The following is a 72,089-nucleotide window of genomic DNA, read 5'->3' as shown; positions in this document are numbered from 1 at the left end:
CTCCCATGCTGATCAAAGAGTCATGCCATCACTATAACAACTGAAAAAGCAGATTTTGGTAAAACATTCTATATCACTTTCTCACTTGCTCTCAGATTATTTACTGTGCTTTCCTTTGGGATGATCCAGGCTCAGATTAGCAGGTAGCAGATGCTTTTTGAACAGTGCTCAATTGTACAGATGGGGAGAAAAAGGAACCAGATTCCTCTTTCCTATGCCAGTTTAGGATACATTTCCCACTTCCCTCCATTTTGTCTGTTCCAATCATATTGTATCTGGTCCAGTGTTTAAGCATACGCTAAGAATTTAATAATTCCCAAAACTATTAACTAATAGTAAATGTTCGTTTTCAAACCGAGTGAATCCCATGAAAATCAGTCAAATAGATTGTGTTGAAGTTGGGATTCTCCCTTCTTGTCTGTCTCCTGATTCTGACATTACACATTAAACTGTGCCCCCCAAATGGTAACCTGGGGCACCCCAAATCACCACAGAGAGCTCTCTGGTAAGTACAGTATATTTCAAGATACCACTGGATGAAACATTTCATGTCATGTTCATTCATTTACCTGAATCTACTGAACATCTACCATGTGTAGGGCACTTTAATGGGTATATCAGTAGAAACAGTTTGGTCTGGAAGACAAGAGACCTGGATCTGGACCCAGCTCTGCCACTGGCCTGCTATGTGGTCCTGGGTGACTTTGGTCAAGTCACTTTATTTTATCACTCTTTGCCTCAGTTACCTCATAGGTAAAATGGAGATGGGATACCAACTCTCCTCAGATTGTCAGCTCAGGATGGGACAGAGACAATGTCCAGTGCGATTATTTTGTATTTTCCCAGGGTTGGCAAACAGAAAGTGCTTAATAAATACTGCACTTGAGCTAGATTTCAGTCACACTTTTTCTTCCCATAAATTATCATCCCCTGAGTTCTTAGATCAATACTTCTCTATTAGAGGACAAGGTTTGCGTCAGGTTCTGTTGCTCATTTTACAGAATGGAGGCACCTAGATTCTCTTATGCTCTGGCTATTCTAAAAATGATTGAAATAGAGTGAAAATGAAACTTGCCTAATTCCACACTGCGGCCCAGACTAAACTACAGCAGAGGACCCGGAAACACCATTCTCCAGCAGCCGCATTATGAAAGAGTGACTGTAAGTTCATTTTGGGCAGGAAAAGTGTTTACAAACTCTGTTATATTGTACTCTCCCCAACAGTACAGTGCTCTGCACCAAGTAAGGACTAAATAAATATGATTGATTGATTGATCAAGCTTCATTTAGCTCAAACACTTCCCAAATTCAGAAGCTGGGAAAACACCAGTACTGTCAGTTTTCCTTTAACTCTGGGTTATGTTCTTGAAGAACCTCACATGTAGGAAAACTTGCATCATTTCATGTCACACACATTTAGATGACTGATTCTTCTGACATCATAGTATGTTTTATCCAGACAGATGCATATGGCCAATGACACATTTCCAGATTACACAATAGCAATCCATTTAAAATGCATGATGAAAACAACATTATAGGAGAACAGGCTATAGTTTATTTCTATTTGTAATTCTGGTTCCCTCCGAGGAAGAGGAATCCTACATGGATGATCTAATATGTTAGTGGGCTTCTTACTTCAGGTTCTGCTCTTCTGAAGATGAGAGATGTGGACAAGCGCGGGATCATTTATGGTAAGGATGGTTCCCGGTGTTCTGGGATTTAGTAGTTAATTAGCAATGTTGGCATTTTGTCTCTAAAATGTCTTATATTTGCCTTCAACTGACCTCTAAACTTCCTTCCCCTTTATATCTGACAGACAATCTATTCTCTCCATCTTCAAAGCCTTATTAAAAGCACATCTCTCCAGCAGGGCTTCCCCAGCTAAGCCCTCATTTCCTCTTCTCCCACTCCCTTCTGTGTCAACCCTTGAACTTGGATTTACATCCTTTATTCATCCCATCCTCAGTCCCACAGCACTTATGTACATATCCATAATTTATTTATTTATATAAATGTGTGTCTCCTTCTCTAGACTGTAAGCAACTTGTGGGCAGGGAATGTGTCTACCAACTCCGTTAAACTGTACTCTTTGGAGCACTTAGTAAAGTGCTGTTTACAGAGAAATCACTCAATAAATATGATTGATTGATGGATCAATTAATGTACAAGGATGAGCATAATAATAATTGTGGTACTTCTTCAGTGGCTACTATGTGTCAAACACTGCATCAGTTCAGACACAATCCTTGTCCCAAATGGGGCTCAAAGTATAAAAGGGAGGAACAACAGTTATCTTATCTCCATTTCTGCAGTTGAAGAAAATTAGACAAAGAATAAGTGACTTAGCCAAGCAAATGGTGGAACTGGGATTTAAACACAGGTCTACTACTCCCAAGCCTGTGCTCTTTCCATGCTGCTTCTCAGACAACTAAGTTCAAGCACCAAAATAAAAATCTCCATGGAAACAATAAATGGGTTTGGAGGACAATGTAGAAGGCTTAGGGTTTGGGGGTTTGTTTGCTTTTTCTTATGGTATTTCTGAAATGTTTACTATGTGGCAAGCAAATGCTGGGATAGATATGAGTCAATCAGACTCAATATTTTCTCTCTCCCATATGGGACTCACAGTCTAAGTAGGAGAGAGTACAGATATTGAATCCTCATTTTACAGATGAGGAAACTGAGGCACAGAAAAGATAAGTGATTTGTCCAAGGTCAAATGGCAGGCAACTGGCATGACAGGATTAGAACTGAGGTCCTCTGGATCTCAGGCCAGTATTCTTTCCACTAGTTTATGATGCTTCCCACTTGCTCATCAGGATTATTCTAATTTCTAATCAATGGAACATGGGTCTGTAAACAGGTATTATGCCTTCTTGAATCTAATTTTTTTCTAACCTCGTCTTTATATTTATTTTTCAAATGTTTTAGATCAGACTATTTATTTCCTAGAGGAGTTTGTGTCATTATTTGACATGGAAAGGTTGGGTTGTAAAATGAGCCAATGTTCGAAAGAGCTATCTGTTGCAGGAAACCAGGTCAACTGGACAGTGGAATTCTTTCAGCTATTGCCAATTTCCTTTCTAAGAGCTTAACTGGGTAATGCAGAAAGAAACATTGCTTCCCTTTGTTTCAGAATACTTGCATGATAATCCACATATTGCCATTTTATGACTGTAACTTCAAAATGTCGATTAACAGAAAACACATCACTTCCCACAGTTGGTTAATTTCCTTCACGTAAGAGGGATCAGGAAAGACACTGTGCATATACCCCAGTGGTGAGTCCTCCTCAAAGGAGAGGCAACATTGATTCAGGACCCTCTTCCCTCTCCCATCTCCAGAGTCTTAAGAGTAATTATAATAATGGTATTTGTTAAGCACTTACTATGTGCCAAACAGTGTACTAGGCCCTGGGGTGGATACAAGCAAATCAGGTTAGGCAGAGTCCCTGTCCCACGTGGGGTTCACAGTCTCAATTCCCATTTTATAGATGCGATAACTGAGGCCCAGAGAAGTGAAGTGATTTGCCCAAGGTAACACAGCAAGCATGTGGCAGAGCTAGGATTAGAACTCATGACCTTCTGACTCCCTGACCCGTGCTCTGTGACCCATAGACCCATGTTCCCTGACCCATGCCGATTACCCTCCCACTCTCCACTTCTCCCTGACTGGTCCAGCAGGGAGATCCCTGTTTTGGAACTAAGCTTCCAGCTAATAGCAATAGAGCAGGAAAGATGAATCCAGAGAAGCCCTCCCCCCTTACCAGCTCTGCCCACCTTATTCCTTCAGTTGATCAATCAATCAATCAGTAGTATTTATTGAGTGCTTACTGTGCGCAAAACACTTATTCAAGCACTTGGGAAAATAAAGTACAATAGAGTTGACAGATGAAATCCTTGCCCACAAGGACATTACAATTAGCATCTGTGTAGTAATTCACCACCAAAACTGGAGGCAGAGCTGAATGTAGCTCAGGTGCTCCATCAAGCAGTACTCCATCAAACAGTGCTCTATCAACCAGTCCTCACCAAGGCTCCACCAACCAGTACTTCTTTAACCGGTGCTCAGCAAATACTGAAGGAATGAACCAGTGTTTCATCAACCAGTCCTCCATCAACCAGTGCTCAAGCATGAGTTTACAGCTGGCATTCTTCAATCAAAGGTATTTATTGAATGTCTACTGTGTAGGGGGCACTGTATTAAAGGCTAGGGAGAGTACAACAGAGTTGGTAGATATGTTCCCTGCCCACCTTTCAGTCACATTTACTGAGCTCTGACGCAAATCCTGTCTGCAAGGATGGAGCAGATCTCCCCCTGGAGCTTCTTCATGGAAAGCATCATATATTCCAGAGTATTTAAATTATAAGAAAGGCGAGATTCAAGGCAATTTTTGATTCTGTGCTTCATTACTAGCAAGAACTGTGGCTTAGTGGAAAGAACACAGTCCCAGGAGTCAGGAGACCTGGGTTCTGATCTTAAGTCCTCCACTTGCTTACTTTATGACCTTAGGCAAATCACTTAAAACTTCTCTGTGTGTCAGTTTCCTCATCAGTAAAAGAGGAATTCAGTTAAGTGTTCCTTTTCCTTAGACTGGGAATCCTATGTGACACAGAGACCGTCAGACCTGATGGTTTTGTATCTATCTCAATAGTTAGCATACTTTTTGCCACATAGTAAGCAATTAACAAATACTGCAATTGCTTTTTTTTACTATTTAGCCCAGAGAAGTTGCCCCACTGTATTTTCTTTGAAAAATAGATTGCTCTTTATAGTCAAGCATAGAGTGGCAGATGTACTCTTGTCCTTACGCATTCTTCTTGTTATTTATACTGCCCACTCATAGTATAATAAATATAATTATTCATTCAATCATATTTATTGAGCACTTACTATGTGCACAGTACTGTACTAAGTGCGTGGGAGTGTACAATACAACAATAAATAGACACATTCCCTGCCCAAAATGAGCTTACAGTCTGGAGGGGGAGACACACATTAATCTAAATAAATAAATGACAGGTATGTACATAAGTCCTGATGGGCCGGGAGAGAGGATGAACAAAGGGAGCAAGTCAGGGTGATGCAGAAGGGAGTGGGAGAAAAGGAAAGGGGCTTAGTCCGGGAAGACCTCTTGGAGGTGATGCAAGAAGTCTATGCTTGAAGCATGAACCCTCCATAATATACAGAGTTGGTACATATGTAAAACATAGATTCAGTTCAAGCCTTCAACTTGTGAGCTCCTGGAATCCTATGCAGAACCAAAAAGGCAGTTTTTCTTCAAGAATTTTCCCATCACTGATCCATGACTTCCGGAGTCCACCCACCTGGGTACTGCAGGAGTCAGATTACTGAATCCATGAACCCACGACCTACTTTCCCCCTTTTCTCCACTCCAAGTTTTGCACAACACAAAACCAGAGAGGCATTTTTGGTATCCTTCAACGTGCGATGAGAGGCTTCTACTGCTGTCTCCAGTCTCTAGTCACAGAAGTCTATTTTCCTAACCTCTTCGGAGCCCAGAAAGCTTTGTAATGTACAGTACTGGCCCAAGACATATGGCTGAAGATTTAGACTGCTATCTGATTACTAAGATCCAGAAATCTTTCAACTTCTATAAAGCTTTAGGATTTACAACTTTATTGGAAAAAAAAACCCTTTCAAAAACCACTCAATCAGTTCTCTCTTGCATATCTTTCCCACAAGCCAGCCCGCACACTTTGCTTCAAATGCCAGTTTGTTCACTATACCTCGAACTTGTCAATTCCGACTCTCTTATATTGTACTACCAACAATACACTTAGTACAGTGTTCTGCACACAGTAAGATGATTGATTGATGTCACCACCAACTCCTTACTCATCTTCTTCCTCTGACCTGGAACTGCCTCCCCCTTCACATATAACAGACCGACGCTCTCCCCGCTTTCAAAACCTTATTTAAATCACACCTCACCCACGAAGCCTTCCCTGACAAGGCCCTCATTTCCCTTATTTGGTCCAAAATTCTGTGTCACTTATACACATGGATCTGTCCCCTTGAAGCACTTGATATTCACCCCATCCTCTGCCACACAGCACTTACGTATATATCTGTAATTTGTTTATTTATATCAATGTCTGCCTCCCCCTACCACTTATTACAATGTCATTTATTAAGTGATTACTATGTGTCAGGCACTGTACTAAGTGTACTGTGCTGGGGTAGATACAAGCTAATCAGGTTGGATACAGTCCACATTCCACACGGGGCTCACAGTCTTAATTCCCATTTTACAGATAAGGTAAATGAGGCATGAGAAATTAAGTGACTTGCCCAAGGTCAAAAAGCAGACAGGTGGAAGAGCCAGAATTAGGACCCAGGTTCTCTGATTCCCAGTCTTGTGCTCTTTCCACTAGGCGACAATGCTGCTAACCCTCTACACTGTAAGTTCCTTATGGGCAGGGTTCGTCTACCAACTGTTATACTGTACTCTCCTAAGTGCTTAGTACAGGGCTCTGCACACTGTAAGTGTTCAATAAATACTGGATTGATTTTGCTCTTCATAATCATTGTTGGATGCTAATCAATATGACTGGACTGCTCTTAGAGTTTTTTATTAGTCCAGCTGCATCCATCATATCCCCTGCTCTTCAGGTGACCAAGAACTTTGGGTGGGGATGGAGGGAAAGGCAAGAAAAAGGTTTTTTTGTCTACAGTTAAAGGGATTTTCAGAAGCTGGGTGACCTTGGGTAAGTCACTAAACTGCTCTGTGCCTCAGTTTCCTCATCTGTAAAATGGGGATGAAGACTATAAGCCCCATAGGGGACAACCTGATGACCCTGTATCTCTCCCAGCGCTTAGAATGGTGCTCTGCACATAGTGAGCTCTTAACAAATACCAACATTATAAGATGATTTCCCACACTGGAAAAGGTCGAGCTTTGGCTGGAGAAGCTGGTCGGGCTGTAGAAGGTGCTACAGATATGGAACAGAAGTCTCTTGGGTTTCAAGCCTGAATATCTGGTCACTTAGAAACCAAGCTAATTATTTAAATGTTATATCCAAGGCCCTCTCTACATCTTGAGAATTCGGCCTCTTCTTTTCATTAATAGAATAAGCCAAGTCAGGTTAGACAAAATACCATGTCCCTCAAATGGAAGCTATCAAGTTTTTAAAAGGAGCTTTTTCCTAAAGAACTGCAAATGATTTCAGGTCTAATAAAACAGTGTGATTAAATGATTTAATGAATTGTTTACATTTAATTTACAGTTCCCAAGGGCTTCAAGTAGGATTTTATATATTGGCAAAAAGGGCAGCACCCCCAGTTTTGAAATTCTCTTATCTTCCTTAAAATAACTATAGTGATTCCTTCACATGCACAGTCTTTTTCCAGGAGGCAAACCATAGGAATACTGAATGGCCCTAGACTATCTCTTCCTACTCCCTTGCGAGTGTAGGAAATGAAAAACTTAGGCATAAACAGTTATTGCAGATAAAGTCTCAAATTGGTAGGGATTTATCTGGAGGGCAAAGGAGAGAATACCTTCTTTAAATAGTAGGTTTTGTTTTATTTGGATTTTCTGAGCAGGCAATATGATAATAACAGGGACTAAATATTACAAAATAAAGAAAGGTGTGAGGGTTTTCACACTCTTCCATTTTTATCTTCCTTTCTTAGCAGAACGTGTGCAACTGTTTTGATTAGTTTGCTTTGCCGAATACAGAAACCTAAATTTAATCTCAACATGGCCCTTTTCTCAAGCCTATATGAGATTGGGTGTGTATGTAAATCTTTGGGTGGGTCCATGAGGGATATGTTTTTCATTCCATTTCATCAGATTGGGAACATTCACTTACTGACTAGAAATCATTAAAACATTTGGTCTTGAAAATAAACCAAACAGATACATGGCTTTCATTATTCAGAAGTGAAAAGAATATACAACTGTCAATTAATCAATCAACCAGGGGTACTTACTGAGTACTTATAGTGTGCAGAGTACAGTACTAAGCATTTGGGAGCATACAGTAACATAGAGTTGTTTCGAACGTGACACATCTGATGGTGAGATTCTATCCGGGACAGGTGGACTTGGCAGGAAAGATGAAGTGTCAGTTTACAGCCCTTCCTCATTACATAAGTGTAAATATAATTGTTTGCTGCTGAATTTGTCCTATACAAATCCGTAACCATTTCCAAATCTGCCTCTTGGTGGGGATGACATTTGTGAAGTTTTTTCTTGAGGAGAGAGATCTCTCTTTGCATATAGTAGGTCCTGAACTACTGTCCCAAAGTGTTGTGATGCTCATAGACTGTTTGCATGTAAGAGTTTCTTGGCAAACTCAGTGAAGGCTTCAGCCAAATAGGTTTCTGAGAACTTAAAAAAACAAACAAATTTGGTGAAATACATATATTATGGAGTTAGTTAGAAAAGCTAAAAGGGGAAATTATGCCAGAGCCCAAACTGCAGTTACGCATATCAAAATGTTAAAAAACTGTTTTATATTGGAAAGTCACAGCCCTCTATTGCCCTTCCGGAGCATAGTGGGAGACCTCACTGTAATGATTCACAGGATCCAGTTCCTCAGACCTTATTAATGCAAGGTCCCATCTCCACATTCCAGACAGAACTGAGGGAGAGGACACTTCCTCCCTCCCACTTTTCCTCCCTCCCCTGCCAACCTCATCTAGCCACCTCCCAGGGACAGGGCACACTTAATGAAAGGGCATCCCTTTTCCACAGCCCCACATAGAGTTTGGAATAGATCTCTCCATCCCTCACACTGGTCCTTAGGTAAACCCATGTCATTAATTATACATAGTCTATAAAAGGCAGTATTTCTGGTGTAAAACTATTTACTGTTAAGGACTATCTTTATCCTGCATTGGACTCTCCTTTCCTTCAAATGTACCAAACCATATCCTTTTCCTTGTCTTTTATTTTTTATGGTATCTGTTAAGCACTCACTATGTGTCAGGCACTGTACTAAGCACTCAGGTAGATACAAGATAATCAGGTTGGACACCGTCCCTATCCCATATAGGATTCATAATCTTAATCTCCATTTTACAGATTAGGTAACTGAGGCTCAGAGAAGTTAAGTGACTTGCCCCAGGTCATTTTTCCCCATCTTTAAAACCTTCCTATAAATGGCAAAAATCTGAGCTAAGGTTCAGAGCAGAAGGATTGTGAGAGAGGGAGGTTAGGCAGAGTGAAGGCTAAAAACTGGGATGTAGCGGAAGGAGGAAGTGGAAAGGTAGGGAGAGAGATATGCATTAGAGTCAATGAAGATTAGGAGCATTTTTTTTCATTTCTTTTACTCCATCACGCCCTACACTTGCATGAAAAGTTTAACTATCAACCATTTCATTTTTATCTTAATCACCTTTTCAAGAGCTGGCTTGTCCACAAATTCTTATTCTCAGTGCATAATTAATCAATGAATCAATGGAATTTATTGAGTGCTTAAAGTGTGCAGAGTGCTGTAGTAAGCACTTGGGAAAGAACAATACAACAGAGTTAGTAGGCATGATCCCTGCCCACAGGGAGCTTATAGTCTACAGGGGAGACAGACATTAAAATAAATTACAGACAGGGGAAATAGTAGAGTATAAGGATATGTCTATAAGTACATTGTGCTGCAGTATTAGCACAGATACTAATTTCACGGAGTCAAGCGAAGGAGCACTTCAAAAGGATTGGCACAGTGATGATAATAATAATAATGATGATAATAATAGTATTTGTTAAGCACTTACTGTATGCCAAGCACCGTGCTGGCATTGAGTCAAGACAATTGGGTCAGACACCATCCCTGCCCACATGGAGCTCACAGTCAAAGGGAGAGAGAGAGAACAGGTACTGAAAATTCCCATTTTAGAGATGAGGAAACTGAGGCACAGAGGCATTAAGTGATTTGCCCAAGGTCACATAGGATCCAGGAGTATTAGCTTCATCATATCTTTTTTAAAGTCAATCAATGGCATTTTTTGAGTGCTTACTATGTGCAGAGCACCATATTAAACACTTGGGAGAGTAGAATATAATGAATTTAGTAGACACATTCTTTTCCCACCACAAGCTTCATTCCCACATCTTTTGGGACACGTTGAGTACCACCCACCCCTTGGAGCCAAAGATGGAGGTGGAGGTGAGACTTTTGTATCCATCTCTTGTCTCCCACTGAGAAGATGAGGCCCTTGGCCTGGCCTCAGGACATACAGGGCTGGCAATAACAATAATGATTATATTTGTTAAGTGCTTACTATGTGCCAAGCACTGTTCTAAACACTGAGGTAGCTACAAAGTAATCAGGTTGTCCCACATGGGGCTCAGAGTCTTAATCCCCATTTTACAGATGAGCTAACTGAGGCACAGAGAAGTGAAGTGGCTTGCTCAAGATCACAGAGCAGACAAGTGGTGGAGCTGGGATTAGAACCCAAGTCCTCTGACTCCCAAACCCGTGCTCTTTCCACTAAGTCACGCCGCTTCTCTATTCTCCTGGGCTTTGGAGGAACAGACCAGAGGATTCTCTTTCTCCTGGATCCAGAGCCCATGAGGACAAGCTGATGGGGCTCCTGCAGAAACTACTTAAACCAGAACCATCTCTCATCATAATAATTGTGGTATTTTTTAAGTGCTTAGTATGTGCCTGACACTGTCCTAAGTCTGGGGTGGATACAAGCAAATAGGATTGGATGTAGTCCCCGTCTCAAGTGGGGTTTACAGTCTCAATCTCCATTTTGCAGATGAGGTAAGTGAAGTACAGAAAAGTAAAGTGACTTGCCCAAGGTCACAGCAAATGGCAGATGCGGAATTAGAACCCATGACCTTCTGACTCCCAGGCCCGGGCTCCATCCACTATGCCATGCTGCTTCCCTTGCTTTACCTTCTTCCCCCAACTTCTCCCCAACATCACCACTGCTCCCTGGTGTCCCCCTGCAACACGAGCACTGGCCGCTCTAGATCAGCAAAGCCAAGCTGACCTGAGCTGGCCAAAGAGCTACTACAAATTGCCCTTGCCCTGCCCCCTTACGCTCCACCACCTTGATCCTCAATCCTTAAGTCACCCCCCATGTTCAAAATGAAAATTCAGCATCTGTGAATGCTAGCGAAAACTGTTCTGTGTAAATCTTTATTTTTTTCTCTTTGCTAGTCACCCAGTATCAATAATAATAATCATCATCATTACGGTATTTGTTAAGCACTTACTAGGTGCCAAGCACTGTACTAAGACCTAGGGTAGATATAAGAAAATCAGATTGGATGCAGTCCCTGACCCAAGTGGGGTTCGCAGTCTCAATCTCTATTTTACAGGTGAGGTAACTGAAGCACAGTGAAGAGAAGTGATTTGCCCAAGGTCACACAGCAGACAAGTGGCAGAGCTGGGATTAGAACCCATGACCTTCTGACTTCCAGGCCCAGGCCCTATCCACCACATCATGCTGCACCTCTATTCCAGACAATGTCCAAATCTATCATTCCAGACAAAGATCCGGGACCTAATTTATGCCCATGGGAATAATAATAATAATGGTATTTATTAGATAAGTACAGTTACTCTATGCCAAGGACTGTAATAAGCACCAAGATAGAAATGCATAATCAGGTCAGACACAGTCACTATCCAACAATGGGACTCCCTGCCCAAGCGATAGGGAGACAATTTATTTAATCTCCATTTTAAAGATGAGAAAACTGAGGCAGAGAAGTTAAGTGACTCACCCATGGTTACACAGCAGACAAGTCTCTGAACTGGGATTAGAATCCAGGTCAACTGGCACCCAGCTCAGTGTTCATTTCTCTAGGCCCCATTGCTTCTCTGTCACATAAGCTGTGATACTTTTTTCTTGTCAATTCATTTCTGTGGTTCCTGTGAGAAGTTTCCTGAGGGACACTAAATCCTGTACTAAAGAAGACAGTCCTGAAGATTGTCATGATCTAAAATCAGTTTTATTTCTGAGGGCTGGGGTCAGTGGGATAGAACTTCAAGTTGCATGAAGAGTAAGAATCTCATTGGCTTGGTTTTCTCTCAGGTAACTGAGCCAAAAAATAATGATCTTTTTAGATATAAATTTTAGTAAGTGGCTATGGATCAATTTACCAAGAAAGGGAATGTTCTTGGTACCATGAAAAAAAATCTAAATAAGGGATCTCTTTCAGAAAAGGACTGAATTCTAATTGTAAGAGATTTTGTTCACTTAAATATATAACAATTAGCATTAGAATGTTTCTTTGCCAAATCATTTCTGGAAAATAATGACCTTCACACAGACTCTGGAGTCACGTTACCATTTCCTCTCTGATGCATCTTTTTTTGCATCTGCTCTTTGGCCCCACAGAACTACAGAGAGTTGAGTCTGGGCCCTCAACACTGCGGGAAACATTTTCTTTGGCCATTCTGGAGAATATTCCATGGGACCACCCTGGCCGTCATTCTTTTCTCCTTTCTGAATTCATTAATGAAGACCCCGGTGAAGGAATTATCATTCAAGCACTTGAAAACTGGACTGAGAAATGTCCTGAATGATGTAATAGAGGAAATGACTCTGAATTACATACTGGGATAGGTCAGGGACCATTCAGAATAGGAGAATGAAAAGCAAATAATACCCTTCCTATTTATTTCAAGACACACTAGAAGCAGTGTGGCCTAATGGAAGTAGCGTGGCCTAATGGAAGCAACATAGTTCTTGGAAAGCGTGCAGGTGCAGGCAAGATTATCTCTCCGACCCAGTTTCCTGCCACCATGCAAGGCAACCCACATTCAGGAACCTCAGAGCTGTCCGCCTAAATAGGCCCAAGTCCACTCAGATTGGTCTCATTTCAGGCTGCCCTTCATTCTCACTGGCTGTAAGGTGAGGCATCTCTTACGGTGTACTTGAAAGTGGGAAAGCATTTATTTAATTTTGAAATAGGCGACTGGTGGAGAAGGTCTTTCCTGGCACATGAAGCAGTAGGGTGTAGTCGATAGATCACAGGCCTTGGAGTCACGAGGTCATAGCTTCTAATTCTGGCTCCGCCACTTGTCTGCTATGTGACCTTGGGCAAGTCACTTCATTTCTCTGTGCCTCAGTTACCTCGTCTGTAAAATGGGGATTGAGACTGTGAGCCCCAAGTGGGACAAAGAACTGTGTCTAACCTGATTTGCTTGTATCCACTCAAGCGCCTGGTACAGTGTCTGGCATATAGTAAGCACTTAAGAAATACCATCATTACTATTACTATAAGCAACAAGCTCAGGTTTCATTTTGTGGTATAAGTGCAGGCTCCACTTAGCTGGATATGCTGTTCAATAATATAATTTCAGAAAGGAGGACGGGAGTCTTTTCCTTTAATAATAATAATGTTGGTATTTGTTAAGTGCTTACTATGTGCTGAGCACTGTTCTAAACGCTGGGGTAGATATAGGGTAATAAGGTTGTCCCACGTGAGGCTCACAGTTAATCCCATTTTACAGATGAGGACACTGAGGCACAGAGAAGTGAAGTGTCTTGCCCACGGTCACACAGCTGACAAGCGGCAGAGCCGGGATTACAAGCGGCAGAGCCGAGATTACAAGCGGCAGAGCCAGGATTTTCCTTTGCCTCAACTTCTCATTTTCTGGAGTTCTGTGTAAATTTTTCTTTTTTCCTCTTTGCTAAATACCAAGTATCAATAATAATAAATCATTATGATATTTGCTAAGCGCTTACTAGGTGCCAGGTACTATACTAAAAGCTGGGGTGGATACAAGAAAATCGGAATGGATGCAGTCCCTGTCCCAAGTTGGGTTCATAGTCTCAATACTTCTGTTATCTCAGGTAGCCAGAAATCTCTTCCCAACAAGGACAAGGTGGTAGCATTTCCCAGACAACCCCCAGCTGGCTGGCTAGTTGACTTCCTGAAATATAATAATAACAAGAAATAGCTTCTTTTTTCCCTCTTTAAAGTCATGTTGGTCACATTGGATGTGTAACTTAGAGCATCTGTTTGGGGACTCTGAAGCCATCTGTGGATACTAATGAATAGGGGAAGATTTGTTTTATTTTTCTAGTGGAAAGCCACCATCCTGGGCTCACAGCTGGAAGGAATGACAGCTGTCTGTATTTTTAGATGGCAACGGGTTGTGTGTGAGCATGTGTGTTTTGGCGTTAGCTCGGATTTGTCAACAGCAAGAGGCCTTTAGGACTGCCCATATAGATTCCTCTATAGTGAAAATGTGATTCAGCAAAGGGGGGGATTTTCCAGTGAAGCTGGACATGTGTGTCTTGCTCCCTTCTAAAGACCGTGAAAGCCATTTGGAAAGCTTCTGTCAAAAATACCAGTTTTTTGGAGTGAGATAGGGATTGTCTAAAACCACGTCTTCATTTCACAGTTCTGGTCTCACAAGGCATTAATCAAGAGGAAGGATCCTAGCAAAAGGATTCTTATTTAAATTCAAATTCTCTTTTTCCTTTCCTCCAGGGAGGAAGGACTAGAATGACTTAGTGTTGGACTCTCTCATCAACTGAGCAAGGCTATTTTTAATGGTATTTCTAAAGCACTTACTATGGGGCCAAACTGTACTAAACACTCACGTAAATATGAGATAATCAGGTTAGGCACAGTCAATAACTGAGGCACAAATCAGTTAAGTGACTTGTGGTGGTGGAGCCAGGATTTTAACTGTAGACAAGATGCAGTATGGCCTAGTGGAAAGAGCCCGGACCTGGGAGTCAAAGGACATGACTTCTAATCCCCACTCCACCACTTGTCTGCTTTGTGACCTTGGGCAAATCATTTCACTACTCTGGTTCTCAGATTCCACAAGTGCGAAATGGGGATTAAATCCTATGTACCCCCTATTTATCTTATGAGCCCCCTGTGGGACTGGAACTGTTCCCAACTGAGTATCTTTTATCAACCACAGAGCTTAGTACAGTGTTTGGTACATAGTAAGTGCTTAACCTAGACCTTAAAGAGGGAGAGAGATACAGTTCTCAGTTGCCCACTTACTTTACTCTTCTTTCACCCCTTTAACCTCTCCTTCTCTCCTTACCCTCTGCTTTCTTTTCCTTCTTCTCCTCTCCCTCCTCTTTTTCTCTCTCCCCATTTTGTCCCCTTAGAACACCTGTCACTTAAAGTTCTGCCCAAGTTTGGCCCCTGGCTCAAAATGAAAATGGAAGCACCTCTGATCATGAGCAGTGGAAATCTAGTTTTTCCTGTCACTTTGGCAGATTTATGATCCTGAAGCCGGGCTCCTCATAGATATCTTTTCTCCCTGGTCTCGGAGGAAAACAATTACAGAAGTTCCCTATTATTTGGATAGAAATTGAATAGCTGACTTTTTTCGTCTTCCCATTAGATAGTCAACTCCTCAATACCAAGACTTGAATTTACTCTGTAACTTCCAAAGGCCTAGGACTGTACTTCTCCCAAATCAGGTGAGTAGCAATTATGAAGCTGAGGATAGAAGGGCTATTAAGAAATGAGTTTGTCCATTCCTCTGTCTTGTTATTACAAACCTAAGTCTCCCCAAACAGATTAGAATCAATTCTAACTTTAAAACTCTGCAGAAAAAGCCCAGCTTGCATTTACTATTCGAACCTCTATTTGAACTTTCAGATCTCTGGATTGTACACTTTTAAAAGTATGTGCTTCCCATTTGGCTGTGAAACTGAGAGAACTAAACTTTGAAAATAATAATGACAGGCAGTAATTTAGAGAATTTTTTAGATACTGTGTCTTATTCTTGAGCTGGAGAAATAAGTACCCTGCTAGTATAGGCAATAGGGGAGATGAGAATTTGTTCATTAAAAAATGCTACTACAGGCATATGCTCCCTGACCTAAGGGTGCTAATATTCTTGAATCAGACTGCCTGAGAATTTCAGTCTTCAACTTCACCCAGTTCTCAGAGGACTGCAAGGTATCTTCATCTGTCCAAACTGGATTCTCGTGAGAAAAAGTACAAAGGGAAGCAGGAAATGGCACACCAGGAATCTGTTCTCATGACATAGATTGTGTGGAAACAGAACAGAATGGGTCCATTCTTATTCCAACTTTTAGATGATATCCTTCTTTGATGATTTTTCTTCCTTCTGACCTTCCCGCCCACTCTGAATCCTGTCTTAGGGATGGGAAGCAGGATATTTTGACAGTCTTTGCAATTGTGAGAGCCATGAGACACTTCCCTGACTGAACTGCCCCTTTAATGGTACTTGTTAAGCTTTTACTTTGTGCCAAGCACTCTTCTAAGTGCTGAGGTAGATACAAATTAATCAGGTTGGACACAGTCCCTCTCCCACATGGGACTCACACCTTCAATTCCCATTTTTTGCAAATGAGGTAACTGAGGCACAGAGAAGTTAATTGACTTGCCCAAGGTCACACAGCAGACATGTGGCAGAGCAGGATTAGAGAACTCAGGTCCTGCTGACTCCCAGCCTCCACCACAGGCCTGCTTTGGGCAAGTTCTCTAGACTGTAAACTTGTGGGCAGGGAATGCATTTACCAACTCTGTTATACTGTACACTCCAAAGTGCTTAGTACAGTGCTCTGCACACAGTGAGTGCTCAATAAATGTGATTGGTTGACAGTTTGACTGACTGAAGTCAAAACTCTATATCTAAGTGTTCTCATCTAGAAAAATGGGAATGAAATACTCCCTTTGAGATTATGAATCACATGGGCTGGGGACTACTTCTGATCTGATGATCTTACATCTATCCCAGTGCTTAATAAAGTGTTTAGCCCATAGTGAGTTCTTAAAAACAGCAACTACCATTATTATTATTATTATGAGCTTATATAAACTTTAAATGACCTTTACCTGGAGAGTTTGAGAAAGGAGAGGGAAATAGAAGATCCACCTCGCCGGCAGGTTCAATATTTCAGCCTGCAAACTATTGGTGGTTAGCATTAACAAATACCCTTGTTCACTGCCCCCTCCTGGGGGAAGAGGATCCTAGCTGTTCTCCTCCTCCCCTTATAACAAAACAAACTCTTCCTGGAATTCCAGGAAAATCCTCTGCCAAAGACGGCATCGGAGATACATCCTCCAATTTGTCTTTTTCATTGGAATTACGAAGGCAGTAGGATAATCATCACCACCATACTCATTTCATATTGATATTGATTTGATATTTTTTCCACAAACAAGCAGGGGGAAATGATTCATTATTCCTCACTTCTTCCATTTAAAAAAAAACACCGAGATCACAACCAGAAGTGGCTACACATTTATAACCTGGGCAAATCTCCCTCAATCCAATTCCTAAAAAAACAGGGTGAGAGCATTAATAATGGTGGGATTCACAGACAGAGATCCATGGATTTTTATAGCCAAAAAGAGACTCACATATGAACTATACATAAAAATGCTGTTGATGCACTGCTCATATATGTAACTTGGTGGAAATTGTTGTACCACAGAAAGGTAACCCAGAAGATCCACTATATTTAGCAAAATATTTGGTGGGGGTTAATCTGTTCTTTATTCAGAAAGATGATTCAATATTTAGATTAAACTTCTCTGGGTCCCTGGTGATTGCCTTCTGGAATTCAGAGGAAATCTGTAGACTACTTCCATTTTACAGATGAAGAATAATAATTTTGGTATTTGTTAAACACTTACTATGTGCAGAGCACTGTTTTAAGCATTGGGGTAGATACAGAGTAATCAGGTTGTCCCACGTGAGGCTCACAGTTAATCCCCATTTTACAGATGAGGTAACTGAGGTACAGAGAAGTGAAGTGACTTGCCCACAGTCACACAGCTGAACAAGTGGCAGAGCCAGGAGTCTAACCCATGACCCCTGACTCCGAAGCCAGGCTCTTTCCACTGAGAATAGTGAGATGGGGTACTTCTGGTCACCTAGTAAGTCAGTGGCAGTTCAGTAGGTTTTCAACATACATGTTAAGGCCTGGGGAGAGATCCTGCTCAGGAAAAGTCCCCATCCCCTCTAGATTGTAAGCTCACTGGGGTTAGGGAACATATCTATATGTTATATCGTACTCTTCCAAGTGTTTAGTACAAAGCTCTGTGTGCACTCAATAAATATGGTTGATTGATTGGTGTCGTCAAATATGAAGGACAACTAAGAATAACCATTTACCGTACATCGGTACGGTACATCCTCCCTCATCGACACCCATGCCCGTCACCCCCGCCGATTGTTCCGGACCTTTAACTCTCTCCTTAGACCCCCTGTTTCTCCCCCTCCCCCATCTCTCACCCCCAATGATCTGGCCACCCATTTCCTCACGAAAATCAACACGATCAGGTCTGAGCTCCCCAAAGTCACCCCTCCGCCTCTTCCCTCCCCCCCACCAACCCCCTCCCCTACTTTCCCATCCTTCCCTGCAGTATCCTCAGAGGAGATCTCCTCCCTCCTCGCAAGTGCCACCCCTTCCACCTGCGCCTCAGACCCCATTCCCTCTCACCTTCTTAAAACCATCGCCCCTGCCCTCCTACCTTCCTTAACTTCTATTTTTAACCACTCAATCTCCAATGGCTCCTTCCCCTCTGCCTTCAAACATGCCCACATCTCCCCCATCCTAAAAAAACCCGCTCTTGACCCCACTTCCCCCTCCAGTTATCGTCCTATCTCCCTACTACCCTTCCTTTCCAAAATCCTAGAACGAGTCGTCTACAATCGATGCCTAAAATTCCTTAACTCTCATTCTCTCCTAGACCCCCTCCAATCTGGCTTCCGTCCCCTCCACTCTACCGAGACTGCTCTCTCTAAGGTCACCCATGATCTCCTTCTTGCCAAATCCAATGGCTCGTACTCCATTCTAATCCTCCTTGACCTCTCTGCTGCCTTTGACACTGTCGACCATCCCCTCCTCCTCCATACCTTACCTCACCTTGGCTTCACGGACTCTGTCCTCTCCTGGTTCTCCTCTTACCTCTCTGGCCGATCATTCTCGGTCTACTTCGCTGGAGCCTCCTCCCCCTCCCATCCTTTAACTGTTGGAGTTCCTCAAGGGTCAGTTCTTGGTCCTCTTCTGTTCTCCATTTACACTCACTCCCTCGGTGAACTCATTCGCTCTCACAGCTTTGACTACCATCTCTACGCAGATGACACGCAGATCTACATCTCCGCCCCTGTCCTCTCCCCCTCCCTTCAGGCTTGCATCTCCTCCTGCCTCCAGGACGTCTCCACCTGGATGTCGGCCCGCCACCTAAAACTCAACATGAGCAAGACTGAGCTCCTCATCTTCCCTTCCAAACCCGGTCCTCTCCCAGACTTCCCTATCATCGAGGATGGCATGCCCATCCTTTCCTTCTATCGGGCCCGCAATCTCGGTGTCATCCTTGACTCGTCCCTCTCGTTCACCCGACGCATCCTATCCGTTACCGAGACCTGCCGGTCTCACCTTTACAATATCGCCAAGATCCGCCCTTTCCTCTCCACCCAAACGGCTACCTTACTATTACGGGCTCTCGTTATATCCCGGCTAGACTACTGTGTCAGCCTTCTCTCTGACCTCCCTTCCTCCTCTCTCGCCCCGCTCCAGTCTATTCTTCACTCAGCTGCCCGGCTCATCTTCCTGCAGAAACGATCTGGGCATGTCACTCCCCTTCTTAAACAACTCCAGTGGTTGCCTATCGACCTCCGCTCCAAACAAAAACTCCTCACTCTAGGCTTGGAGGCTCTCCATCACCTCGCCCCTTCCTACCTCTCCTCCCTTCTCTCTTTCTACCGCCATCCCGCACGCTCCGCTCCTCTGCCGCCCACCTCCTCACCGTCCCTCGGTCTCGCCTATCCCGCCGTCGACCCCTGGGTCACGTCCTCCTGCGGTCCTGGAACGCCCTCCCTCCTCACCTCCGCCAAACTGATTCTCTTTCCCTCTTCAAAACCCTACTTAAAAATCACCTCCTCCAAGAGACATTCCCAGACTGAGCTCCTCTTCCCCCCTACTCCCTCTGCCATCCCCCCTTTACCTCTCCGCAGCTAAAGCCTCATTTTCCCCTTTTCCCTCTGCTCCTCCACCTCTCCCTTCCCATCCCCACAGCACTGTACTCGTCCGCTCAACTGTATATATTTCCATTACCCTATTTATTTTGTTAATGAATTGTACATCGCCTTGATTCTATTTAGTTGCCATTGTTTTTACGAGATGTTCTTCCCCTTGACTCTATTTATTGCCAGTGTTCTTGTCTGTCCGTCTCCCCCGATTAGACTGTAAGCCCGTCAAACGGCAGGGACTGTCTCTATCTGTTGCCGACTTGTTCATCCCAAGCGCTTAGTACAGTGCTCTGCATATAGTAAGCGCTCAATAAATACTATTGAATGAATGAATGAATGAGTACAATTTCTACTTCTTTCTCTCCTTAACTAGAATTCCTCCAGAACCACTGCTTTCCCAAACAAATGAAAAAGCTCTCAGTAGACTGACTATGTCTCTCAGAACTCTTTCTGAAAATGAAAATTTAACCGTCCCTGCTCCTTGCAAAATCAAACACGGTAATGTGACTCTCAGTATTCTGGAACCCCAGGCCTTTATCACCCTGAAAATAGAGGCATCTGATGTTAGTCATGTCTAATTAAAATTGTTTTGTACCATTTAGTTTCTAATGACTGCTTTAGTGCAGTTTCCTACATAGGGGTTGGTCAATTTGCCTCAATCTATCATCAGGTTTTCTCAATTAGTAGTTGTAATTATAACTCCAAAGTCAATAGTAGTATCAAAGCAAGGTTATGTAAACACCATAAAGTCATAAGGCACGGAAATAAACTCTGTCCAGTAATGTAATCAGGTTGTAACGGGAACCTTAAGGAAAGAGAAATGAAGGTTTTTGGTCACTTGGAAGCTAATGAATAGGTCTTAAGCTAATGAATAGGTCTTAATCCTTTTCTTCAAGGTCACTGGTTCACATGCAGCCCATATGATGATGTGAAATATTCTCATAGGGCTCTCGGTGATGTAGTATTATGCCACTCCAATATAAAGTGCAGTGTATACATCTTGAGCTTTTTGAAGGAAAGCTCTGTTAGAGAGCCAGCCATAGATCATATTAATCCCATCTCCCTCTAGGCGTTCCCTTACCAAACAGAACTGAAAGTTATTCCTAAGAGAACCAGATACCCAACCATTAGTGCCTGAACTGTGCTGTTGTTACCCATTGTCAGTATCTGTAGGGGCTTCTTTATCTGAGGTTGAAAATCCAGCAAGACTCCCCAAAGCTTATATATTTAATCACTGACTTCAAGTCTCTCCTCACTCCAATCCACACTTGACTCTGATGCTGGGATTATTTTTTCTAAAAACTGCCACGTGTTAGTCTCCACATTCCTTAAAAACCTCCACAGGTTGCCTATCCATCTTTGCATCCAACAGAAATTCCCTACCTTAAGGCACTCAATCAGCTCTCCCCTTCCTACCTCGCCTTTCTCCTCTCCCATTATAACCCTACTACAAGTACTGCATAGCAACCTACCCACTTGTCTCAATCTTGCTCAAGTCCTCCCTTCTGCCTGGAATTTTCCCCTCATTTGTAAGGAACATCTTCAAAGCTCTATTGAAATCATATTTCCTCCAATAAGTCTTCCCTGACTAATGTCTCATTTCCCCAGCCTTTTTTCCCTCACTTCTGCTTCACTCTGCACTTGGGTCTATCCCCCCTAAGCATTTTGATGCTCTCACCACTCCCGCCCCTACAACACATATAAATATCCTTATATTTTGTTGCTCTCCCCATCTGTAATTCATTTTAATGTCCATCTCCCCCACTAGACTGTAATCAAGCAATCAATCAATCATATTTATTGAGAGCTTCCTGGGTGCAGAGCACTGTGAGAGCACAATATAACAACATAACAGACACATTCGCTGTCCACAGTGAGCTTGCAGACTAGACGGGGAGACAGACAATAACATAAATAAATAAATTATGGGTATTTAATGTTGGCATTTGTTAAGCGTGCTTTGGGTCTGGGAGTAGGGATGAATAAAGGGAGCAAGTCAGGGTGATGCAGAAGAGAGTGGAAGAAAAGGAAAATAGGGTCATTTGGGCAGGGAATGTGTCCTCTATACTGTTATATTGTATTCTCCCAAGTACTTAGAACAGTGCTCTGCACACAGTAAGTGCTCGATAAATACTATTGACCTACTGACTCACAAGAAGGATAGGCTTAGAAGGAATTCTGAAAAACTGGTGAATAACCTGTGTGGCGAAACCCCAATGTCTACCAAGGCAGCTAAATACCCTAGTCTATGGCATAGTATTGGCACTAAGCTGTAGCCTTGTTGGCCATATATGACCCTCGCCCTTGCTTTTGGATTTGCATCCTTTATTCAATCCTACTTAGCCCAGAAGAGCTTATGTACATATCCATTATTTATTTCTATTTATGTCTGTCTCTCCCTCGAGACCGCAAGCTCGCTGTGGGCAGGAGGCTTGTCTACCAACTCTGTAATATCTTATTCTCTGAAGTGCTTAGTACAGTGCTTTGCACATAGTTCTCTGCATTTTGTGCTGGCTGCACCCCTGCCCACCTACTTGCTTATTGCACTGCGTGCTCCAACAGGAAAGGGAATAGCAGGGAAATGAGAGAGTGAGCACAAATAACTAGAATTATTTCTTTCTAACTAGTTCTCAGTTTTCAGTCCTGAAGTGGTAGTTCATGAAGGGAGACTCCTTCAAGGGTACTGTGGCCAGATGGGAGCAGGGAAGGTGCCTCGGATCATGGCTGAAAATATCATTAATATCCCCTAATCCTCTCCCATGACCCATGGGGTGGGTTGGGTGTGACCTCCCAATTTGATTCCACATCAAGGTCAGAAACTGGACCCTGGAATCCCCTTGCCTTGATGGACTCTTCCTGATGTCCAATGATATAGGATGGGTTATTTTCTGAATGCTGGAATGAACCCAAGCAGAACCTCTGCAGTCCACTCGGACACTTGAGATAGAACCCAGGAGTCCCCCTCGATCCCTTGCAATCTCACAACTTGGGCAAGAAGCAGAAGATGGACTTATATACCAGGTATTCTGCAGTCAAGCAAGTCAAGCTATAGGAAATTGGGATTAAGTGCTAGGTCTTTCTTCCTATCCAATAAGCCTTGTCATGGATATTCAGAGTTCATGGGATTTTTTTCTGCATGAATGCCCTGAAATAGAGTTCCAGTTCTCCTGTTAATGGAGGAAGAGAAAAGATTAAAAACATCCCCAGAAAGTGCCTAAAATTGCTTAACAGCAGTGGCACCAAATCTAGACCAGGAAAAGATAAACAGAAAGAGTTTTGTAATAAGATATCTCTGACTTCCACCAATAGAGAACTTCTGAGAATCCCTCAAGTTTCCATCCCTGGGGCCAAGATATCTCTGGAGCTCTTATCCTCTCCCCACACTAGTGATCAGGTTCAGAACTGTAAGGTTCTGAGACCATGTTTAATAGACTAAAACTCTAGACCATGTATAGAGGAAAGAAATAATTGTAAACATAAACGCGCACATTCTGTACACATTCACAGATACATTTCTTCACAACTGCTCTGTTAGAACTTGAACTTGCGTGAAGGAAAGGAGTGGAGATATATCAGTTTACCAGAAGAAAATATGCTGAAAAACCTTTTCCCTTTAATTAGTTTTCTGCAGTTAGTGACTTAGGACAGTTAGCGACTTAATGTTACCTTACACAAGTAACATTCCCAAACCATCATTACTACCTGCTGAATATGGAAACAGCTTTAAAAGGAAATTAAATGAGTGGTTAGGGAAAATAACTCAGAAGAGACTACTAATGTCTGTATGTGAATTTGGGTGTCTGTTTGTGTGTGTGTGTGTTTCTTTCTGTCTGTCTGTCTGTTCAAAGGGGGAAGATTGTAGGATTGGAAGTCTGTGAATGGGCAAAGGCCAGCAAATCACATGTCTTGTCTTGTATCTCCATTTGATTCTCTTTCAGTGATGTTCCTGGGAAACATCTTTTTTTTTTTCAGGCAAAGCAAAGGCTTCACTGCTTGCAACTCATCTGTAACAGTTCAGCTGCCTCCTTGGGAGCCACCAGGGCCTAGTAGAAAGAACATGCTACTGGGGGTCAGAACACCCAAGTTCTTGACACAAAGTAATCACCTAACAAAAACCACAATTATTACCAGCTCATCAGGGGACAGCTACTTGGGGATCCCAGTAGCAACCATTTCCTTTGCAATTACTCAGAAAAATTGGATTTCAATGAGCCAATGAATGGTGAACTTACCCTTGTTCCAGATCTCAATGCCATCTGATATTGAATTTGGCTCATAGGACCGAAATGAGCAACTAGAAAACAAGATTTTGGTCCTTGATGAATACACATTCCTCAGAGATCTATAAAAACAAAACAAACTATTCTCTTCTACTGCTGTTGTTTTACCTTTTCCTGGGCTGGCAGTTCTATAATTCAGGGGTTGGGGTTTTGGAAAATTCCATCTTAAAGGCTATAGATGCTGTGGTTTTCATGGTGGCTGGCTCTGTGTGCAAGCACACAAACTCTTTCTTCCACCACCGTGACGTATTGCATCCAAACAGGCTAGTGAAAGGATAGTCCCTAATGCCTTAACAATCTCCCAGCAAATCACTTTGTGAAAATATGTACTAGGGCAGAACTGAGTGTAGTAACATGCCAGATCATGTCCAATAATGATGCGAATGAGCATTTAAAGTCAACAAAACTTTTAAAGAGGAAAATGGTAAAGAAGGGTAGCTTGTCTCTCGATTTAAAAAATCTTTGCACAATAAGGAACCATTTTCTCATTAAGATAGGAGGTGCCTTTTGGAGTCCTTACCTCTATTTAGGCACACATATTAAGTTTGTCAAAGGAATGGAAAGGCAAAACCATAGGTTTCCAACCTGCATATTCTCTCCTAGTGCTCTGCACACACAGAAAGTGATTAATATATGTGATTCTCCCCACAGTAAGTGATTAATATTTATGGTTACAATTCCAGCAGACCTGAAATGGGGAAAGGGTGATTGTAGAATTGTTCTAAACAAATCCACTGCTCTCCCATCTTGAAACCCCTTCTGCTCCTCCAGGACTAATCTATGATTAATCTTTCATCTCCCCTTCCTATTTCCTCCCTTACTGCCACTTCAAAACTTGCACTTCTTTTTTTAAAAATGACACTTGTTAAGGGCTTACTCTGTGCTAGGCATTGTACTAAGTGCTGGGGTAATTAAAAGCTAATCAGGTTGGACACAGTCCATGTCCTGAGTCACAGAGGCACAGAGAAGCGAAGTGTCTTGCCCAACTTCAAACAACAGACACGTGGTGGAGCCAAGATTAGAACTCAAATCCTTCTGACTCCCAGGCCTAAGCTCTATGTTCTAGCCATCACTGCTAAGCACTTAGTAGAGTGTTAAGCGTTTGGTACAGTGCTTTGCACACAATAGGTGCTCAATAAATACGATTGAATGAAAAGTCCTTGTTTGTAATTGGATGTCCACTTAGCTTTTCTCTTGATGTGTCCTCCCACACCTAGATTGTACACTTCTCTTGGGACAGGGACTGGTCAATCAGTAACATTTTTCAACAGCCTGTGATGGATACTAAGCACTTGACTTCAGCTTTACTGACACAGACAGTCATTCATTCATTCATTCATTCATTCATTCATTCATTCAATCGCATTTATTGAGCACTTACTGTGTGCAGAGCATTGTACTAAACTCTTGGTAAGTACAATTCTGCAGTGTCCACACCAGGCTTACAGTCCTCTCCTGGTTTGACCCCTATCTCTCTGGCCACTCATTCTCTGTCTCTTTTCTGGGCTCCTCCTCTGCCTCCCATGCTTTAAGTCTGGGAGCCCCTCAAGGCTCTGTTCTGGGTTCCCTTCTATTCTCCATCTACACCCACTCCCTTGGAGGACTCATTCACTCCCATGACTTCCACTATCACCTCTATGAGGGTGATTTCCAAATCTACATCTCTAGCCCTGATCTCGCTCTCTGCAGTCTTAGATTTCCTTTGCCTTCAAGACAACTCTACTTGGATGCCCCACTGACATATCAAACTTAATATGTCCAAAACAGAACTCCTTATCTTCCCACCTAAACTCTGATTTTCCCATCACTGTAGACAGCACCATCATCCTTCCTGTCTTGCAAGCCCTTAACCTTGTCATTGTCCTTGACCTCCTAGTACAGTGTGTGGCATATAGTAAATTCTTAAATATTATAATTAATCCAATTTTAATAATAATAATAATAATAACAATAATGGTATCTGTTAAGCATTTACTATGTGCCGGGGACTGTAGTGAGTGCTGGATGGATACAAATTGTACTTTCCCAGCACTTAGTACAGTGCTCTGCACTCAGTAAGTGCTTAATAAATACGATTGAATGTATGAATAAAATTGTGTTGAACACCATCCCTGTCCCACATGGGCTCACAGTCTTAATCCCCATTTTACATATGAGGGAACTGAGGAACAGAAAAGTGAACTGACATGCCCAAGATCACACAGCAAAGTGGCAGAGCCGAAATTAGAACCCAGCTTCTCTCTGACTCCCAGGCCAAAGCTCTAACCACTGTGCAACCCTGCTTCCCATCTATCATTAAGACCTATTGTTTCAAACTTCACAGCATCACTGAAATCCATCTTTTCCTCTCCATTCATACTGCTACCACATTAATCCAAACACTTTCCCACCTTGATTACTGTACCGGCCTCCTTGCTCACCTCCCTGCCTCCTGTATCTCCCCATTCCAGTCCAAACTTTACTTTCTGCTTGCATCATTTTTCTACAAAAACGTTCAGTTCATGTTTCCCCCCCCTCAAGAACCTCTAGTGTTCCCTATCCACCCCTGCATCAAACAGAAGTTCCTTACCATCGGCTTTAAAACAATCAATCACCTTGCCCCCGCCTACCTCAACTCGCTGCTTCCCTACTGTAACCTAGCCTGCACACTTTGCTCTCTAATGCCACCCTACTTACTCTACCTGGATCTTGCCTATCTCACCACCAATCTCTAGGCCTTTGGCCTAGAATGTCCTCCCTCTTCATATCTGACACTCTCCCTTCCTTCAAAATCTTACTGAAGGCACTTCTCCTCCAAGAGATCTTTCCTTACTAAGCCCTTGATTCCTCTTTTCCCATTCCTTCTGCGCTGCCCTGATTTGCCCCCTTCACTCACCCCTCCTTCAGCCCCACAGCACTTATGTAAATATCCATAATTAATTTATTTACATTAATGTCCATCTTTCCTCTAGACTGTGAGGCTGTGTGTCTAAAGATTTTGTTGTACTGTACTCTCCCAAGCACTTAGTTCAGTCCTCTGCACACAATAAGTACTCAATAAATAAGATTGATTGGGAAAGTAAAATAGAGTTTCAATGAATGACCCCTGCCCTCAAGGAGTTTATAAACTAGTAGGGGAGAGAGGTAGACCACCACTCTCCCCATCTTCAAAGCCATACTAAAATGAAATCTCCCCCAAAAAGTCCTCCCTGACTAACCTCTCATCTCCCCATCCTATTGTCTCTCCCTTCTGTATCACCTATGCCTTTGATGATGATGGTACTTTTTAAGCACTTACTATGTGCCGAGCACTGTTCTAAGCTCTGGAGTATCTTCTAAGTATCTATAAGGTAATCAGGTTGTCCCATGCAGGGCTCACAGTATTAATCTCCATTTTACAGATGAGGTAACTGAGGCACAGAGAAGTTAAGTGACTTGCCCAAGTCACACAGCTGACAAGTGGTGGAGCCAGGATTAGAGGTCCATATTCTCCAAAGCCTTTGATATTTGATACCCCAGTCCCAACTCCTCAGAATTTACATAAACATAGCCTTGTAGTCTGTTATTTCCCTTATCTGTGATTTACTTTAGTGACTATCTCCCCAACTAGAATTTAAGCTCCGCAAGGACAGGGATCATGTCTACAAACTCCACTGTACTCATCCGAGTGTAGTAAAGTGCTCTACATACAGTAAGTGCTCGGTAAATGTCATTGATTGAATGATTGTTAAATAGTTAAAGATAGCAGGAAGTGAGATAGAGTATATAAAATACGTTCAAAAATGCTGGGGAATGTGAGGAAGGAGCCAGAACCACCCTCTCCTCAGCCAAGGTGAGTTCCAACACCTTCCTGCTCACTCCCCACCCCTTCTTTCCAATTGCCCTTTTGAGAAATCTGGCAAATCTAATGAAATATACCCCAGAGGGGTCATCAAAATGGACACTGACTTCTAAATTAAGCTAAGTAAAGTTTGATTTGTTATGACAGCTCCCTCTTGGTCAATTTCAATTATTCTTATTTATATATCTAGGTGTCTTTCATGCTCAGAGATGAGATACTGATAGCAGGAGGGTCCCCATATCTGTAAATGGGGATGAAAAGACAGATGTGAGATTGATACACCATCCCACATTGGTTTCATGTAAGAATGGATCAACTTTGGTCCTTCTCTTTTTAACTCTGCAGCATCAATTGATCAAGTCATATGATTTTAACACATTGTGCATGGAGCACCATGCTAAATGCTTGGGAGAATACAACAGAGTTGTATTGCTCCCTGCCCACAAAGAACTTCCAGTCTAGAGGAACAGTAGTAGTACTTTCAGTATTTCTATGGTGTGCTATGCACAGTAGTAAATGCTGGGGAAAAAAATTATTTGGGTGGGAAATAGACATGGCCCTTGGCTCTCCAGGGGTTCAAAATCGAAGAATAACGTGGAGACAGATTTGGTGGCAGACACAGTACTAGCAGGACAATGAATGAAAGTTGCTAATATCCCTTTAGAATGCTTTGAAACAAAGGGATGGAGCCAATATTCTCTTTCAAATATTAAATACCGTATCTGGAGGAATCCCAAAGCAATATTGTGGCCCAGACAAAAATGGATTTGAGACATCAAATTGCCACCAGGGAGGTCTGTATTTCCAGCTGTGAGCACATGTGGAATAGGCAGCAGTGCAGCTGAGTGAAATTTCCCTTCTTGGAAAGAGATTTGGGAACCCAGACCTATTAGCATTTAGAGAAAAAGAGCTGAATGACCGCAGCAGGCTAATACCAGCTATATGGATACAGGGTCTGCAATTGAATTTTGCGAAGCACTAGAGAGAGTCCAGAGGGTAATGCGAAATTTGCAAGTTGTGATTATTTAATATGGTCTCATTTTTTTTGGCCTACACTCAATTGAAATTGTTTCTAATGTCAAATGCGGGATTCCTTAGATTGCATCCTTTAGCAGGCAGTTTAACTTATTTGGTGGGGACACCTGTTGCCCGAATTTCCCCAGCATTCTTTTCACAGGTACCAGGTAAAAAGCTAGCACAGCTGCTGAAGTGTATCCCGGGAAGGACAGCTGGTTGGCTGACAGAATTGGAATCGGGACAGTTCATGTGTTAGCACTGTAAACAGGAATGAATTTTCCTAAACCTTTATGGGTAAAATATTTATTTTTTGGAATATTAACAAAATCAAAAGAGGATTATGATTCTCTTTTGATTTTAAGTCAGAACATAGTGGCGTGCAGCTTTTAAGTGATTTTATTTTACAGACAATCTTAAATTAAAACAGAAACAGATTCAGAAATAAATAACAGAGATTTCTTGTACAGTGGATTTAATATGTGGGCATTTGAGGGCCTTTAATGTGCTTAACCAAGGTAATGAAATCCCTTTGTCCATAAACTCTTCGAACAGATATTGGGGATCTCCTAGAGAGCTGCCAAGTCTGCTGCGGAGAGAAAGCTCTTGTGTGGGGAGTGTGTTTGAGGAGTGTGTTTTTGTGTATGTGTGCATGTGCTCAAATGAATGCACACATACTATAAGGGGGCGGTAAGGAGATAGGAGAGGGAAGTCTAAGGAGGGGGTTGGAAACAGAGGTGTGAAAGATATTTTCTATCCTAGAAGGTAAGATCTCTGAGGAAAATGGGACTCCTTTTACAGTAAGGAAATAAACTTAATTGGCCATTATTAGCCAATGATCATTAGTGATCTATGGTCACTACACCTTTATCGGTGTTGATTAGTTTATTGTTTACTGACCTCTGGCTATTTTCCATCTGACCCCTGATATTCTGATCTTGCTCAAACTTCTGCTGAAGCCTATACTTCCTGTCCCTGCATTTGTCCTCCAAAAGAGGTGTGCTAAACTGGATGGTTTGAGACCATGCTTCATGAAGCTTTCTGACCCATGAACTATATGATGAGAAGCACCCGAAGCTGAGTGCAGTGTTAAAGAACATACTTTTTTTTGAAAGACCTAGCATCAGGAATCCAGGTTAAATGAAAGGATGATGCGCCAAGAGGACGCACTCAGGAACCTTTTCAAGTCTTGCTTTAGTATGTTCTATCTCTCCTTTCTTTTCTTTGAAATTCAATAAATCATTAGTCGCTGTGAGCTGTGGCATATTGGTCATCTATGAGAATAGCATTTATTAAATGCTTAATGTGTACAAAGCACTGTACAAAGCACTGGGAAAGAATAGACAGGTGGGAATTAGACATGGTCCCTGACTGTATATTCTTTCCCAGCGTTTAGTACAGTGTGCTGCACACACACTCCGTTCTGTACTGGTTCTCTTCTTATCTCTCTGGCCGGTCATTCTCTGTCTCCTTCGCAGGCGTCTCCTCCCCCTCCCATCCTTTAACTGTTGGAGTTCCTCAAGGGTCAGTTCTTGGCCCTCTTCTGTTCTCCATTTACACTCACTCCCTCGGTGAACTCATTCTGTCTCACGGCTTCGACTACCATCTCTACGCAGATGACACGCAGATCTACATCTCCGCCCCTGTCCTCTCCCCCTCCCTTCAGGCTCGCATCTCCTCCTGCCTCCGGGACGTCTCCACCTGGATGTCGGCCCGCCACCTAAAACTCAACATGAGCAAGACTGAGCTCCTCATCTTCCCTTCCAAACCCGGTCCTCTCCCAGACTTCCCTAAAACCGAGGATGGCACGACCATCCTTCCCTTCTATTGGGCCCGCAATCTCGGTGTCATCCTTGACTCGTCTCTCTCGTTCACCCGACGCATCCTATCCGTTACCGAGACCTGCCGGTCTCGCCTTTACAATATCGCCAAGATCCGCCCTTTCCTCTCCACCCAAACGGCTACCTTACTGCTACAGGCTCTCGTTATATCCCGGCTAGACTACAGATCTCTCTGATCTCCCTTCCTCCTCTCTCGCCCCGCTCCAGTCCATTCTTCACTCCGCTGCCCGGTTCATCTTCCTGCAGAAACGATCTGGGCATGTCACTCCCCTTCTTAAACACCCCCAGTGGTTGCCTATCCACCTCCGCTCCAAACAAAAACTCCTCACTCTAGGCTTGGAGGCTCTCCATCACCTCGCCCCTGCTTACCTCTCCTCCCTTCTCTCTTTCTACCGCCCACCCCGCACGCTCCGCTCCTCCGCCGCCCACCGTCCCTCGGTCTCGCCTATCCCGCCGTCGACCCCTGGGTCACGTCCTCCCACGGTGCTGGAATGCCCTCCCTCCTAACCTCCGCCAAACTGATTCTCTTCCCCTCTTCAAAACCCTACTTAAAACTCACCTCCTCCAAGAGGCCTTCCCAGACTGAGCTCCCCTTCTCCCTCTACTCCCTCTACCGCCCCCACCTTCACCTCTCCGCAGCTTAACCCTCTTTTCCACCCATTTCCCTCTGCTCCTCCCCCTCTCTCTTCCCATCCCCTCAGCACTGTACTCGTCCGCTCAACTGTATATATTTTCATTACCCTATTTATTTTGTTAATGAAATGTACATCTCCTTGATTCTATTTAGTTGCCATTGTTTTTACGAGATGTTCTTCCCCTCGACTCTATTTATTGCCATGGTTCTCGTTTGTCCGTCTCCCCCGATTAGACTGTAAGCCCGTCAAACGGCAGGGACTGTCTCTATCTGTTGCCGACTTGTTCATCCCAAGCGCTTAGTACAGTGCTCTGCACATAGTAAGCGCTCAATAAATACTATTGAATGAATGAATGACTAGACAATTAATTTATGAAAAAGTGATTTTAGAGAGCAGTGTGGTTTAGTGAAAAGAGCACCTGACTGGGATTCTGAAAATTTGGGTTCTACTGGCTCCATCACTTGCCTGCTATGCAACTTAACTGTTGGAGTTCCTCAAGGGTCAGTTCTTGGCCCTCTTCTGTTCTCCATTTACACTCACTCCCTCGGTGAACTCATTCGCTCTCACGGCTTTGACTACCATCTCTACGCAGATGACACGCAGATCTACATCTCCGCCCCTGTCCTCTCCCCCTCCCTTCAGGCTCGCATCTCCTCCTGCCTCCGGGACGTCTCCACCTGGATGTCTGCCCGCCACCTAAAACTCAACATGAGCAAGACTGAGCTCCTCATCTTCCCTCCCAAGCCCGGTCCGCTCCCAGACTTCTCCATCACCGTGGATGGCACGACCATCCTTCCCGTCCCGCAGGCCCGCAATCTCGGTGTCATCCTTGACTCGTCCCTCTCGTTCACCCCACACATCCTATCCGTTACCAAGACCTGCCGGTTTCACCTCTACAATATCGCCAAGATCCGCCCTTTCCTCTCCACCCAAACGGCTACCTTACTATTACGGGCTCTCGTTATATCCCGGCTAGACTACTGTGTCAGCCTTCTCTCTGACCTCCCTTCCTCCTCTCTCGCCCCGCTCCGGTCTATTCTTCACTCCGCTGCCCGGCTCATCTTCCTGCAGAAACGATCTGGGCATGTCACTCCCCTTCTTAAACAACTCCAGTGGTTGCCTATCGACCTCCGCTCCAAACAAAAACTCCTCACTCTAGGCTTCAAGGCTCTCCATCACCTTGCCCCTTCCTACGTCTCCTCCCTTCTCTCTTTCTACCGCCCACCCCGCACGCTCCGCTCCTCTGCCGCCCACCTCCTCGCCGTCCCTCGGTCTCGCCTATCCCGCCGTCGACCCCTGGGTCACGTCCTCCCGCGGTCCTGGAACGCCCTCCCTCCTCACCTCCGCCAAACTGATTCTCTTTCCCTCTTCAAAACCTTACTTAAAAATCACCTCCTCCAAGAGGCCTTCCCAGACTGAGCTCCTCTTCCCCCTCTACTCCCCCTGCCATCCCCCCTTTACCTCTCCGCAGCTAAAGCCTCATTTTCCCCTTTTCCCTCTGCTCCTCCACCTCTCCCTTCCCATCCCCACAGCACTGTACCCGTCCGCTCAACTGTATATATTTTCGTTACCCTATTTATTTTGTTAATGAATTGTACATCGCCTTGATTCTATTTAGTTGCCATTGTTTTTACGAGATGTTCTTCCCCTTGGCGCTGTTTAGTGCCATTGTTCTTGTCTGTCCGTCTCCCCCGATTAGACTGTAAGCCCGTCAAACGGCAGGGACTGTCTCTATCTGTTGCCGACTTGTTCATCCCAAGCGCTTAGTACAGTGCTCTGCACATAGTAAGCGCTCAATAAATACTATTGAATGAATGAATGAATGAAAGTCATTTAATGTCTCTGTGTTTCAGTTTCCTCATCTGTAAAATGAACATTAAATATCTGTTCTCCCTCCCCCTACGATGGTGAGTCCCTTCTGCAATAGGGAGGGTGTCTGTTCTGTTTCCATTATATCTACCCCAGCACTTTTGACAGTCCTCGGGTACAATGCTAAGTAAGCACTTAACAAATGACATCAAGAAACAAAAAAAGATTTTGGTTTCTATGAGTTCCTTGGGCCAAAAATGAAACTGTCTCCAGCGGAGTGCTAGGTCAGGGGAGGGAGTGGACAAATAGGATAAATAAAGTCAACCTTGGACATGGATTTCCCAGTGGCCAAACTTTTTTTTAACCAATCCATTCACACCCTAAATTATGCTGTCTCAATCTCGACTGCTATCCAGTTATCTATCCAGTTATCCAAATCTCAACTGGTTGGCTCTTGTTTTTAAGAAGGGCTGTGAACCGTAAGACCTAAGGGATAAAACATCTACCATTCTGGAATTTCTGAGCAAGCCACAATTGAGACATCTTCACCTCAGAATAATTAAGGGTATCTAAATAATGGGAATTCAATCTATGGAGGATGATTAATTTCAACCTCAGATACAGAAGGATGGCATATCTATTTTTGGAGACCCTGTAACCTTCCTGGAACTTTCTGATTTGCTCTCACAAGAAAACTTACTGGGTATAACCCTAGCCAGCTCTCCACACAAGTATGTCTAATGAATCTTGGGTAACTAAACTTTCTGGACACTTCCCTAAGTCCCCAAGTCTTTTGAAGTTCTCAACTCACCAGAAATAACGGGAACTGATGTGTTGAGGAAATGGATAGGAAGTCAAGCAAAGCGATCAAAGTGGGAAGTTAAAACAACTTTCATTAATAATAAACATCGCCTTTTTTTCAGGCTGCCCAGAACACAAGCACAATATCAGATCAAACATCTATTGTTCAGGTTTCATGATATCAGTCAAGAACACTTTGCCAGGTGTTCCATCTTAGATACTGAGAGATAAAAGCTGCTAATAGTATCTTTTTCCACTTTTTCTATTGGACCATACAAATGAAAAATGGTTTCTTAGGGATCAGGAAATATCTGAAAAGAAAAATCCAGACATTGAGAACAAGAGCAATGAAAGAGAACATGTAGCCCTGTGTGCCATCACTTCTTCAATCTTATTCCTACTAATTTATTAAAGTTACTTACAAATTACATGTATTTGGAGGTCAGCACTCAAAACCATATTTGAAGCAAAGAAAACACACCTAAACCTTAGGAAATGAGGCATATTATAAAGAAAAACAACCCCCCAACATGTGATAAACAAATAAAGGGCTCCTCTGTCTGCTCCCTCATTTCCTACTCCCTTCTGTGTTGCCTTTGCATCACTCTTTATTCATGAACCAGATTTGATTAAAAAATCATCAGTTTAGGTAAATAGTTAATAAAGGTTCACTGTACATAAAATATTACAGTTCCTTATAATTAGCAGTTATGCACCTTCTCTTCTTTCAGGAATTTGGTTTACATGCTTTGACTATCAGAAAAAAACAAGCCCCTCTCCCAACTCTTTTGTACTTTGTTATCCCAAGTGCTTTGACCACAATAAGCACTCAGTACCAGAAATTGGGTACTTAAAAAAGATCTTATCACCCCTCCCCCACCTCTAATCTGTAACAAATGTGTAGGGTCCATCAAATATACAACATCAGCATCAACCTTGTAATCTTTACTCTTTGTAGACATAACAAAGTAAAATGCTCTGCGACTTTGTCTGACTATTCCGTTTAGTTAAAGCAATGAGTCATCTTCTTCTGAAACAAGAATGACTTCTTCAAAGATGTGATTCAATAGACCACACTTTATGTAGCATCTTTCATACAGTGTCCAAATCTTATTTCCAGAGTTTAATATCAACATTAGGGAATTAACAACAAGCAAAATAGGAATATACCATGATACACCTGGGTTATGGTCTTGGAAAATATGGCTATATATCATGAATGGCTGTATCAGGGAATACATATTCCCACAAGCTTCTATTTATGTTTGAATATTAAGAACTATTCCAGAACCTCTGGAGAAAGAATACAAAATTACTTTATATGCTATAAACCCTAACGTTAAACTTTACCAAACTATTGTTTAGCTTTAAAATAATTTCAAATATAACATCACAATACTAAAACGATTTTATTCTATTACAAACTCTAAAAAGAAATCCATTCAAAAAATTTGCATACAAACCAATTTGATTCTGCCATTTTCCAGCTGTGTGACCTTGGATTGATCACTTAACTTGTTTGTGTCTTGGTTATCAGAAAGGTGGGAGTTTAGTACCCGTACTCCCTCCCTTTTAGACTATGAACTCAATGTGGGACAGGGACTGTGTCTGATGTGATTATCTTGTATCTACCCAAGCACTTGGCATGTAAGTAGCACTTCGATGCTATAATGATTATTGTTATCAGCACTATTAATAATAATAATAAGCACTGTAGTTGGTACAATGTAATCAGGTTACAAAAATACCCCATCCCACATGGGGTTCAAAGTCTAAGAAGAAAGGAGAGCAGGCACTGATTCCACATTTTACAGATGATGTTAATGAGGCAGAGAGAAGATAAGTGACATGTCTAAGGTCAGGAAAGTGTCAGAGGCAGGATTAAAGTGTAGGTCCTCTGACTTCTAGGTCCATCCTTTTCCCACTGGGCCACACCATTCCTAGCTCTTGTGAGTTGGGGAAATTTGTGAATTGAGAATTTCTGGCAGAAAGTTTCCATTTCTGAGAACTATGATTGGTGTTCTATACCCCTGGCACAACCTGTACTATAGAAGTGTGAGTTTATAAGAAGCCAACTTTCCTTATTCCCCTCTCCTGATCTTCACGCTCTCTCCACCAAGGGTAGGATTAGATTCAATATAAAAGCTATTTATCAAGAAGAGGGAGAGTTGTATGCTCAAGGACAATTAACAGCTACTGCCAACAAATGTGGTGCACTTGAAAATAAGTCTTGAGCAAAGTAAGAGGAAAAATCACTCTCAAACTTTGGGTTTTTAGAGGTTTTTTTCATGGTATTTGGTAAGTGCTTATTATGTGCCAGACACTGAACTAGGCTCTGGAATAGATATGAGATAATTGGGTTGGGTACAGTCCATGTTCCACACGAGACTCACAGTATTAATTTACATTTTTCAGAATGAAATAACTGAGGCATGGAGAAGTTAAGTAGACTTTCTCAAGGTCACATGGCAGACAAGTGGCAGAGCCAGAATTAGAACCCATGTTTTCTGAATCCCGGTCCCATGCTTTTTCCTTTTGGCAACACTGCTTTGGATAAGACACTGGAGGCATCATTGATTTATGTCTTGCTCTCAGAAGTAAAAGGTACTCACTGCAGCGACACTGAATTTTCCATAACCCTTCTTCAGTCTTCCCTAACTCCAAGTGACATAGACCCATCTACTAAGAGCATGTGATCATTAGTACACGGTAGTAAGGTTTACTTTCTGGAGTGCCTAGTACAGAAATAAATACCACTGATAGATTGATTGGCATGTTCAAAAGGCTCTCCCACTCTGGAAATGCTTGAAGAAGTTAGGAACGCACTGTGAACCATCAATTCATCAGTTGTATTTATTGAGTACTTACTGTGTGCAGAGTACTGTACTAAGCACTTGGGAGAGTACATATAACAGAATTGGTAGCCACATTCCCTGCCGATGTGAGTTACTGTCTTCTCTCTCTGCAGTTCTCAAAGAAGGGCACTGGAAGCTGTGGTTACTCCCTCAAATGGCCTTAAAATCAAAAGCACATCATCTGCCAGGCCACAAGAGGACAGTATTAGCATTAGATATCTAACTAGTGCTCCTGTCCCAGAACTTAATCCCAATTTGATTTTTTTTTTCTACTTGTGCCAGAATTGATGTGCTTTTAGTGGCTACAGGGTCCTTGGGGAAAAGAGCCTTGCTTCTGAGGAGCTCTGCTAAGCCTAACAGTGAATTTAGAGCTGCAAACTTGCCACTTTGCCTTTGCCACTTTTCAGGCTTTCCTTGCTGCAGAAAGCAGTTATCAAATTAGCAGAGTCTCATAAAGAAGGGGTAGAAGGGAATTGTTTAAATATTAGCTCAGTGATAGCTCAATGACAAATTGTTCCCTTTGTCTCACTCCTTTAGGGCTGCAAGTACAGAAGGGGCTGATAAACACATCCTTGAATTAACCAAAATGATCTTAAACTAAGCAACAGGATATGTGATTATTTCCTGTGTTGAATTTCTCACACCTTTCACCCAAGGATCCCAAAGCACTAAGTGAACATTATCTGATGGCATACAATCCACAAAATAATAAAGTGAGGAGAGATTAGTGATTTGCTCCTGGTCAGAGCAAGGCAGTGCTCCAGCCAGTATTTACAATTACCAGTCCAGTGCGCTAACCCGCTGCCCCTCCCAAAGATGTAGATGATTACAGAGTTATGAGATATCCATTCTTGGAGATATTCACAGAAAAACATATCATACCTGTTGTGTCATAGGCACAGATGTTTAGATTACACAGTGCCCTCCCTAGATATACCGTGAAAACTTTGCTATAGTGTAATTTGTCTACTTTCATGACTTTGGGGTCTCTGAATAGGTACTTATCTGCCTCATGCTCTTTTCAAATGGTAAAAGACCTCATACTGAATTAAAATATAGAAGAGTCCTCTCAATCAGCACTCTTGGAAGAAAAGACTCAAAAGATATTCATATTTAATGAGCACTTACTGTGTGCAGAACACTGTACTAAGCACTTGGGAAAGTACAATACAGCAATACACAGTGACATTCCCTGCCCACAATAAGCTTACAGTCTAGAGTCGGGGAGACTCTAGTACAAATATTTGTACATCAGTACAAATAAATACAATTGCAGATATGTACAAAAGTGCTGTGGGGCTGGAAGGGGGGAAGAGCAAAGGGAGCAAGTCCAGGTGATGCAGAAGGGAGTGAGAAATGAGGAAAAGTGGGGCTTAATCTGGGAAGACCTCTTGGAGGAGATGTGCCTTCAATAAGGCTTTGAAGCAGGAGGAGAGTATAAATCTTCCCTTATCACATGTTTTAAAATTAATCACAAACGTCTTGCTTTTGCCCTGAAATCCTTTCTTTCGATAAAATACAGATGAATGACTAAGTTTCCCACCAATGGTCTGAATTTAGATTTATTCTTCTTTATCTTTGTTCAGTCTACAGCTTCCCCTTCCCTAATGTTAAAATATTTTCCCTTGAAAACCATGGCATTTTTATTTTACACAAATCTTCTGGAACTGCTTGGGCATTTCCTCACCCAATACCAGGTTTTTCCAAATGTTCCTGCTCCTCCAGCCACTGTTCTAGAGCCATCATCATTATTTTGGACCCTAATCTTCCCAATAGACGGCCTCATACCTGCAAAGCTTGTACCTCCCCTCTCTCCCTTTCCTCTCTCCTGCTTATCTCATTGTTCCACACTTGCTTTACCATGTGGGAGATCTTTATTCCCTGTTGCACTCTCAGTACTGTTCCACTTTGCAATCTTCTTTGGAGCTGATTCTTGTCCGCTACAGTCTACATCCTCATTCTAATGATTTCAAACCTTTGCTTCTTCCTTGAAGGTTTTCAGACATTTTCTTTCTCTGAAATGTGTCATAAAATACTCTGGGGCTGTACAGACAAGAAATGAATTGAGGGATTTATCCTAGTGGGATATAGGGGTGAATCCTAAAAACTTGCTCTGCCCATCACCCTCAAGTTGCCCATCCATTTCCCCATCAAGCAGAAACTCTTCATCATCTGCTTTAAGACACTCACTCCACTCTCCCTTCCAGGACCGTCTACATACTCCTGCTCATTATCAAGGGCTTATCTTTTAAGGACTCGAGAGTCATCCCTCCGTCAGTCCCACCCATCTCCTCTCTCTCCTATTCACCTCCCCCACTGCCTAAACTAAATTTAAAAGTGCACCTCACAAACTTTCCCCCTCTGAGTACATCTCATTTTTCCATCACCACCACCACACTTTTCTTTTGAACATTCTCAAACTCCCATTATGTTTCTTGAAATTTTGCCCGAGACAGATCAAAACCAAACAATCTGGTTGTTTGAAAGGCGATAGTTCTTAGGATTACATTTACACTTGCCTAGGAAACCTACGGTTGCCACAGTACCCACGGAATAATGTGGCTTTCTTTGTCTTTCTGGAGCCTAATGAAGTATCCATGCACAGGTTTCATGCACATAATGACACTAGAGTTGCTCAAAATATTAAGATGGACTTACAAGTTTACCATGCTATTCCTACATATATACATTTATGGAGTAATTGATAAGGAAATATTGGGAACTCGTTGGAAAGAATTGCTAAGAGGGGGAGGTTCTTGCTGCAAATAATTTTCTGTTAGACCCAGATCAGCTTCAGGAGGGTTCCCGGAAATGTCTCGTGTTTTAGTTTTATAGCCTGAGGCCAGGTTGCCATCACTACGGAAAGCCCTCACCTGGTTAACCTCAACAACCCTTGAAAATTCAAAACAAAAAATCAGTCTTCTCATGTAAGGCCCACATATACCACACACACTCACTCATACATGCATATAAAAGTTTACACCTTTCTATTGCCAATCATCAGGGCATTTTGCTCTCCTAGGTAACTCCTAGGGGCTGAGCCTCCTCAAATGGGAGAGACCTAAAGTGTTTCTCTTCTAGTATGGGTAGCATAACTCTTAGGAGCTTGAGTTTGCTTCATCTTCCCAACTAGTAAAGCATAGGACAAGGTAATGAGTTTGAAAAAAGGCTAAATATAAATCTAGCACTAAAAATTACCCTTTCTACATAAAATCTCTAAGCAGAGCCACAGAACCCTCCTCTAATTGGTTCCTAGCTAGGGGGAACAGCCTCTTCTCTTAAACCAAGACCTCTCCCTTATGCTCCATGGATGGTCTTTGGTCTTTCGGTCTGCCCGCATATAGGTCATTTCTCAGGAGTCAGCTTCAATACTCTGGCTCCTCCCAACAAGGACCATAATGAGTTTTTCTACCTGCAGCTCCCAATCTCATTTTTTTACTTCTGGCTTTCTATTTTTTTCTCCTTTGTCTCCTAGTTCCCTCATAATAATAATAATAATTATAGTATTTGTTAAGCACTTACTCTGTGCCAGGTATTGTGTTAAGCGGGGGGAGGATACAAGTAAATCAGGTTGGACACAGTAGCTATCTGACATAGGGCTCACAGTCTCAATTCCCATTTTATAGATGAGGTAACTGAGGCCCAAGCAGGTAAAATGACTTGCCCAAGGTCACAAAGCAGACACCTGGAAGAGCCGGGATGAGAACCCATGACCTTCTGACTCCCAGGCCTGTGATCTATCAACTACACCAAGCAGCTTCTCATCACCCAACTCCCACTTTGGATTATTGCTTTTCTATCCAGGTATCTTATTTTGCTTCTGAATTGTTCTTGGTCCTTGGGTGGGGAGAAGAGTATCTAGGTCACCTAAAAGAATTGTATTCTTCTACCTCCCAAGAACCTTGTTTAAGTATTAACCTTAAACGGCCTGTGGTTCTCAAGGACTTTCAGGTTTCTCCCTTTTCATCTCCCTTCTGTCACCTCCACAGACTTGTTTCACTCTCTCCCACTGCCACCTTGACACTGCTAATCAAACTTCAAAGCAGAAGGGGATTGAGAAAGGGGTGACATATAGAGAAGTGCTTAAATCCTTAAAGAAAAACTAGCTGTGAGCTCAGAGAGGGTCAGTGCAAACATAATGGGAGTTGACTTACCAAGCATGATCTAAGTCTCAAACACACAAACTTCTGCCTAGTCCTGGAAGCCACAGTATAGCGCTAGTTAAGCCCACTGGCTGTTCCTCAGCATCATATCTGTGGTATTTGTTAAGCGCTTACTTTGTGCCAAGCACTGCACTAAACACTAGGGTAGATACAAGTTCAGACTCGGCCAATGACATGCCACCTCTGGAGGAGTCAGAGCTTGCCATGATCGAGTCACAGCCAGTCCCTGTCTAGCTGCACCTGCCATTCCTGATACTCTTCAAAGAGAAATGCCATTTAAGTCCAGGAGAGCGGCTAAGGTCCAACTGCCATCTCTATGTGGAAATGAGGATGTGGCTCTGGAAAGATTCACTGTGGAGAAGCAGCCTAATGTATTGGATAAAGCGTGGGCCTCGGAGTCAGAAAGACCTGGGTTGTAATCCCAGCTCCACCACCTGTCTGCTGTGTGACCTCGGGCAAGGTACTTCACATCTCTGGGCCTCAGATACCTTATATGGAAAATAGGGTGAAGGTGAGCCCCATGGGGATAGTGATTGTGTCCAACCTGATTGACTCGTATCTACCCCAGTGCTTAGAACAGTGCTTGGCACATAAGTATTATTATTATTATTCCCAGACTCATAGCCTGTGGGCCATTATAGACTTGGTCTCCTGTTCACTCTCAGTAGTTCCTAATTCAGTGCCATGGATTGAAAATAGCTGAGTCAGTGTCTTGGCTGATTATCAACGGGACTGGATCTACCATCAGTTGCAGTTCCTGTTGCTTCATGGTTATCGGGAAGATCAAAATAGAATAGATCAATCACCTGACTCACCTTGATACATGGAAGAGCACGGTGTACCTTCTCCCCCTGCCTTGGGCCATTGGAGCTAAAAGGCAACATCACAATACAGGAAAGAATACCTTCCTGGTCTTATTTCAGCCACAATGTTTGGGAACATCTCTGAGGTGTTTTTTTTTTAACACAGGGGGATCCAGGTTTTTTCAATAGTGGACCACTTGACCAGAAATTCATGTCTGTGGACAACATGAATTTTTTATGGAGAAAGATGATAGTCTGTTAGCTATTCCAAAAGATGGATTTCCTTAGCAGTAAAAAAAAGAGTTAAAAACTTTGCCTCATCATCTTTTTTAGTACAAAAGTGGATAATCACTCATTCAATGGTATTCTCAGTCTCTTTCACCAGCTCCTTCCTCTGCCTCTCACACCCTAACTGTGGGAGTTCCTCAAAGCTTGGTTTTGGGTCCCCTTCTATTTTTCATCTATACCCCTTCCCTGGAGAACTCATTCAGCCCCTCAGCTTCAACTTCCATCTCTTTGTGGATGATTCCCTTATCTACCTCTCCATCTCTGCTTTCCCTCCCTCTCTGCAGTCTCACATTTCCTCCTTTTTTCAGGATCACTATTTGGATGTCCTACCAACACCTCATTTTTCATTTAGGTGAAACAGAACTCATCTTCACACCCAAACCCTCTCTTCCCCCACTATTTTTCCATCACTGTAGGCAACATCACCATCATTCCTGTCTCACAAGCCCATAACCTTGGCATCATCCAGAAATTATTGGTTGCCCCTCTGTCTCTGCATCAAAAACAGAAACCTCTTACCATATAATAATAATAATAATGATAATTATGGTATTGGTTAAGCACTTACTATGTACTGAGCACTGTTCTAAGTGCTGGAGCAGATACAGGGTAATCAGATTGTCCCATGTGGGGCTCACATTTTTAATCTCCATTTTTACAGATGAGGTAACTGAGGCACAGAGAAGTCAAGTGCCTTGCCCAAGATCACACAGCTGACAAGTGGCAGAGCCGGGATTTGAACCCATGACCTCTGACTCCCAAGCCCGGGCTCTTTCCATTGAGCCACACTGCTTCTTAAAGCCATATAGGCTTTAAGGCACTAAATCACCCCTCCTACTTAGCTTTGCTTAGCTCCCAAAACATCTCAGCCCACACACTTTGCTCCTCTAACACCAACCTACACCTCCATCTCACCTCTCTCTTAACATTGATCCCTTGTTCATGTCCTCCCTGTGACTTAGAATTCCCTCCTCCTTTATGTCCAACAGACCATCACTCTATCCATCTTCAAATCAATGCTAAAATCACATTTTGTCCAAGAAGACTTCCCTCACTAACTCTTACTTCCCCATCCTATTCACTTTTCCTACTTGGGTCTGTGCAATCCTGCAGCACTCAGATACATATCCTTATACTCTACAGCTTCCCCTGGCTGATAGTTATTTTAGTGTCTGTCTCCCCGGCCAGAGTATAAGTTCCTTGAGAGCAGTGATCATGGCTATCAACTGTTGCATTGTACTCTCTTAATTGCTTAGAACACTGCTCTGCTCACAGTAACTGCTCAATAATAACCATCGATTAATGACTGATTGCTCTAGGGCTGCAGTGTCCCTTTTTCAATCTAAGGCATGAAAATTATTCCTGTCAGATGCCCCAGTCCTTGGGTGGAGACTGAATGAGTCAGGCTCAGGATTTCAGGACCCACCCAACTTCTGGTAAGGAAAAGAATCAGAAATTTTGCATCCCAGGATTAGAGATGTAGAAGATATTCAGGGCTAAATTTTCCAGAGGTATTTTTCCTTTTTATGCATGCTGGAGCTTATCAGCCCCACAAAACCTCACTCCTGTACAATGGGCCTCCACTAGGTACTCGGAAAGGTCCGAAGGCCCTGCTCCTAAAACACAGCCTCCCAAGAGACAAGAGCTGTGTATTTTTTTAAAGCGTCTCTTTAAATTGAAAGTTAATTCTCTGCAAGGTGACAGTTTCCCAAGGAGAGGTAGTGTTAGTTTTAAATTTAGAATTGAAAAAAGATGAACACTCCTATTCCCCAACTTCTCCCATCCCAAGTCCCAGTACCGTGCAGTGGCACGGTGCAGTGAAGATGGTCAGAGTTCTCGGGGAAGTCACTACTGGAGATGTACCAGACCCATTCTTGACCAGCCTTTTGGATTTGTATTGAGAAACAGTGTGGTGTAGTGGATAGAATATGGACCTGGGAGTCAGAAGGACTTGGGTTCTAATCACGACTCTGCCACATCCCTGCTGCGTGACCTTGGGCAAGTCACTTAACCTCTCTGCCTTGGTTACCTCATCTGTAAAATGGGGATAAGAGTGTGAGCCCCATGTGGGACTCATAGAACGAGCCGTCTACACTCGTTGCCTTGAATTCCTCAACTCCAACTCTGTCCTGGACCCCCTCCAATCTGGCTTCTGCCCCTCCACTCCACCGAAATTGCCCTCTCAAAGGTCACCCACGACCTCCTTCTTGCCAAATCCAATGGCTCCTACTCTATCCTAAACCTCCTCGACCTCTCAGCTGCCTTTGACATTGTCGACCATCCCCTTCTCCTCCATGCTTTACCTCACCTTGGCTTCAAGGACTCCATCCTCTTTTGGTTCTCCTCTTATCTTTCTGGTCATTCATTCTGGGTCTCTTTTGTGGGCTCCTCCTCCCCCACCCATCCACTAACTGTAGGGGTTCCTCAAGAGTCAGTTCTTGGCCCTCTTCTGTTCTCCATCTATACTTACTCCCTTGGTGAACTCATTCGTTCCCACAGCTTCAACTATCACCTCTAAGCAAATGACACCCAAATCTACATCTCCTCCAGGTTCTCTCTGCGTCCCTCCAGGCTCATATCTTCTCCTGCCTCCAGGACGTCTCCACCTGGATGTCTGCCCGCCACCTAAAACTCAACATGTCTAAAACTGAGCTCCTTATCTTCCCTGACTTCCTCTCCTCTCCCTGACTTCCCTTGCCACTATGGACGGCACTACCATCCTTTCCATCTCACAGGCCTGCAACCTCAGTGCTTGACTCAGCTCTCTCATTCACCCCATATATCCAATCTGTCACAAACACCTGCCAGTCTCACCTTCACAATATCGCCAAGATCCACCCTTTCCTCTCCATCCAAACTGCTATCATGCTGGTACAAGGTCTCATAATATCCTAACTGGATTATTGTTTCAGCCTCCTTTCTGATCTCCTTTCCTCCTGTCTCTCCCCACTCCAGTCTATTCTTCATTCCGCTGCCCGGATCATCTTCTAGAAAAACGCTCTGGGCATGTTACTCCCCTCCTCAAAAACCTCCAGTGGTGGCCTATCAATCTCCGCATGAAACACAAATTCCTCACTCTTGGCTTCAAAGCTCTCCATCACCTTGCCCCCTCCTACCTCCCCTCCCCTCTCTCTTTCTACTGCCCACCCCATACACTCCGCTCCTCTGCCGCTCATCTCCTCACTGTCCCCTGTTCACGCCTATCCTGCCGTCAACCCTGGCCTACATCCTACCACTGCCCTGGAATGCCCTTCCCCCTCACATCTGCCAAACTAACTCTTCCCCTATTCAAAGTCCTACTGAGAGCTCACCTCCTCCAGGAGGCCTTCCCAGGCTGAGCCCCCTTCCCTCTCCTCCCCCTTCCCTCCCTGCCCCACCATCTGCTTTTCCCCCTTCCCCTCCCCTCAGTACTATGCTCATTTGTATATATTATTTATTACCCTATTTATTTTGTTAATGAGGTACACATCCCGTTGATTCTATTTATCTTGATGATGTTGTCTTGTTTTTGTTTTGTTCTGTTTTGCTTTGCTGTCTGTCTCCCCCGGGGAGACTGTGAGCCCGTGACTGGGCAGGGATTGTCTCTACCTGTTGCCAAATTGTACATTCCAAGCACTTAGTACAGTGCTCGACACATTGTAAGTGCTCAGTAAATACTATTGAATGAATGACAAGTACTGTGTCCAACCGATTAACTTTTATCTACCTCAGTGCTTAGAACAGTGCTTGGCACATAGTAAGCACTCATCAAATAACATAATAACTATTACTATTATTTGGACAAGTTTTTCCTTCAACCTCTCTGCACCTCAGTTTCTCTAGTTGTAAAATGGGCATGACAATGATCCTATCATCTCCATAAGGATGTGGCAAAGATCATTAAATTGTTGCACCTTAGAGCTGCCTCTGAAAAATGGAAGTGCGCCAAAAAGAGCTAATAATTAGGGCTCAACAAATGTTGTTTTAGTTCATCAGTTAAACAAAATTACCACTTTTTCTCTATCTGTATTTGGCTTTCCTGTTTATTTGTTTTATGTTTAGTAATTACTTCTCTCAATATCTCTCTGCCTCCCACTGTTGTTTGTTAATTACACTGAGCATTATGAGGGAAGCCCTCTTCTCTAAGGGGATTTTTCCGTTATCATGGATGAACAGACTAGTGTAACTCTGAGCCCTACTATTAATATTATTATTAATACAGACATAACAAACAGACTTGTTTCTTTTCCACTTTTCAAAAAACAAGTGAAGTATTGCTCACATGAAATTTAGAGGTCAATCAGCTCCTTTCTATGAAAAGTTAAGTAAAATCCTTTCATATATGCCCATCATCCCATAACATCATTTGACCTCTGTATTTTGTCATTATCCATGTATTTTTTAAGGGGCAAATTACTGGTATAGAAATCAATGCCACAATCTCTGTCCTTGCAAGTTTACAATCTAACTCTGCTACCCCCATCTTTCACCAGCATCGTGAAATCGTTTTTTTTAAGGGAAGAAATCTCTTGCTTTTTTAGATTGTTCATACTTTCCTCTCTCCTGGGGTAGTCTATTCGTGAAATGAATTTCAAGGAGCCCATCTTGTTTGTTCAAGGGCAATGTGAATCAACATGTGGGAAATAGGATATTTGTGTAAGAAGAATAGGGCATAAAGAATCAGGTAAACTGCACTCAGTTCTTTTTGTCATTATCCATATATTTTTAAGGGGCAAATTACTGGTACATTCTTTTTTTAAGAGAAGAAATCTCTTGTTTTTTTAGATTGTTCATACTTTAAATGACTTCACGATGCTGGTACCACTAGCTTCAGTGTCACAAGAACAGCTCCAACATGTTGGGAGGAAGGGGTGAACTAATCCTTGGCATTGCACTTACATTTGTGACAGTTGGTACTGGCTCACTCATTGTCATTTTTACTGGGACTGGGGTAATTGCCCTAAAATCACTCACCAACCTCTATGGGGGTAGCAGAGTTAGACTGTAAACTTGCAAGGACAGACATTATGGCATTGATTTCTGTTGTATTTTTCCAAAGGTCTAGTACAGTGCTCTGCCCACACTGGGCCCTGAGTCAGAGATAGTAATAATGATAAAGATAGGAAAACAGGGCTGGGGACTGGGAAAGAAAAAACTGCCATCAACAAAGTTAACATGCCAACATTCCAGATTCTAACTGGATGGAGAGATGAGACCAGGGTCCCTGGCTCTTAAAATATCAATCATGGGTAACAGAATAATTTCCACCTATGTTACCTGGTGTCTAACCTCAGGTTTGCTCAGAGCAAAATCAGGGCCAAAAACAGTTATTTTTTAAATAGGAAATGCCCTGTCAAATAAAGCTTTGAATAGGTCTCCACTGTAGACTGGGCAATATTAATTGAATCATACTTCTTTACCACTTTCCCTCTCTGTACTGGAGTCTGACTAGAGTCCCGTAGACTTTGTCTTTGCAGTCAGTTATTAATATTTATCAAGGGCCAAATTAGAGGCTATGGCAAGCTTCAAAGAGAAGAGGACTTTACCATCTTTTCAGGAGATTAAACTAAGATACATAAAACTTACAGAAAATGTCAGAAAAAGATATGATTAAAACTATGAAATGTGGAAAGGTATTCAGCAGAGCTCCTGCTGGAGTTGTCTGGAGGTTATTGGAGTGAATGAAATGAGGAGGGTTCAATCTGGGAAGGCATCTTGGAGAAGGTGTGTTTTTAGTAGAGTTACAAAGGAAAGGCCCATGATATGGTAAAGAAAGGAAGGAAGAGATGATTTTGGGCAGGGAGAATGGTCACAAGGTTGTTGATCTACTACCATTCTCCAGAGGATTGAAACAATGGAATCTACAATTGAATGAAAAGATGTACCCATGTAAATTCTCCAAGGCAGGAACCTTGTCTCCTAACTTTAATTATATGGTTTCAAGCATTCAGTACAGTCCTCTGTGCACACCAGGTGCTCATTAAGTACTCATCATGATGACAAAGATGATATTAATGATGATCATTCATGTGTATTTATCACAGGCAATGATAAGAAATGTTAATTTGATTATTTGACCATCTAGGTTCTACAATCTACAATGAATCTTTGTAATAAGAACATTGTCAGAAAAGGGCAAATATGCTTACACTTGAATAAGCAAACACATAAGCACAAGGAATATACAAGCTATTCACACTGATGAGCTTGATTGCATATGATTTAAGCAAGCTCACTCCTTTCCAGAGCAGGTTTTAAAGATGTTCAAAGCAAGACAGTCACTTGGGGTTGTCAAATCTGTGGTAACATTCAAGAGGCACTGTGGTCTAGTGGAAAGAGCATGGGCCTGGGAGTCAGAGGATCTGGCTTCTAATTCAGGCTCCGCCACTTGCCTGCTGAGTGACCTTGAGCAAGTCACTTAACTACTCTGTGCCTCAGTTACCTCATCTATAAAATGTGGGACAGGGATTGTATCCAACCTATCTTCTATCTATGGCAGAGCTTAGCCTGGCACATAGTAAGCGCTTAACAAATACCATTTTTTAAAAATCACTGATTCGTAGCCTCTTATACCACCTGCCCCTAAACTCATCTGAGTGAGCGAGTGAATGTAACCTCTAATTATCTGGGGCTACCAGAGTGTGCAGGCAGGATGGTACTTGTAGGTCTAGGCTGGAGAGTAGATTGGAGCATAAAGGACAAAGAGCAATATAATCAATTGCTCTGGAGTTCTGTTGTACACACTTTTCTTATTTCCCTATGAGTGAGCCCAAGGCAGTGAGAATTCTGGAGTCATGGCTTCCCAGCCTCAGTTTACAGAGGGATGGTTTAAAGAGCAAAATTACCGCCATAACAAGCAGTCATTTGTTCATACAATCGTATTTATTGAGTGCTTGTTGTTTGCAGATCAGTGACAATTCCTGACCAAAATGAGCTTACAGTCTCGAGGTGTGGGGACAGGCATCAATACAAATAAATAAATTGCAGATATGTACATAAATGCTGTGGGGCTGGGGGGGGTGGGCGGAGAGAGCAAAGGGAGCAAGACCGGGTGATGCAGAAGGGAGTGGGAGTTGATGAAAGAGGGGGCTTAGTCTTGGAAGAAATGTGCTTTACCGGAGGAGTGTACTGTCCGACTGTTTAAGAACCTCCTTCCCCTTCTCCCTTCCCCTACAGTCTGGGTCCCTGGGAATGCAGCTTGCCTGGAGTCCCCAGAATCATGCCATGGACACTGCCCATATATGGCAAGGGAATTTGCCACAGTTCTACTCTTCTTTCCTTTGCTAAGTCTACTGCTGGTTCAAGTCACAGCTAGGTCTCCTCCAACCTTCTGCTTGTGAAATCCAAGATTAGAGTTGTCTTGCCTAACCTTTTCCCTTCTTCTACTGTAGCAAAAGTATCAGCCTCTGATCCTTTCCTCTAATGCCCTGCAAGGCACTTGAGACTGGTTAGTAGATAAGGTTCAATGTGTAGGTGTGAATGAGAAAATTGGAGTTGTCAGTCACGATGAGAAAAGATTAACCAGGGTGGGGCAGTGAGGGGGTGTGAAACAAAAGATCTTGTACTATGATACCCAAAACATGTGCTCACAATGCTTGTTGTCCACAGGTAATGAAAAATTATTCAGTCTTTAGGAGCCTGTGTTGCAGGGGTATTTCTAAAACACATTACCTAAGCACGGTCCATGTGGTTGGACACAACATATTTAATGGAGAGAATGTACTTACACGTAAGGGAGCATGATATCAAGCAGTGGCATGATTTTTGCTCATTGCTTATCTAATTAACCTTAGTAAATCATATGGAACAATTCCATAGTAATGAAAACCCCGATAGGTTGGTCTTTCATAACTTTCACACAAAGAATCCCAATGGATTGGCTGATCTGAAAATAAATTGTGTACTCGAAAAGGGAATGGAACTAAAAGGCAGTGAGGATTCCAACCCAAGGTGGTGACGCAAGCAAGGAAAGTAACACTCAGAGACAGTGTTGGATAGATCAGAAAAGGGAGGAAGGTGACCGAGTGCCCGTTCACCTCCGGAGAGGTACGAGTGACACAACGGCACCCCTCTCCTGTTTGGCTGTGCCTTTATTTGCAACATATAGGAGAAGTAGCCAATCACAAAAGAACTCGGACAAGTGTGTTTTCTTCAATGACAAAAGAGACTCTTCAAGCAGGCCTTATCTGTTTTGGGTAAGAAGCAATCTCCTGTCCAAGCTGACCTTATCTGTTTTGGGAAAGAAGCAATCTCCTGTCCTCTGGAATTTGGAATTTGCAGATGTCATATACATCCCACCTGAAATGGGGGACTTCCTGAGACAGAAACAGAGTCATTTAGATCAAAAGCTGCTATGCTCAGAATGCTGTTTTTAACAAATTGTTTCTCTGAAACAAACACAGAATGCATCACAGGAACTTGATCATTTAAAGGCTGAATGGGGTCCACGAAGAGGCAGAGAAGGAGATTCATTCATTCATATTTATTGAGCACTTACTGTGTGCAAAGCACTGTACTAAACGCTTGGGAGAGTATGATACAACAATCAACACATTGCCTACCCACAGTGAAAGATGATAATAATAATAATAATAATGATAAGTACTTCCTATGTGCCAGACACCATTCCTGTCCCACAAGGGACTTCTTAGTCTAAGGGACTAGGAGAATAGGTATTTGATTCCCATTTTACAGAGGAGGAAACTGAAGCACAGAGAAGTTGAGTGCTTTCCCCAAGGCTACCTAGCAGACAAATGGCAGAACTGGTATTAGAAGCCAGGTCCTCTGACTCCCTAGGCCTGTACTCTTTCCAACTGCAGCAGCATATTCAAAACTTTGCAAGAGGGAAGAATGTGACAAGAGGGAAGAATGTGACAGGGGAGACAAAGGGAAGCTCTCGCTCCTTTGTCCCAAACAGGGTATATAACTCAGCCCTTTTAGGGCTAAACTGAGTTAAATCCCACAGGGCAAAGCATGGCCAAGTGGATAGAACGCAGGCCTGGGAGTCAGAAGGTCCTGGGTTCTAATCTTGATGTCACCACGTATCTGCTGTTTGACCTCAGGCAAGTTGCTTAGTTCTCTGTGCCTCGGTTACCTCATCTGTAAAATGGGGATTAAGATTGTAAGCGCCATGTGGGACAGGGACTGTGTCCAACCTGATAAGCTTGTAACTACCCAGTGCTTAGTATAGTGGCTGACACATAGTAAGTACTTCACAAATACCATAAAAAAGTGAAACATTTCTATAGAAGGAGTATTAGAGTGCAGGAGAGAAGGTCAGAAACCAAAGAGTGTTTAAATTTGGGTCTAACCTCCTGACCAATTTTCTGATTCTGAATGTTGTTGCATGGATTTAGCCTTTACACGGACTTGTAATAATAAAAATAAACAAGAGTTAAAAAAACAACAACTCAGATCTAAATGTTAAAGTTCTCCTAGATCATTGCATTTTATTATGTTGAGTCCTAGTATTATAATTATAAATTGACTTAGCAAATAACAAATGGAGTAATTAACCAAAACATATTCTGCAAATATTGACTTCTTTGGAAATCAATGTCAGTCAGCTAACAGGCAAGGATGACGAGAGGTGGCCAGGAATCTTAGGTGACAGATGGTGGCTATTTTTGCCCTGAAATGAAAGGCTCTTTTGGGGGGCTATTTGATGACAATGTTAACTCAGCTTTCTTTGCATTGGGAAAACTAAAAAAAACAACAACCTGGAGGCAGTTAGTTGTCATGGGGTTTGGGTTTTTTTTGTCTGCCCACCCCATTTCTATGGTCTACTGGCTTTTCATGGGTGTTTTCTGGACTGTCATGCAAATAGCCTCATATTTTTGCCAACTGATTGGAGTTGCTTCTTTCATCCAAAAAATACCAGAATTAAAATGTGCATCCTTCAGGAGAAAAACATTAACTCTGCATTCCCCACATTAACTGTAAGGCCAGTAGGGTGACTTAGTACTTTGGCACTTTTAACATATAACTGAAATTAAAAGGCTAATTAATTGATTGCATTTCTTTACTAATTGTGGAAAAAATGGCCCGCTAGATCTTGGCCAAGCTAGAACCCATGGGCTCAATCAATCAGTCAGTGGTATTTATTGAACATTTACTGTGTGCCAAACAGTGCATTAAGTGACTGGGAAAGTACAATTCAAAGAATTGGTAGGCAAGTGCCCTGCCCACAAGGAGGCTACAGTCTAGAAGTGTCAACTCCATAGGAATACAGCATGGCATAGTGGCAGCATGGCATAGTGGATACAGCATGGGCCCTGGAGTCAGAAAGTCATGGGTTGAAATTCCAGCTCTACCACTTGTCTGGTGGGTGACCTTGGGAAAGTTACTTCACTTTTCTGGGCCTCAGTTACCTCATCTGGAAAGAGGGGATCGAGACTGGGAGCCCCATGTGAGACAGGGACTGTGTCCAACCTGATTTGCTTGTATCTACCCCAGCGCTTAGTAAAGTGCCTGGCACATAGTAAGTGCTTAACAAATGTCACAATTATTATTATAAGACCACCTTCAGAGTTTTCTGTGCTGGGCTTCTAACCTCAATCACATTTCTTGAGTGCTTGCTCTGTGCAGGCTATTAAGCACTTAGGGGAGCACAATAGAGTTAGTCCACACAATCCCTGCCTCCAAGATGACAGACATTTTAATTAATTATAGGTAAGGGAAGCAACTGAGTTGAAAGATATGTATGTAAGTGCCTTGGGGAAAGGGAATGGGGTCCAGTACCTATGTGTTTAGCGGGGTAAGGACTCAACTGCCTAGGTGATGCAATAGGAAGGGAACTAGGGTGGGGAAATGAGAGTTATCAGGGAAGGATCCTTGGAGGAGATAGGCTTTTAGTAGGGCTTTGAAGATGGGGCGAGAGGAGGCCTTCTGGAAGTAAAGGGGGAGGGTGTGACCAAAGGGACAAAGATGAGAGATGAGATTCTGCATCACCCTGACTTGCTTCCCTTGTTCATTCCTACTCCTAGTTCCACAGCACTTCTGTACGTGTCTGTAATTTATTTCTTTATATTCATATCTATCTCTCCCTCTAGATTGTAAACTCGTTATGAACTGGGATTGTTTCTGTTTATTGTTATACTGTACTCTCCCAAGTGCTTAGTACAGTGTCTGTACATAGTAAGCGCTCAATAAATACAATTGAATTAATATTAGTATGTGGGCTATCCACCATCTTTGACAACACCTGAGAGTTTCTGGACTGTTGGCTCTTTGAATCTTGTCCTCTCCTATTCTCCAACTCCCCAGTAATCCTTACCTCATTATCCTATATTCTCTCCTGGGGTCAAAATGAAAAGTTGTCACCTATGTGACAATTCATGAGTAAAACAGCACTTTTCAGGACCATGTGAACCATGGGAAATGGAACTGGACTGCGAGTCAGATGAAACTGTATTCCATTCCTAGTTTTTCCACTAACTTTGTGGCCTGGGAAATGTTTCTTGACCTCTCCCTTCCCCAGTTTTCTACCTGTAAAATGGAGAAAGTTTCTATTCAATTCATTCAATCATATTTGTTGAGTGCTTACTGTGCGCAGAACACTATATTAAGCGCTTGGGGAAGTAACAATACAACAATATACAGACACATTCTCTGCCAACAACAAACTTACTCATATTGTATGTTCTCCTTCATGTAGGTTTTGTGAAGATAAAATAAGAGGTCTGAAATTATATGTAATCCATCCAGAGCCTGAAGGCTCTGTAATTCAGAAACTTTGGTCAAAATTAGGAATAGTGACAAACCAAAGAACCAATATCCTGGAATAGACTGCCTAGATTAATATTTAGTACAGAAAGACCAGAATTAATCAATCACTTAATGATATTCATTGAGCACTTACAAGTGCAGAGCACTATACTAAGCACTTGAGAGAGTACACTGGAACAGAATTAGCAGGCCCATTGCCTCCCCATGATGACCTTATAAGAAGCATTTTTTTTTTGGACTCTGATTTTCTATTTTCTTCAGCAACGGGTATTTCAACACTAAATATCTACAGTTTTTTGGTTCATAAATGATCTTAAAATGAAATAATTTAATAATACTTTCAGTACGTCATAATTTTCACTGGGACAGGCTGTTGTTGAGCAAATCAATGACTTCTTGAATCTGAATATCCTTTTCAGATTAATACATTCAATGTATAAACCTGATAATGTGGTTTTATCTGATAGCCTAAACAAGCCACCTGTCTGCACATTAATTGTTATTGAGGATTAATGTTCATAAAATCTAATCAATATCATTGCTACTGCTTATTAACTGAAATGTTCTAGGCTCTGCTGTTTCCTTTACTTTTCAATTAGTTTCTATTATTTTCCCAAATTAGCTTTTAACAAATAACTATAGAAGTAAACTTAATGGATGTGAAAATGTTATCAGAATGGACAAAGTGGCCTAATGGAAAATCTTGTATATTTAAATGCTTGAGTTAAAAAATGATTCTAACAATTAATTGTTTGACATTATGTGACAAGGCTATTACTATGAATATATACATATTTTCCTCACAGAGCTCTCCAAAAAAAGCAAGCCATTCTGAATCCTATATGTCAGATGACAGCATTCTTCCGCTATTCATTTCAATCTGGAGCAACATACTTTGAAATCTAATAGCAGTTCTTAACAGGAGCTAAAAGAATATTTGACTAGCTGAAAAGGGTTCGAGTAACTTTCAGTCCTAGAGTGAGTTGGAGAAAGGAAACTTTAGCAAGTGCTTTCAGAAGTCTTCTTCTTGCTTTCATTAAGAGGGCCCCATCTGCACCACAGAATGATATAATCTTAACCTGCTTGGATGGTCTGTCACAGAATAATGATTTGTCAATCCTGTCCCTTGGAAGAGGCTAATTACCAAAATAGAGTGATCAATTTTACTTCCAAGAGGCCATTTTATCCTTCTGATCAACATGTTTAAGCGCTACTCTGAAAAGTGAATTATTCCAAACCCAGGTTCTAATCCAAGCTCCGTCACTTTCCTGTTGCGTGACATTCACTTAATTTCTCTATGCTTCTGATTCTCTATTTGCAAAATGGGGATTAAATTCCTGTTTTCCCTCCTCCTTAAACCTTTTAGCCCATCCATCCATTCATTGACTGACTGATAGCTATAATACAATGAGATCAGGCACAGCCCGTGTCCCATATTGGGCTTAATTAATCAATGGTACTAACTGAGTGCTTATTGTTTGCAGAGCATGTACTAAATGCTTGGGAGAATACAAAAGAGTTGATTGACATAGTCCCTACCCATAATGACCTTACAGTCTAGAGAGAGGATAAATAAATTATTACAAATAAATATATTACAGGTATGTCCATAAGTGTTGTGAAGTTGAGGAGGAAATATGAATTGTCCAAAGGGTACAGCTCCAAGTACATAAATGAAGATTCATCCTTAACACTGTGATTGCTCATCTATTTCCTCATCAAGCAGAAACTCTTTACTATCGACTTTAAGGCAACTCAATCAGCTCTTCCCCTCCCGTCTTGCCTGGCTTAATTTCCTATTACAACCCAACCCACACACTTCTCCAGCACCAATTTACTCACTGTATCTCAAGCTTGTCTTTCTCCCTCCTGAGTCCTTCCACTTATCAGCCCTCTGGCCTTGAACTCCCTCCTCTTTCATGTATGACAGGCACCACTTTCCCCATTTTTAGAGGCTGACAAAAATAATATCTCCTCCAAGTAGCTCTCCCCAACTAAGCCTCACTACCCCATTTGCCCCCTTCCTTCTGTGTTGCCTCTGCATGAGGGTCTGCTGCCATTAAATACTTTGATAATCATGCTTCTCCCAGCCCCACAGCACAAATGTACATATTCATCTGTAATTTATTTTACTATCTAGATTCCTCTCTAGATTATAAACTCCTTATAGTCAGGGACTATGTCTTCCCACTCTGTTGTATTGTATTCTTCCAAGCATATAATACAGTCCTTAGCATACAGTAAGCACCCAAGAAATATTGGGGCACCCAATGTGCCCCATAAGGAAGAGGGAATGTATCTGATCTTACTGTTTCCTGTATGCCAATCAATCAATGGTACTTATTGAACAGTTACTGTGTGCAGAGCACTGTGCTAAGCCCTTGGGTGAGTACAATACAATAGAGTTGGTAGTCATGATCCTTACCTATGAGGAGCTTACAGTCTAGAGGAGACAAACATAAATATTAAATAAATGAATTATGGATATGTACATAAATGCCATCAGGATGACAGTAGGTGAATATTAAGTGTTTACGGGCATATCAGATACAAAAGGGAGAGGGAATAGGGGAAAAAAGATGCCTAAATTGGCATAGGCTTCTTGCAGGAGTTGCAATTTTACTTAGGTTTCAAACATGGGGAGAATAGCAGTCTTTCAGATATACCGGAGGAGGACATTTCATGCTAGAGGGAGGTTTTGGGCAAGGAGTCAGTGGCAAGATAGGTAAGATCAAGGTACATTGTGTAAGTTGACCTTAGAGGAACAAAGTGTGCAGACTGGGTTGTAATAGGAAATCAGCAAGTTAAGGTAGGATGGGGAGAGCTTAGAGTGAGCTGATTAAATGTTTTAAAGCCAAAGGTAAGGAGTTTCTGTTTGATGCGAAGATGGATGGACAACCACTGAAGGTTCTTGATGATTGGGGAAGATGTGAACTGACCGTTTTAACAGAAAAATGATCTTGGCAGAGAAGGAGACTGCAGAGAGGAGAGAGGATTGGGCTGGAGAAGTACATTTGGGTATCATCCAGGTAGAGACAGTAGTTAAAACCGTGGATGTGAATGATTTCTCCAAGGCAGTGGTTGTAGATGGAGGTTACAGGAGGACCCTTAATGAGCCTTGAAAGACTCCCCTGGTTTGGGAGGCAGAGGAGGAGTCTGTGAAAGATACTGAGGAGTGGTTATAGAGATAGGACACAGTAGAGACAGTGTCAGTGAAACCAAGATTGGATCATTTTTCAAGGACAAGGGCGTGGTCCACAGAGGTCAAGGAGGAACAGAGACCATTGGATTTGGTAAGAAGAAGGTCATTGGTGTCCATAGAGAGGGTAGTTTCAGTGGAATGAGGAGAAACCAGATTAAGTAAGGTCAAGGAGAGAATTGGAGGAGGGGAAGTCGAGAAAGCAGACATAGACAACTCTCTTGAGGAGTTCAGATTGGAATTCTAGTAGGGAGGTGGATGCGGTGATAATTGGAGGGAGCCATAGGGACAAGGATTTTTTTTTTAAGGACAGAGGTTACAGGAACATGTTTGAATGCAGTGGGAAGAAGCCATTGGCAAATGAACAGCTGAAGAAAGCAGACAGGGATGGAAAAAGGGAGAGTACAAGTGTTTTGAAGGAATGAGGTCAGAGACTCGAGTGGAGAGGGTCGATTTTGAAAGGAGGTGGGAGATCTGTTGAGATACTGCTGGGAAAGAGGGGAGCATTGAAGAGGGCACAGGAGGAGGTAGGGGCTTAGAGGAGCAGGGGAGATTTTAGGGAAAGAATAGTTGATGTTTTCATTTTACCAATAAACTATGTGGCCAGGTCATTAGGGAAAGGGATGGGGAAGGTTAGTGGGGAAGGAAGTCTGAGGAGAGATTTAAAGTTGTGGAACAGCTAACCAATGGCCAATTGCTATGGGAGTCAATATGGAAGGAGAAGCATTGCTCCTGGGCAGGGGAGAGGGAGAAGTAAAGCAGATGAGGATTTATTTGCACAATGCTTGGCATATAGTAAGCACTTAAGAAATATCATCATGATTATTATTCTAATCAGACCTAGTGTCAGCTCAACATCCTAGAAAATAACCAGGATTGGCAAATCATCCTGGATAACTACCTGGATTAGAAATGAAAGAAGGCCCTGAAGAACACAGAGTGATATTTTCTTTACTAGTTCCCTGAGAAGCCTTTAGGATAATAAGACATTTGAGTTGGCTGGAATGATCTAGTCTAAATTTATGATGGGTTTTCCCCATTCATTCTCATTCTTTTTATCATTTGGATAATTTTAGTCATATGAACATATGCAGAATAAGGGAACGAACTGCTAAACACTCAAATATGACTGATTGAATGATTCCCCACAGTCCTTCTGGAAAAGCATCAAAATATCCAGCTCAGTATTTAGGTCACCAGACAAATTTCTTGAATGGCTTCTGGAAAAGTTCAACTTTGGGTCTGCATGATTGACGAGAGGCTGGGCAGCCTTTCTCTCCACTCCCCTTTTAAATGCTGCATCTTCATCGCCACTTCTCTCGTCACCAGGTAGAAAATGGGACTTAAAAAGTAGACTTTAGGCCAATTTTCAGGTGACCCTATAGGATCCTGAAATTTGGGAACATCATAGGTAATAAAGGGTAGTTGTTGGTCACTGTGCCTCCCTGCCAACGCTGAGGTCCTCAAAGTAATCCCAACTTCCAGACCCATGCCAGAGACAGGTTGACAGTCAGTCACATTAATTGAGTGCTTGCTGTGTGCACAGCACTTTACTAAGCACTTGGGATAGTACAGTGTGTCAATATAACAGACACTGTCTAACAGACACATTCCCTGCTCACAACAAGCTTACAGTTTAGAGAAGGAGACATATATTAATATAAATAAATAAATTAATTACAGCTATGTGCATGTGTTGTGAGGCTGGGAGGGAGGATGAATAAAGGGAGCAAGTAAGAGCATTGCAGAAGGGATTTGAAGAAAAGGAAAAGAAGGCTTAATCAGGACAGGCTTCTTGGAGGAGATGTGCCTTCAATAAAGCTTTGAAGTAGAGGAAAGTAATTGTCTGTCAGATATGAGGAGGGAGGGCGTTCCTAGGCCCAACAGCCCTCAGGAAAACCAGCTGTCAGTTTTGCAGCCTTTCAATTCAGTGAGGAAGCATCCATGAAGAAAGCAATCTCACAGAAATATTATCCAATCCTCCTTGAACTCAAGTTGCCTTTTGTCAGCCCTATCATCTTAATTACAGGGGAAAAGTACCTGTTACTCAGACCCTTTCCTTTTAATTTAAACAAAAAGGCAGCTGAGGACCAGTGTGAGGGAATAGAGGGAGCACTGGCCTGGGAGTTAGAGGACCTGCATTCATGTCCCACCTTTGCCAGTTGCCTGCTGGGTGACCTTGAGTAAGTCACCTAGCTCCTCTGTGCCTCAGTTTCCTCAACTGTTAAATGGAGATTCAATGTCTGTTCTCCCTTCTACTTCAACTGTGAGCCTCATGTGGGACAGGGACTGTGTTAGACTTAATTATCTGGTATCTATTCTAGCAGTTAGAAGAGTGCTGGATACAATGTAAGCATGTGAGAAAGATTATGATAATAAAAATAATAAATTTGGCCTACTTAGAAAATATATGGGATCCACTTTATTTGTTTAAAACTCTCATACCACATTCAGGCTTCTTATCTCCCTGCACTTCAGTACTAAAGCCAATGTCTCCTTAGCATAAAAATCAGATAATTGCAACTAATTTAAGCAAAGCAGTTTCCATACCCACGGCTTTGGGATTAAAGAAAAATGAGGCTGTCCAAGCTTCCAACTCCTGAAATTCACAAGAGGGCAGCGGAGAAGAACTTTCCCCATAGTTGATGTCTTATTTTCTCCTGAGAGTGACTTTCTCCTTCATTCCAAGCTCACCTAAGAAAGAAACAATCTAGAAATCTACAGAAGCAAAAGTGATGCATGTTCCACTAGACTGTAAGCTACTTGATCATGTCTATCAACTCTACTGCACTGTACTCACCCAATTGTTTAGAACAGTGCTCTGCACTCAGTATTGCTCACTAAGTATCACTGATTGATTTTCTACTCCAACCCAGCCGCACATTTCACTCCTCTCATGTCAACCTACTCACTGTACCTTATTCTCATCTACTTGCTGCTGATCCATTGCCCATGTGCTGCATCTGGCCTGGAGCTCCTTCCTTCTTCATATCCAACAGACCATCTCTCTCTCTCCCCACCTTCAAAGCCTTCCCTAAGGCTCCCATTTCTTCTTCTCCCACTCGCACTGTGTTGCCCTTGTACTTAAATTTGCACACTTTATTCACCCCACCTCAACCCCACAGCACTTAGGTATATATCCATAATTTATTTAGTTATATTAATGTCTGTTTCTCTAGAGTATAAGCTCATTGTGGGCAGGGAAAGTGTATACCATCTTTGTTACAGTGTACTCTCCCAAGTGCGTATATAGCCACAATTTATTTAGTTACATTAATGTCTGTTTCCCTAGAGTATAAGCTCATTGTGGGTAGGGAAAATGTATACCTTCTCGGTTATAGTGTACTCTCCCAAGCGCTTAGAACAGTGCTCTGCACACAATAAGCACTCAACAAATACAATTGGTTGACGGATTGATGGATGTGATATTCCATTTGAAACCACTGCCTTCATCGCAGAGTTTTGCTGGTATTTGAAAAATCTAGATCATTTTCACTGTTTGGATGTTTGTGATAGAGGAATAGCTGCATCAATTATTCCCACAAAATTATACCCCCTCTTCAAAATATTAAAAACTATCTGTAAGGCATATAGTGTGCTATTGTGTGAAATAAAAAATAAAGTCAGAGAATGAAAAGAGTTTCTATAGCATTTTTCATTTGAACTTGGAGGATTATCCTTCATTACAATGGAAGATCCTCAAGGGCAGAATTGTATCTTAGACCTTTTTTGTATGATTTCCCAAGCAGCCAATATAAATGCCTTGCCCTTAATAGTCACTTAAAAATATTACTGAAAATATTGATACTGTCAATACTATAACTTTAACTAATCTATGTATTAGACCATTTCAAAGTAGCTAATGGGCGTTGTATTGTTTATATGGCAAACACCCCTTTATTATTTCTTTTCTTGTAAAGTTTAAAGTACCTTTGGCTTCTGATACAGATTTTGTCACCTTGCAATTTGGGGGGCAAACACGATGTAACATCCAGCATAGCTGCTCTGCTTGATTTAATTGCTTTTTCACCTATCAGTCCATCAAAATAATCTGAACTGAGTTCTTCTGATACATCTTATGCCTGTCAAGGATAATGTGAGTTTGGAATTTTCCAAGGTTTAAATGGAAGCTGGTCATTTTTCACTCTGAGAGCTTGAGCTATTAGTCATACCAAACAGAAGAGGGCTCGGTTTTCAGTTTCACTCTAGAAAGGCTTGCTGTCCTCAACTGAATGGGTTTTAATTTATCCACTGCAGAAGAATAAAGTGCTGAGTCAACCTCATAAAGTTTGAACCTTTGGTTCCAGGGACTCTAAAACCCACTAAGCCATTCCCTCCAGCTAAGAGATTATGAAACGAATGGGAGTCAGACCTGTACCTTCTGATCCAGGGTCTGACGTGCTGTCCATTGCACCACTGCCCTACTTAATAGGGCCCCGGGAAAAAGGTACTTTTCATTAGCATCAGCTTTTTCTATGAACTGGCCTGACTCCATAGACACAAGTATATTACAAATTACTGAGGGCCTTGGGTGGACACATCTCATGTTATAATCTCAAATTATTGCCTCAACTATTCATTTATTAAGTAGGATTTTTTTAAGACGATTTTCTTTCTCAGCCCTCGGGTATTCAGGGTAGTATCTGTATGTGGCGATTCAATACCGGTTCTCCCTCCTACTTAATCTGTGAACCCCATGTGGCACGGGGCCTATGACTGTGGCACAGGCGCAACCGCCTCAAGGCTTAGCACAGTGCTTGACACGCAGTGAGATCTTAACAAGTTTCTCAATTATTTACCGACTGATTTGACAAAGCAGGTTGCAGGTATCTTGAAGAGAGTGGGGAAGGTCTGAGGAAGTCATGAGAGGCCAGTCCTACTTGTTTCCCCTTGTCTTCCTTGACAGCCCTGCTCTCCCTCTCACTGTTGAGTGCCCATCCTCACTGACCCCATTCTTCCCTCCCAGAGTGGCAGACCATGTCTAGCCTGCAAAGTGAATGGTAATCAGGTCTTCTGGGTAAGAGGATGGATTCTGGGGAGGATGGCAGAGCTAGTTTTAGAGGTAAGTGAAAGGGTCAAAACCTTAGTCTCCTTTCCTCTTAAAATGTGAGCCCCATGTGGGACAGGGACTATTCTGCTCTGATTTGTATTAGCCTCAGCACTTAAAACAGTACTTACAGCAAAATAATGCTAGTTAGTATATATTATTATATTACACTATTATATTATTGTTGTTACTATTATCATTATTTCAGGGGGTACCGATTGATTTTGGAAATGAGAATCAATCATATTTACTAACCGCTCACTGTGTGCAGAACAGAGCACTAAGCACTTGGGAGAATACAATATAACTGAGTTGGTAGAGGTGTTCCTTGCCTCCAAGGAGTTTACAGTCTAGAAGGGGAGACAGACATTAAAATAAATCATGGATGTGATCGCATGTACTTTGGGGCTGAGGGTGGGGTGAATATCAACTACTTTAAAGTGTTCAAATCCAAGTGTAAGAATGACACAAAAGGCAGAAGGAGTAGGGGAAATGAGGATTTAGTCAGGGAAGGCTTCTTGGGGGAGATGTAGTTTAATATAGCTTTGAAGTTGGGGAGAGTGATGACCTGTCATATATGAAGGGAAAGCTAGTTCCAGGCCAGAGGAAGGATGTGGGCGAGAGGTCAGTGATGAGATAGATGAGACTGAGGTACAGTGAGCAGGTTGGCACTAGAGGAGTGAAGTGTGTGTGCTGGGTTGTAGTAGGAAATCATATAGGTAAGATAGGAGAAGGGGTGGTGATTGAGTGCTTTAAAGTCAGTGATAGTTTCTGTTTGATGTGGAGGTGGATGGGCAACCACTGGAGGTTCTTGAGGAGTGGGGAAACAAAGACTGAACGCTTGGTAGAAAAATGATCCAAGCAGTAGAATGAAGTATAGACTGGAGTAGGAAAGGCAGGAGGAGAGAAGGTCAGCAAGTAGGTAGATATAGCTAGCCAGTGTGTCATAAGATAACTGCTAGGCACAGTAATGTAGCAGTTTGGATGGGGGACAAAGGGTGGATTTTAGCAATTTCTTCTGGGTACAAGAGAAAGGATTTGGTGACAGATTGAATGATGTGGGTTGAGTGAGAGAGATGAGTCGAGGATAATGCCAAAGATATGGACTGATGAGAATGGGTGGATAATGGTGTTATCTATGGTGATGGGAAAATCAAGGAGATAAGAGGGTTTGGGTGGGGAGATGAGCTTTTTGGGGTTTTTTTGGACATGTTAAATATGAGGATTTGGAGAGACATCCAAATAGAAATATCCTGAAGGCAGAAGGAAATATGAGACTGCAGAGAAGGAGAGAAATCAGGGCTGGAGCTGTAGATTTTGGGATTCATCAGAGAAGACACATGGCCTAATGGAAAGGTCACAGGCCTAGGAGTCAGAGGACCTGGATTCTAATCCTCTCATTGCCATTTATTTGCTATGTGACCTTGGGCATGTCACTTTAATTCTCTGTGCTTTTATTTCCTCATTTGTAAAGTGAGGATTCAATGCCTGTTCTCCCACTTATTTAGACTGCGAGCCCCAAGTAGGACCTGATTATCTTATATCTACCTCAGTGCTTAGAACAATGCTTGGCACATAGCAATAAAAATATCATTAAAAAAAGAAATACAAATAAGAAATCCTGGGTTTGGTCCTAAAGAAAGGTTTAAGAGTAGAAAAGCTGTATGGGAAAGAATTTATCCCCTTGATTCTATTTATTGCTATTGTTCTTGTCTGTCCATCTCCCCCAATTAGACTGTAAGCCCGTTGAAGAGCAGGGACTGTCTCTATCTGTTACCGATTTGTGCATTCCAACCGCTTAGTACAGTTCTCTGCACATAGTAAGCGCTCAATAAATACTATTGAATGAATGAATTAATTAATTTATGTTCCTTAAACGCTGCTCCCTCCACTCTCTACCTTCAGATGGATGTAACTCTAGTCCTAACTGCTAAGTGGTATTCTTGAGTTATATTTTTGGAAACACCAAGTCTCTTTTGACAATCCGGCTAATGGGGGCTTTGTGGTAACAAAAATAAAGTGGAAGGGAGTGGGGGAGGGAGGGGAAGAGAGAGGGAAGGAGGGAAGGACAGAGGGATGCAGGGAAAAAGGAAAGAGGGAGAGAGGGAAGAAAGAGAGGTAGTAGGTGGGAGAGAGTGAGAGAGAGAGAAGGAGGGAAGGAAGGAGGAAAGGAGGGAAAAAGTGAGGAAAGAAGGGACAGAGAGAGGGAGGGAGGGAAGGAAGGAGGGAGAGATGTTGGAAAGGAGTGAGGAAAGGAGGAACAGAGGGAGGGAGATAGGGAAGGAAAGAGGGAATGAAGGAGGGATAAAGGAAGGCTGGGAGGAAAGGAGGGAAGAAAGGAGGGAGAAATGAAGGGCGGGTGGGAAAATATTGACCTAAAAAGACCCTGACCTCAACTCTCTTTATTAACTGGGCCTAAGTTTCCCCATATGCTACTTTCCAGTTTCAGTCTGAGTTGAAATATTGTCCATGACAGTTGTTCCAGAATTCCTGCTCAGTGGTTAATTGAGTTGAATCTTTCTCCAGTTCCACTTTATGGATAAATAGTAAAGGATTTATCTGTCCTGATATGTCTTACCAGCCTGTCCTCCCTCCGGAGAATAAAATGAATGAAATCAGCTCTTCACCTGCCTAGGGAAGAGGAAAAGTCAAGTAGTCATATTTGCCAGGCTGCACTAGATGGGGCATAAGGGTCACATGACGGGTAGTAGTGATGGTGTCTTACATTCTAGAAATGGACAGCGATGAACAGAAAAAAAAGTACAGGTTTGTCAGTCTGCAAGGCTTAAGCCTAAATCAAAGCAATATTCCCATTTTAGGGTTCTCTTTGGGGAGACAATTATGATGCAAAATAAAATTTGTAGGCCAAAACAGAAGACGTCAAAAAAGAATTAAAGGGGTGGAAACTGTAGACATTTTTATAATGCTTAAAAATGAAGAATGTTTAAACAGCTTTTAATCCTCATGTTTTTTTCTATGTAAATTAGATCTGGGTAGTGCCTGAGAATCTTTTATTGCAATGTGTTAAGCCTTCTTCTACACCCTGTGGGGACATGGGATTGACATCTTGAAAGGAGAAATAGAATTCTTTTATTTTAGGGGTGGGAATGGAATGATCAATCTGTCCTTATGGTTTACTTTTTTCTGTATTTGATTTTCAGAAAGTAGTAGACAAAGTGGAATGGGGATGGAATTTTACAGGAACTCCTCCCACAACTGGAGGGGAATGGGGACAGAAGGAAGCTTGGCAGCAGTGGCAGAGGATTGACACAAGAAAGCAGTAGAAAATAGAAGGACTGATATAGAACTCAAAGAAAGGAGACATTTACATAAAGACATTTTAAAGAAATAGTGGAACAGTGGTTACAGTGGAAAGGATGTACTGAAGAAGAATGGAAGCTGTGTGGCCTAGGTGAAAGAGCAAGGGCCTGGGAGTCAGAACACCTGAGTTCTAATCCTGGCTCTGCTGTGTGACCCTCAGTTCCCTCATCTCAAAATGTGGATTCAATACCTTTTTTCCTTTGTACTTAGACTGTGAGCCCCATGTGGGACCTGATCATCTTGTATCTGCCGCAGCACTTAGTACAGAGCTTGACATAGTAAGTGCTTAACACATACCAAAATTATGTTATTATTAAATGAAAACAAAGGTACTTTTTATTATGATTAATTTTGATTCAAGCTGTAATAGCATGCCGTCACAAATTTTAGAAGGTAGAGAAGGCTTGGGAATATATGACATATATCTTTCTTTGTATGCCTACCTGAGGGTCAGCGACCTGCCTTGTTAGTTTTTACTGTATTATATTTGAGTGGTTAGTCTAGTTCTTTGCACAAAGAAAGCTCTTAATAAGTACCACTGAATGGATGAATGAATGAATGAATGATATAAAATGAACAGAAAAATGACTTATTCCCAAATTCCATTTTGCTAAATTCTTCTTGAGCTAGATTCTCCCAGATAGAGGTATCTCTTGCTTATGAGTGATACCACCTGTGGAGATTGCAATCACTCTTTTGGTCTACAGGGCTCAAAGCAATAATTCATTAAAGGGCAGTCCAGTGTCTCAAAAAGATAATGAAACTTTCATATGCCTAATTTGGAAAGAAAGAAATGGGGGGGGTGGGCGGGGGGAAGGAGGAAGAGATTGCACTGGAAGAATCTGTCCCAATAACCTTGAATCAATAATATTAATATTAGTAAATTCAGAATCAATGTAAGCCCACTGCTCATTTACAAGAAACTAGAAGAAAAGAAAATACACATGTTTTAGCATATAAAATAGGATATGATTTATAGCCTATGACCAGCCATATAGAATATAGAAATACAAAGATAAATATGTATTTACATATATATATATAAATACATAAATAATATAAATATCTTCATGATTATCTCAGTTATTTCTATATTTCCAATTTGGTACTATACATAAAATTAGCTGCTTACATATCTAGGCATAGTGGGTTATAAAAGCTTATCAACACATCAGAACATGAATACAGGTAATGACTTGTAAAAAAAATTCCACCCTTATTTGTTTACATGTTGGGTAGGTATCTTTTCATCAGTTTGTTCAGTCTGAACCGGAGTAGCAAGTGTTCTTTCAAGGTTACCTAATCCTGAGAATAGGTTTAAAGCTCCAATAACTATTAAGGAGAGAGTGACATAAGTAGTAGAAAATATCATTTAGGTGGCCAAACAAGGTGCCTTGAGGCCCAGGTTTGTGTTTTATGAGCTTCTTCACTTGTATACATTGCTATTTTCCTTATAACAACAATGAGGTTTTTTTTCAAAGATTTATTTTGCAGGAGCCAAGCTCCCCTAAGTACTTCAAGAAAAACCAGTTAGTACTTGTTCAGATTAACAAACACACCAAATGTATTTCTTTGTCTTTCGTTTAAGATTTGCAATCATTATTCGTTTTTGCCCCAAACAAATCACCCCTCCCTAGTTTATTTTGAGAAAATAAAAACAGAAAAACTGTAAAACAGTTCCCTCTCCACTAGCCAGCCTAGCAGAGTAGAGAATGAAAATAGGCTGGATCAATTTATTCAACAGAGCTAATTTAGAAATTTTACATCAGAAGAAGAGTGTCAGAAGTTTGCTATTAGTTTGATGAAATGGCATGTATTTGTTGTTGTAAATGCCAAAAATTCTCCTTTAAACAGAAGCCATACTCATGTCAAGGCTGACAGAAAATGTTTAGTCAATAATGTATTCTTTAAAGGGCAGTTTGAATGTTTTGGGCCAGGGTAATATCGCACGTGTTAAAACATTTATGCACAAAAGGTCAGATTTACTGCAAAACCAACAATAAGAAGGAAACCAGGTTTTGATATTATTAGTAATTACAATAATAATATTGTGGCATTTGTTAAGCATTTACTATGTGCAAAGCACTGTATCAAGTGCTGGAGGAGATACATGATAATCAGATCGGACAGAGTCCCTATCCCACACGGGATTCACACCTTTAAGTGGGAGGGAGAACACGTATTTAGTTCCCATTTTATAGATGAGGGAGAGAGGTTGAGACATGCCCATGGCCACATAGCAGCCAGGTAGTGGAGCCAGGAATAGAACCCAGGTCCTCTGACTCCCTGGATCAGAACCTCAGGGTAGGGATGGATAAGGGAAGAAAGTTCTGGGGTATCCTTCTTGCCCTTCCAACTAACTTTCCCTTGGATCTTCTAATTCTCAGGAACTAGTTTGGGGATGAAGAAGATACTTGAAGTTGACACCTTCTGCCCATGCCCCTAAACTTGCTCAAGGATACCACAAAATGATCCAGGATCAGGAATTAAGGAGGTTGTCCAGTTCTTATATGATCAAACAACTTTGTTCTAACTGTTCCAAGAGACAAGGCTCAGCAGACCTTACATATCTTCTTCCTCTGTCAAATATCTTGTCCATCTGTCTCCCTTTGTTATTTACAGGCTGGATACCTTTCAGTGCCACCTTAGGCCTTCTGCTGCATTAGTGTTTTACAATTTTTTCCCTCCCCCTGAATATCTGTGTTTCAGATTGTTTCACAGATTAATATGCATTATCTGCTGTTCTTCCAATCTGAATCTCATTTTTTCACCATATTTCCAATTATCCAAGGTTCTTTTATATTAGGTTTCTGCCCTCACAAGCAGACCACTTCTAAAGATTAAAGCGTTCTCCCATCTCCAGACCATTATTTAAAATTCTGCTATAGCTAAAGCTGACCCTTGTGACACTCCCCAAGAAACTTACTCAGTTCATTGACTCAGTGTGTTGCTATTTACCAAAAGTCAGTGTTTATGTTTCTTCAGCCAGTTTTAATCCATGTGATAGAGCTCACATGCAAGCCAATTTGAACTAATTTGGCAATTGAAATTGTATGAGACAATACTTTTACTAAAGTCCAAATATATTACATCTACTGCTTTCCTAATTGTGCAACTCTTCCAGTAAAGAAATTATCAAATTTTCCCCTCATGATTTGTTCTCTAAAAAGTTCCTGGGCTCCTAATGCCTGATTATCCTGCTATTCTCCAGATGCTTACAGACTTTTCTATTTTTTTTCATATTTTTTCCATTGTTCTACTGGGGTTTGAATCTGGGTTTTCTGATCTAGGCCAAGCAACAGTCTAATATAACTTCCTGAAAAGTCAATTCAAGACACATTCCAATCACTGATATTCCAGAAGTCAAAATCCACACTAAGAACCATCTTCCCTCGTGCATCAGGAATGACAGATCATCCCAACAAGGTAGAGCTGCTGGAGTATCTTTTGTTTGTGCAGATACTGTTTGCTACCATGGACAAAAGAGATTGGTTCCATCGCTGTTTCTCTTCATGAGTTGAGGTCTCTCAGTGTTCACAGATTTCAAAGGTGGACTCTCTCAATCCAAATGGCATTTATGACTAGTGTTAGTGAGGGAAGATGGATCCAAAGCAGTGAAAGGTTCAGTAACAAGAGGAGCCTGACTGTTTGTGCAAGACTGAAAATCATCCCTGATGAGATGGAAATACCCCAAAGGGTCAGGATGTGCTTGCTTGGCTTTCCTCCCCTGGCCACCACCTTTTGAGAGGTGACACATCCAATTTGACTCAGCCTTATTGGGTTGACAATGGTTTTTATCCCTGAATGGTCTGTGAATGAGTTACTAAATAAATGGGTGCTTGACCACTTAAGGTTTGCCTTTAGATGATTCTGTTACAGTGCCAAAGATAGGTACTTCAAAATTACTCTTTTTAACTTTCTGAAACTCTTATAATTGTGGTATTTTTTAAGTTCTTACTTTGTACCAAGCACTATTAAGTAATGGGATAGATACAAGATAATCAGGTCTCACAAGGGGCTCACAGTCTAAGTAGGAGGGAGAACAGGTATTGAATCCCTGTTTTGTAGCTGAGGGAACTGAGGCACTGAGAAGTTAAGTGACTTGCCCAAGATCACACAGTAGGCAAGTAGCAGAATCGACATTAGAACTCAGGACCTCTGACTCCTAGGCCCAGAGTCTTTCCACTAGGCCATGCTGCTTTCACCAGTACCATACTTGTTCTTACTGATTTTCCCATTCTTTGAAAAATAGTTGAAATGTTTCAGAGAATTCATCCCATCCCATTATATTTTATTTCATATCATCCCTATTTTTAAGCAAATATCCTGGATTCCATCCTGCTGTATTTGGAGAAATCATTTGCTCTATGTTTCATTTCCTGATGCATTTTTTATGGTATTTGTTAAGCACTTACTATGTGGCAGGCACTATACTAAGTTTTGGGGTAGATGCAAGCTGGCAGAGAGTGTCTCTGTTATATTGCATTCTCCCAAGAACTTAGAACAGTGCTCTGCACACAGTAAGCACTCAGTAAATACTATCAATTGAATCAAGTTGGACACAGTCCCTGCCCCACAAGGGGCTCACAGTCTTAATCCTCATTTTGCAGATGAAGAAACTGAGGCCCAGAGAAGCCAAGTAACTTGCCCGAGACCACCCAGCAGACAGGTGGTGAAGCTGGGATTAGAAGCTAAATCCCAGGCCCGTGCTCTAACCATTAGGCCATGTTGCTTCTCATTTTGAAAGAAGCACACCTTCTCATTAGCCTCTGTGGATGGTTAAGGTTCTTCCTTTAAACCATCCCTCACTTCTGCTTTCTGTAGCTTCTCCCTCTTTACTAGAAGACAATTGACTTCTCATTCTTTTTTTTCCCCAAATCTTTTTAGTGCCTATTTTTTGGCAAAGATTCCTATTTCATCTCTTCATAGATACTGGGCATCCATCTTCCTGAGCAAAAACGATTGCCCATTTACAGAGGGAAACGTTAACTGAGATTCAGAAACTAGACCTTGCTTTCAATGATTCTGCAATGCTACCTGAGCCTGCAATACCTGAAGAGAAAAACAACAGTAGTGTTTAAGGAGTCCAGCAGTGTCACTAGAAATTTTCTCACCAATGATTCTCAAAATCAACTATTGAGCACTTACTGTGGGCAGAGCACTGTATTAAGCACTGTATTGTATCATGGCTGAGTACGATATAACAGAGTTGGTAGACGTGGGCTGAGAGATGACTGTAGAGAACACACGGGCAAAAAATGGTCCCTCAGGCTGGTCCCGTCCCACCTATTACTTCACTCTACCCCCTGGGTCAGAGCTATGTTGTCAGCTGATTGGGAGAAGCAGCTGTTCTTCTACACACAGGGGCTACACAATGAGGTCTGAGCTCCCCAAAGTCACCCCTCCGCCTCTCCCCTCCCCTCCACCAACCCTCTTCCCTACTTTCCCATCCTTCCCTGCAGTATCCTCAGAGGAGATCTCCTCCCTCCTCTCAAGTGCCACCACCTCCACCTGCGCCTCGGACCCCATTCCCTCTTACCTTATTAAAACCATCGCCCCTGCCCTCCTCCCTTCCTTAAGTTCTACTTTTTAACCACTCAATCTCCAATAGCTCCTTCCCCTCTGCCTTCAAACATGCCCACGTCTCCCCCATCCTATAAAAACCCACTCTTGACCCCACTTCCCTCTCCAGTTATCGCCCTATCTCCCTACTACCCTTCCTTTCCAAAATCCTAGAACGAGTCATCTACAATCGATGCTTAGAATTCCTTAACTCTCATTCTCTCCTAGACCCCCTCCAATCTGGCTTCCGTCCCCTCCACTCTACCGAGACTGCTCTCTCTAAGGTCACCCATGACCTCCTTCTTGCCAAATCCAATGGCTCCTACTCCATTCTAATCCTCCTTGACCTCTCTGCTGCCTTTGACACTGTCGACCATCCCCTCCTCCTCCATACCTTATCTCACCTTGGCTTCACGGACTCCGTCCTCTCCTGGTTCTCCTCTTACCTCTCTGGCCGGTCATTCTCGGTCTCCTACACTGGAGCCTCCTCCCCCTCCCATCCTTTAACTGTGGAGTTCCTCAAGGGTCAGTTCTTGGCCCTCTTCTGTTCTCCATTTACACTCACTCCCTCGGTGAACTCATTCGCTCTCATGGCTTTGACTACCATCTCTACGCAGATGACACGCAGGTCTACATCTCCGCCCCGTCCTCTCCCCCTCCCTCAGGCTCGCATCTCCTCCTGCCTCCGGGATGTCTCCAGCTGGTTGTCGGCCCGCCACCTAAAACTCAACATGAGCAAGACTGAGCTCCTCATCTTCCCTCCCAAACCCGGTCCTCTCCCAGACTTCCTTATCACCGTGGATGGCACGACCATCCTTCCTGAGATGGACCTCAGAGAGACCATCCTGAGAGACGTCTCAGGCCCGCAATCTCGGTGTCATCCTTGACTCGTCTCTCTCGTTCACCCTACACATGCTATCCCTTACCAAGACCTGCCGGTTTCACCTTTACAATATCGCCAAGATCCGCCCTTTCCTCTCCACCCAAACAGCTACCTTACTGCTATGGCCTCTCGTTATATGC

This window comes from Ornithorhynchus anatinus, chromosome Y2, assembly GCF_004115215.2.
Source record: "Ornithorhynchus anatinus isolate Pmale09 chromosome Y2, mOrnAna1.pri.v4, whole genome shotgun sequence".
Lineage (NCBI taxonomy): Eukaryota > Metazoa > Chordata > Mammalia > Monotremata > Ornithorhynchidae > Ornithorhynchus > Ornithorhynchus anatinus.
This window is presented reverse-complemented; position numbering follows the sequence as displayed.